Here is a 62,956-nt window from a genome sequence, read left to right as displayed (position 1 = left end):
CCTCTAGTGATGCCCACGGGGCAGGGCTGAGTCCCACTCCTGTCTCCATCCCTCTGAATAGCGTGCTACCTCCCCTGCAGAAACCCCACTCCAGGGAGCAGGCGCGTGCACCCACCAAGTTAGCTCTGACTCTGTCCCTCCTCCTCCCACTGTGGACACATATTTGAAGGACCTCAGGATAATGAGGCCCCTGTCCCCACTGTCCACACTCAGCCTGAGCCCAGTTGCCCTTCCCTTCTCCCCGCCCTCAGCCATCCAAATCCTGAGTTTTCTCTCTGACTGGTTTTCTCTTTTCCTTTGATTAAATGTGAAAGCAAAGGCTTCTGGGCTGTTTGTCTTTGGTTGGGTTGACTGGATGGATTCTGGAGAGGGTGAGAGCAGGAAACACAGCACAGATGATTCTGGAATGGATTCTGAGTGACATATCTTCTGTTCTGTGATGTCTTCTGAAATTTCCATCCCCAGGAGATGCTCTTTCTAAATGATTGTATCCAGTATCTGGGAGCATTCGTGGGGACAGGAGACTCAGGGACTCCATGGCTAATCTACTCAGCTTCACCTGGAACTTGCTGTGTGGTTCTCAGCAGGCGCCTCTACTTCTCTGGACCTTGGCAAGCTATTTTTTTTTTTTTTTTTTTGTATAAATTGGAAAACCCATGTGGTCCTGTCAAGATGGGTAGACTTAGGGGCCCCATGCTCAGGTCGCTGACATGGCTCCCGGCCACCAGTGTGGGGTACCTGTCACCTCAGTGTTGTAAGTAAAGAGCACTTCCCTCTTACTTGAGAGGTGCCCCAAAGCACGCCACATCCCCTTGTCCTCTTTGGGTCTTTCCAACTTCTCTGCTTCTGCTTCCTCTTTCCCTCTGAGCCACCACATTCTAGGGAGATTCTGGGGTTACATCAAGGTAAAGTTACAAACTCTATATAAAAGGTTAATCTAGCCCTGGCTGGCTGGTTCAGTTGGTTGGAGCATCATCCTGTATAACAAAAAGTTGCAGGTTCAATCCCTGGTGGGGACGTGTATAGGAGACAACTGATATCCCTTCTCTCCCTTCCTCTCTAAAATCAATAAATATGTCTTTGGGTGAGGATTAAAAAGTAAAAAATTAATCTATGCTAGACTACCTGCTAGGCTACCTATACAGGTTAGGTTAGGTTATAGTTTCTCCTGCCACAGCCACAGGGGTGGGTGCAGAGACTGGGGAGGACTTGAGGAAATGGTGATTGCCAGGCCTTGGTTGGGAATGACATTAATTCTGACATTTCAGAAAGCTGTGTTAAACAACAAAGAAAACTTAACTTCCATGGCTGAACATCTTTTTTAAAAAGAAAGGATTTATTGGGCCATATTTCTAGCCAGAAAAGGACCGGGTGCTGAAGCATGAAGTCTGAACCTCAACAGCATGGGTTTGGTAAAGATAACATGTCCGCCATCCTGGAGTTGGCAGCATTTTCATATACTACGTTTTAGGAAGAAATGTAATTTGTTTGGAAAGAACTTACATTGGCTACAGATAAGGGGGCTGAGATAATGTGAAAAGCAGGCGCAGTTCTGTGACAGGAGCACATTCTGGGGAAGGAAGAAATGTTTGTCACTTCTGATTGGTCACAGGCGACAGCCTTGCAAGTTCATGCACATGCAACATGTGTCCGGTGCGCTGGCAGAGGCCTCGAGCTTGAGTCAAAGCTCTGGTAAACATTCAGGAATGTCAGCAGTCTTGTCAGTTGGCCCACAGCTATTAACTGGTTGATTAACTAGTATAATAATTAATTGGTTAATTATTCCTATCATTTTTGCTCCATCCCGCTATAATTTAATTTGGAACATCTCAACATTGTTCTTTTGTCAGCTGTTTAGCAATGGGTATCAGCCACTTCAAAAATATTCACACCCTATGACCTGGCACTTTTACATACACAACTTCTTCTTAAAGAAATCTCCAAATACAAATAAAGCCTTGTACAAAGATTCGCCACAGCTGTTATTTATAAAGCAATAGGAAATAATTATCTTGTCTAAGAGAGCAATTAAATTGAAGCACACTGATATAATAAAAAAGGTTTGAAAAAACATGCAGAAATGCTTATATGCCATAATAATTAAGTGGGAAAAGCAGGACGTGAAGCTGTATATACAAAATAATTTGTAAATGTCGTGAAGAATAATGACTGAAATGACATACAGCAAAATGCACTAATGATAGTCTCTGGGTGGTGGTGAGATGATGGGTAACTTGTTTTCTTCTTCTTTTTCCCTCCATCTTTCTAAGTTTTATATACTGGACACCCTCCTCCCCCATTTCACCTTTGAAAATATAAGAAAAAACTAGTAGCTCAGGGGATCAGACTCAGGGTCACCTTGAGATTCCCCTGAGGTCCCTACCCTAACCCTTCCTCCCACCTGCACCCCTGGTTTTCTACCCCTCACCTCCCGTCACCAGACTCCACACTGGCAATTAACCCTTTCTTGACAAAGAAGGAGCTGCGCTTTTCTCCATCATTTCAAAGCCTGGAATGAATACCTCGCTGGGTGGGGAGATCGGAAAGGCAACTCCTCCCTGCCTTCCAGCGTGTACCTGCCCTGGGCCTGAACTCATCAGGCAGGCCCAGGAAAGCCTCCAGCTGGGTCATGGTTTCGTGGGCTGAACAGCCCCTGTAGGGGCAGATGGAAGACCCCACACTTCAAATGTAGGCTCTAAGCTGGAGGGACCTGACTGTTCATCAGGCCCAGGGGTTCTCCACCTCAAATCACTAGGCACATGTTAGGAATGGAGGGTTCTGGGCCCAGGCCCGGGGATGGTTCTGGAAGGTTTTGGTGGAGCCCAGGAATCACATTTTTAACTAGCTTCCTGAAGGACTGGTATGCAGGGTGCTCACAGCTGCACTTGGGGAAATCAGAACCAGTCTAAGCCCAGCATGCTCCCTCCTCTTCCATCCCCCACTCAAAGCGAGGAGACAGTGCAGCCTGGAGGAGCGGAAGGGAGCCTGCTGCTGGGCACCCAGGCCCAAGGGATGGACTGCAGCTGATACAAACTCAGACCAGGTCTGCCGGTGAGGACCCAGCGGCTGCGCACCCTGCCCAGGGATGTGACCGGTTAGGTGAGGTCCCAGTCTCCGCTGGAGCTATGAGGCCGCCAGGGCAGGCTGACAAAGGCTTCTGGGTCGGGCTGGGCACGCAGACGGAGAGCCTGGGGAGGAGGGTGGGGAGAGCCCTGGAGTCTGGCAGATGAACTCTGGAGCCAGGGCAGAAAGCTTATTTGAATTAGCTGAAATCCAGCCACGCAGATTCACGGCATGCCTGGCCTGGAGGGCACTCTGTGGCTAGACCGAGATGAACACAGAGCGTCTGAACTCCTCAGACATGTGAACGGGAGGCCCTGGGCTCACCTCACCCTCCGGGTCCTGGAGAGTGGCTTCCTCTTTCTCTGAAGTCTGTAAAGACAACAGTGGGGTTGAAATCAGAGCCCAGCTGGGGGGGTCTCCAAGTAGCTGCTGGGTCTACCCCCAGCCTTTCCCACAGTTCCAGGCCTCTGTCCCTCTGAGGGGACACAGGAACTAATAATTTCTTCCCACAATCCCCAGGCTTTGACTCACCCCCACCCCCATCCATCCATCCCCTGAGGGAACCTCAGGTCAGGTTCTGACTTTAGATATTGGAACCCTGCCAGCCCAGAGCCCTCTAAGTTGTGATTCCCAACAAGCTAGTCAAAGATTTTCCGGATGTGGAAAAAGAGGATGTAAGGTCAAGAACTCTGGCTTCCGAGTGAAACTGGCCACAACCTGTGGTTATGATGGGGAGGGTGGGCGCATGGGGGGAACAGAGTATGGGGAGCGGATGCTGACGAAAGAGCCTTCCCCCTCTCCCCCCACTTCCCCCACTTCCCTCACTTCCCCCACTTCCCCCACTTCCCCACACTGTCAGAGAGGAGCCAGACTAGGTGGCTCCAGACCCCAGGGCCCTCTGTCCATACCTGGCTGAGGCACCGGATCTCCACGCAGGGGCTGGAGGAGGGCTCAGGGCTGGTGGCAGGCCCAGGGGGTGCTGGGACATGGATCACGTCACACTCTGGGACTAGGCCGTTCCCCAGAGGCTGAAACAGAGACTCCAGTCAGAACAGCCCGTTCCTGGAAACAGGGGCAGAGAAGGGAAATGCAGGGAGGTAGGGGCAAGGGGAAGAAAATGGGTTGTGGAGACAGAGTCCTTAGGGCCAATTTCCTAAGTCTCAACATGACCTTGGGCAAGCCACCTAACCTCCCTGAGGCTCAGTTTCCTGAGCTGTAAAATGGGGATAAGAATTTTTCCTAAAACATCCTATTCATGATGTTTTATTACTCAACAACTGGAAACTCCTGGAATGATTCATTTGTTTTCATTATAGTTATTTCTAGCTTTGGGTGCAGGTTCTTTGTAAGAGGCCCAGAGAGAGCAAAGTTGGGCACCACAAAGATTCACTGAATAACAAACAGCACAGGAAGACTTCTTCAGAGATCATCAGTTTGAGTAACCAACCCCTCCTTGAGCGAATGAGGAGGCAGAGGCCCAGGGAGGAGAGGTGGGCGGGCCAGAGTGAGAGGGGGAGCCCATCTCCTCACCCAGGCCCTTCTGCCCCCATGGGTGCTCAGGTTGGGACGTCAGCTCTCTCCACCTCCTGCTCCCTGTCCTAGCAGCGGGGCAGAGCACAAGCTGGAGTTGACCGAGGCCGCTGGACACAGCTGCTCTGAGGTGCCCCGGCCACGAGCCTCATGGCCTCGTGGGCTCTGAAGCCAAAGAAAGGAGCTACCATTTTCTGGACACCTATGGGTTTTCTCATCTCACACTTACCTGTCAGATGGGAAAACTGAGGCTCAGAGAGGTTGTGTAACTTGCCAGTGTCACACAGCTGGTGAGTGGCTAAGCTGGGACTTGTACTCATTGGCTATGGTTAGACCTCAGACCCAAGCCCTTTTCCTACACCGTCCTGGCAGGGCACGGAATGTGCTTCTCTTTGTCTCAGCGCCCTTGTCTGCAAATCGGGCCTCCTGCTTCCATCAGCACCCCAGCTTCAGGGCGTGGGGCCGAGGTGGGTAAGTTTAAGGGGACACAGAATGGGCGAAGGGAGAAGGGGGAAGAGATTTCACAAATGTTGTCACTCATGGTCCTTGTCCCTCCAGCTCTGCCTATGGTGAGGACATGGCTGACCAGAGGACTCCTGAGTAGACTAAGATCCATTTCCTTCAATTCCATGTTTACAGCTTTGGGACTGGTTTAAACCCAGACACTGCTGACCACTGACCACTAACAGCCACAGACGTGTCACCTACTCAAGGGCAACCAAATTTCAGGAGAGAACCTCATGGGATAGAGACCAAACTACACATGTGGACAACTGGCTTATTCTAGCCAGCACGGGGCGTTTTCTGGGTTGTTGGATACACAAGATACGTATGAGAGCCCCTGCTTCTAGACACTAGAAAAGTAGGAGCAATGACGCAGGGAAGCCTTGAGGCGTGACAGTTGAGTCCTGATCTGATCCCAGCACTCCCAGCTGGTATATTACAGGAGTCAGGAGCCATGGCCATCCTGCGTTCATGGACCAAGGATGGTTCTTTCTCCTCAGTCTGGGGGAGGAGTCTTGGGCTGAGGAGTTGGCTCCATTCCTCAACCCCTTGTACTTCAAGGTGGGACGTGGAGATGCACAGGGCCCACAGACCACAGTCTGTTTCCCCAGTTCTGCGTCTCTGAGGTTGGGTCACTGTGGGTAGGTTACTTACCCTCTCTGAGCCTCTATTTCTCATTCTGTAAGAAAGAGGGAAATAATACCTAGCTGTGCATAAGTTGCGAAGCTTCAGTGACATATGTAAAGGCCCTGGCACATAGTAGGTGTTCCAGAAAAAGAGTGAAGGGAGGGCATCTGGCCGCAGCTCTTGGGAAGGAGCATGCTGGTCTGACCACTACCACTTCCCTCTGAGCCTTTCCGTACCCTGGGCTCTCTGGCAGAGTGAGGGATGTCCTCTTCCCTCTGACCCGAATGTGGGCCAAGAATGCCTGCAACCCTTTCGATTCCGCCTTCAGGCTCTGCTAAAAACTACAAGAAGCCAAGGAAAAGCAAAAGTTCTCAACTGGTCAGGCTCACAGGGTCTCACCTCTGACCCTCTCGGGAGACCCCGTTCCATCCTCCTCCTAACAAGGGGCTGCCCCCACCCCCACCCTCTGCCCCTCCCACGGGTGCAGGGGCAGGACAAGTGACCCAGGCAGCCCTTCCAGTGTGTGCTGGGCAGCAGTGGAGCGGGGACACAGCTGGTGCAGGCACTCTTGGCCTCCTGTGGCCCCCACTGCAGCATGGGGTTCTCCCTCCTACCTCAGCTCCTCTCTGGCACTGGGTGGGAGTGAGTCCTGGGATGAATAGCCATGAGGCTGAGCTCTGAAAAGGCCAGTGGTAGCCCCCTGTCTATCTCCTTGACCTTTCCCTCATTCCTGTCAGCCACGGTTGGCCTTGTAGAGCTTCCTGAGACAACAACAGCTGCTTCCGAAGCCCAACCCAGTACCCTATTCCCACCCCTGCCTCTCCCAAGAGGGGTCAGGCCTGAGTCTTTTGTCCTCGCTGGTGCTGGCGCCAGGAAAGAAGGCAACAGTAGCCCCCTTTCCTGCCCCCATGTGTAAGAGAACTGGAGTGGAGGCATCTCAGTAAACAGAGGGAGGGGGAGTTGGGTGAGGCACGTGGGGCTTTGGTTTCCTGAACCCATGATTCTGCAGCTCTCTCCTCACGTGGAAAGGGAAGGGATGGTCAGGGAAGGGCCCTACAGTAGGTGGCCTCAGGGAAGAGTCCCCTCTCCAGGAAGATGGGCAAGGGACCCCCGTTCCTTCTGTCCCCTGGTTCCCAGAACACCACCTTCAGCTCATGTGTCTCAGAGGCAAGAAAAAGTCAGAGAAAACGCTAGAGTGTTCTGGAAAGGGAAGAGATGGGAGTTGAGAAATCTGGGTCCTATTCTCTATTTGTGCCACCACTTGCTGTGTGACATTGGGCAAGATTTTTACCCTCTCTGGACCTCAGTTTCCTCTTCTGCAAAAGCAGACTAGAGCCTGTAACTGTCATACTCTGGTGTGCCATCAGAATCCCCAGGGGGCAATTTTAAACTTCAGGTCCCTGGGCCCCACCCCCTAGAGGTTTTGGTGGGGAGAGTATATTTCTAACACCCCCTGCCCCCCAGCCCCAGGTGTCCTGAAAGGGGCTGCGCACCGAACTTGGAGGAAGGCCACCCTGGACGGTCTCAGCGCCCACTCTGGATCCAGTTCTGATCTCCTCTGATTATAAAAGGGGGTTGGGAGGAAGGCACTGGGCCAGAGGAAGAACCCTGCCTGATGGGAAGTCAAGGGGAGGAGGCAGGCTGTCAGCTCACAGCCTGAAGGGCTGGTCGCAGGGCTCACAGACCCCCTGGAGCTGGGCAGCAATCCCTGCCTTGAGATCAGCCATGGAGGAGCAGTAGGGAGATGCAGAGGCGCAGCCAGGAGTCCTGACTTCCAGACCTTCGGGGTCTGAGGGTCCAAACTTGGGCTTTGGCCCGCCTCCTGTCTTACCAAGTGTGAGGGGTGGGCCTTCTTACTCCTCTGTGTCTCGTTGGTCAGCTGAGCTGAAAGAGACCAGAAAGAGCATTTTGAGGCTAGGAGTAGCCAAGGGTAGCCTGCAGCTGCTCCCATAGAGAAGGACTGGACCCCCTGCAGCTACAAGCAGGGGCTTCCCAGAGGGAATCAGCAGCCAGATTGGGCAGCAAAGCCCTTACTAGCTAAGCCCCTTGGCAAAGACCCGGCCTTTGGAGATCAGTACATGGAAGTCCTCTCATGTGGGCCAGAAACAGACTGGGCAAGTAAAACCTTGTGTGCTCAAGCCCCTGTGCATACAGGGCCCAGGAAATGTTATTAAATTGCAGGTTCAAAGTCATTAGGCTGGGCTTGAGACTGTGAGTCTGCATTACTAACAGGCTAACAAAGGATGTCACTGCTGCTAGCTGGGGACCACAATTTAAGAGACAAATGCTAAGAGGCTCTGATGCTGTGACCAGGAATGCTCCCACACTGTATGCTCCTTCTGACTCCTCTGTGGGGATCTGGGGACACGGGCAAAGCTGACGTTTCTTCCTGGAGCCACACAGGGAGGAACTGGGAGGCAGGCCCATGATGTTCCCATGGCCATCTGCATAGGGACGACATCGCCAATGCACAAAGTGCTTTCCAGCACATTGTCCTGGCTCCACTACTTCCTACCCAGAGCCAGCCACTTAACCACTTTGTGCCTCACTTTCTTCTCTTCTGTAATAATAGGAATACTTGTAATAAGTAGTTCCTGACTCCACGGTATTGAGGAGATTAGAGGAGATAAAAGCAATATATGGTGAAGGTAGGAGAGGGTATAAGGGGAATAAATAACCATGGAAAAATATGAGAAAAAATAAGCCATAAAAAAAATAAATCATGTATACTTACCTTGAAAAAAAGGGCAATTCAAGCCACACAACAGTGCCTGGCACATGGTAGCTCCTATCACTGCTGTCTCACTTCCTATCTGTGCTGCCCGGCATAGGAGCCATGAGCCACCCACGGCCACTGAGCACTGGAAATGTGACTACTCCCAATTATACTGGGTTTTAGAGACTCAACATGAAAAAATGAATGTAGAATATGTGTTGTTAGTACTTTTATATTGTTTCCATATTGAAATGATCATGTTTTGGTTATATCATGTTAAAGTATATGATTAAAATTAACTTCACTAGTTTCTTTTTAATTTTCTTCATGTGACTATTAGAAGATTATAAATTACATATGTGGCTTGTATTCTATTTCTATTGGACAGATATCTGTGGTCTGAAGAAGCCGAGACTCAAGGAAGTTAGATGATTTCCCTGAGGTTACACAGCTGAAAAAGTGGTAGACCTGGGATTTGAAGCAAAGCCTCAGAAGAAGCTGAGCACCTCTGGAGACCACGATGAGGACATGCCCAAGTTCAAGTTCAAGTCCTCAGCCCCTGCCTCCCCCCTTATAGTCAGTCCTCATACAAGGAGCTGGACCTGCAGAGAGTGAACATGGATTCTCTGGAATCCATAGGGAGAGAAGTGACTGATGAGCTCAGATGGATATGAGCAAGCTGAGAGCCCCCATTCTCCCTTTGGTTGCCACAGAAGGGAGGAGCGGGACTCTTGATGCCCACATCTTAGACAGATACACGGAGCCACAAGGTTTCTCTGGGGTGGTGGTGGAGGACCGCAGGTCTCAGCGAAGTCCCCGGGTGAGAGCCTCCTGCCCACGCCTGTCTACCTTTGCTCACCTTTCTTCTTCCACCGGAGCATGTTCCTGCCAAGGGCAGCCAGCCCTGCAGCCAGCAGAAGGGTCAGCAGCACCAGGACTGGTGCCAAGACGCGGACCGCTGGGGGGGCCACCCTGCGGAAGGCACCCAATGACTGTCACCAGATATCACCGGTATGCTGTACACCATAACATTCTTATTCTGAGTCCCAGTCATGCTCCTTGTCTTTCCAAGGAGATCAGAGGGCACCAGAGACCAAACATCTAGTCAGTCCCAAAGGAAGGGACCCCAGCCCCCAATGCCAACCCGCAGAGATAACTTCCAGTTGGGTCTGCCCTTGCCAGCAGTTACCTGATGACGGTAACTGCATGCAGTTATATATAACCCCCCAAGAACCAATCCTTCAGGCTAGGACTCCAATTGGGTAGGAAAAGTTTTCTTTTGTTCCATATTTTCATGTTTGGCACAGGGCCCAATGCAAAGTGTACAGGCAAAAGCTGCTGAACTGGGGTGGCTGTCCCTGAAGCTGGGGCAGGGAGAGAGGTGGACCCTTCTCCTTGGGTGGGCCTGCGTTTCCAGGGCAACTGGGCTGCTGGCCCAAGGGCCCTGCTGAGAGGAGGAATGGGGCCTGAATCTGCCCTCAGGGCCTTAAGCTGTGGCCAAGATAGCCAGAAGAGGCTGTGTTCGCCTGGAGGAAGAAGTGTTAGGTTCTTATTCGCTCAAAGGCCCATTATGGTTTGGTGATGACATGAAAGGTGGCCTTGGCCACCTGAAGCTCACCTGGACTTGGAGCTGCTGTTCCTGGGGACCAGACTGGTGCCTGTTGCTGAGGTGGAGTCCAGGTGTGTCAATGGGTGGGAGGTCCCTGTATGAGGAGAGGTTGCTTTGTGAGGAGAGATCTCTTCATATGGAGCGATCCCTGCATGTGGAGACGTTCCTGTGTATAGAGAGGTTCCTGTGTGCTCGTACGGGGATGTCCCTGTGAATGGAGAGGCCTCGGCCTCTGTCTTCCCCTGCTTGGCTGTGGTGGTTTTCAGGTAGACACCAGGAGAAGCTACAAGTCCAAAAGCAAAGCCTCAGCACCTTCTCTGACCCTTGAATGCCAGCTTCCCCAGACCTCTGAGCCTTGATGCCTGAACCCTCCCCTCCCTGGGACCAGCTTTGCAGAACATCCCCAGATAAAGAACACCCCAGGAAGCAAGCCAAGGCCTAGAGAAAGCCCTTCGGAGCAAGAAGGCTGTATCTCAGGCATACCCCACACCTGTGCACAGGTTTTAGCCCCTTTTTGTGCCCACAGCCTGTGCTCTGTGCGGAGCTGCACACCCCTGCCCCCACCTCCATGACTCATTCCATGGCCTCTGCCCTCCCCTCACAGTCCTGGCCAATTGTCCCCTCTGCCCTCACCTGGAAGTCCTCATGTCACCATCACATGCCCGCCCTTACCACCTGTGCCTCAGTAAGCTTTGACTTCCTTCAATAGTCACAGGGTTGACAGGGCAAGGTGGTAGGGACTGGTCCAGAGGTCAGGGCAAAAGGCCCAGCCTCTCCTGCTCGCCCCTCAGACCCCAGGTCGAATATACAGAAGCTTTGCCGTCAGGCTGGGTCTGCTTCCTGGCTCTGCTGTTTCCTGTGTGACCTTGAGTGAGTGACCTAGCCCTGCTGAGCCTCGCAGTCCTCAGCTGGCAACTCAGTGCCCGGGGGGTGGGGGCCCCGAAGCATAGTGTCTGACACCAGGCAGGCGCTCACTGGTTGTTTCTCTCTGAAGGGGCAGAAGAGGGGCAGAAAAACCATTCACTCACTCAATTCTGGGGGCTGAGTTTGCCAGGCTTTGCCCTTGGGCTGGAGGCTTGTAGCAAGAGGCTGGAAGAAGGGGGTGGGGAAGGGAGAACAGCAGGGACCTAGACGAAAGGAAAGATGGTCTCAGGGGGGCAAGTCACTCCTCTGAGCCAGATTTCCTGCCTTGGGAGCAGCCAGCAGCATTCCCACACCCATTTCTGCTCAGAGCTGAATCACCATCTTCTCCCCTCAGCCACTCAGGAGCCACGGATTCCAGCAGATTGCTGCCTTTCCCTCCTGCAGGCCCCTTGGCCTCCCGCTTAGCTCAGACCTTCGGCTTCCCTTGTCCCCCACTGCCCACTGGCCTCATTCTATGCTACCCTTCATACCAAAGCCATTTTTGTCTCTAAAATATATATTGGATCCCATCACTTTCTGCTGTAGAACAGTCAATAGCTTCTTACTGCCCATAAGTTGATGTTCGAGCTTTTTCTTGTGCCTTTCAAGGTCTTCTAAACTCAGACACAACTCACTTCACTGACTTTACCACTTCCGCATCCCATGCTATAGCCACACGGAGTTGCCCTCTGGTCCCATTTAAGTGAGCCTCCTGCCTGCCTCCGTGCCTTTGACGTGTTGGTCATCTGCGTGCCCTGCCTTTCCTTTCCATCTCTACCTAACACACTTCTTTCTGTCCTTCAAGCGCTGAGTCAGAAGCCAACTTCTCCATGACACCTTCCCTGGAAGGAGCAAACCCATTGTTCTTTGTGGTCCCACAGTATCTTGTGCACGTCACCAGCGAAGCTATACTCCATTTGTGGCAGTAACTAGTTTACAGGGTGTCCCCACTAGGCTAAGACTTCTCGAAGACAAAATGCGTAGCCCCTGTGCCCGGCACAGCGGGCAGAAACCTGGTGTGGCAAACCCCCAGGAGCCACTGGGCTCCCTGACTCACCACGTTCATTAGCCACCTCCTTTCTGACTCACACGCCATCCTGGCCTTTCTTCCTTTCCCACCATTTAAAAAATTCTAATCTAAGTCTCCCATTTTTCTCAGTAAATGATCAGATCGTCTGCAGATGAAGAGTATTTTTCTTTTCCTTTCCAATATTTGCACTCCTTAACCTTATTCTATTTCATTGCCTCGGGCCTCCAGGTAACGAATAAAAGCAATGACTAGACGCTCTTGTCTCACTCCGACCTCCCTAGAAATTCTTCTGACACCTCACTGTACTTTGTGGTGAGCCGAGACACGCACACTGGCTTGTGGAGCTCATTTTAGCTTTTCGGAAATTTTGCGAGCCAGTTGTTAAACTGTCAGTGACCAGAAATTGGTGATGACAGGGACATTCATACCGCACAAATGAACAAACGCTACAAGTTGGAGCTTTCCCAGCCTGTTGTTTAACATTGGCCAGCGCAGCACTGGCCTTAACCCTCGTTATTTTCAATATCTCAGCTGTCATCAGAGAGAGGCTGACAGGGTTGGATACAGGAGGATGCTATAATGATGCCTATGTTATACACAAATACATTTAAATGAGGGTAAGAAGAAAACCATGAGAGCCTCAAATACAGGCAAAAGTTGATCAGCACTGGGTAAAAATGAGATCTGAATACTAAGAATTGGAAGACATTAGAGAATCTTATAAATGACGAAGAAAAGCCTCAGTGTGGGTTGGATGTTACTGTTATTATTTGGTGAGTTTATCTTTGTTTCATTGAATTAAATTAAAGACCCAGGGGTGATGGGGATCTGGCTATGGGGATGGGCTTGAGATGGGATGGGTCCCAGCTCTGGGGTCAGGAGAGGGAAAGAGCAGATGCTAAAGCCAGAAATGACCTGCTTTTTTAAAAAAAGATTTTACTTGTTTATTTTCAGAGAGAGGAAAAGGGAGGGAGAAAGAGAGGGAGATAAACATCAATGTTTTCAAGAGAAACATCAGTTGGTTGCCTCTCACATGCCTCTAACCGGGGACCCGGCCATAACCCAGGCATGTGCCCTGACAGGGAATCGAACCAGTGATCCTTCAGATCACAGGTTGGCATTCAATCCACTGAGCCACACCAGCCAGGACAGAAATGACCTGCTTTTGAAAGCTGGCTCCGCTACTTCTTGCCATGAGACCCTGGACAAGTCATTTTTTCTCTCTGAGCCTCAGCACCCCCATCTGTGCAATGGGATACAAAGACGTACCTCACCCTTACTGACCCTCAGACTGGGGCTGCCCACTGCCCTGAGACCTTTCTGGCCTCTTTCTCCACAGCTCAGTAGGTCCAGGTGGGATTCTGGGCACCCAGAGAGGTGCTCCATCCCCAGCCAGAATTCCGCGGCTCCAGCCCCAGCCCCCTAATGTCCCCGAGCTAAACAAGCCCTGCTGAGGCTGGCTCCCAGGTACTCCTCATAGCTGTCCATGGGACTTCAAGATCTGGGGAAGAGGAGGTAACAAGGAAGAGCTGAGGCTTTGTAGCTGACATCAGTGTGGCTGTGGCTTAGGTGACACTGTGGGGTGGGTCTGGGAAGCAGGGATTATGGGCCTAGTTGGAGGGGTCCTCCGGGATCTCTCTGACTCCAGGGAAGGAGGAAATCTTTTCTATTTGTGGGATGTCCAATTGGTCCCCAGCTCAGGGCAAGCTCTCCCCCACATCTGGGCAGAGAGGAAAGGCACGGAGCCTGGAGTTGGACAGATCTGGGTTTAATGCTGCTGTCACCTACTAATGGTGTGACCTTGGGCAGCAAGAGTGAAAGGACAGCTGAGGCTTGTGTGGCAGCATCTGTGCCCCAGATGCTGCTGCACATTTGACCTGTGTGATCTCACTGAGTCCTAGAGACAGCCCTCCTCCATGAGGCATTCGGCCCTTTGTGTTGGGGTCACCACTGACCACCTCCCCATCCCTCCTTCTTCCCCTCTCTCTCTATTGTCCTCTGGTCAGGGAAGGAGGGACTTTCGTTACCTGGTAGGACTATCAGAGAGACCACAAAAGTCTCATCAATGCCCACTATGCTGACGCCACACCAGTAGTCTCCCGAGTCCTTCAGGGTGAGCTTCCTCAGGGTCACGTTGAACCTGAGCTTCTGGGGGCTGTCTTGGATGGACACCCTGCCCTCTGTCTTCTCCTGGCCATCTTTTCTTGCGTAGATAGTGTCAGAGCAGCGGGGGTAGACGATCCCGACCTTTCTGCACCAGTATTTCCAATGATTCCTCAGCTTCTCCCCATAGGTGCACTGGAGAGACACAGTATCACCTTCGAATCCTCTGATCTTCTTCGGGCCCATCAGGGCTCCGTAACCTGAAAGCACAGCAGAAGCAGAGGTCTCAGTTCCCTGGATTCAAGCACCAGGGTCAAGACCTGAAGGCTTTCCTCAATCACCCCTGACAGGGGCAGCCCTGTCAGAGCTGGTACTCCCTGCTCCCACTAGGAGACCTTGGGACAGGGCTGTGGAAGTAAATATAATACTATATAATCGTTTCCCTACACTTGGCATGTTAAAGGGTTGTGGGTGGGGAAGCTCTAGCTTCAGACAGCCTGGAGTTTGAATCCCAGCCCTGCCACTTAGTAGCTGGGTGACCTTGGGGAAGTTGCTTGACTTCTCCTGGCCTCTGGGTTTTCTCATTTATGGGTGATGACCATGTCCTATTTCATTTTTTTTTCTGTTGAAAAGAATTATTTTTATTGATAGACATAATAACTTAAAGGTGCACATTTGTTTATCCACAAAATCCCCTTTCTTTCCTGACTGGTGTGGTTCAGTTGCTTGGGCATTGTACCCCAAAGCGAAGGGTCACCAATTTGATTCTCTGTCAGGGCACAGGCCTGGGTTGTGGGTTTGGTCCCCAGTAGGGGCATGTGCAAGAGGCAACTGATCGGTGTTTCTCACATCTATGTTTCTCTCCCTCTCTTTCTCCCTACCTTTCCCTCTCTAAAAGTAAATAAATAAAATCTTAAAAAACAAAACCCTTCTGTTTGTAGAGTCTGTGGAAATCCTCAGCCTCATGGCCTGTTACAATGAGCTGCTCCAGTTGGAATTTGGAAAGGTGTTATTGCAGCTGAAACTCAGGGAATCTGCCACCTCTGGAAAGTCTCCCACACCCCACAGGGCAGTGGGAAGTGACGACTTGGTCATGGGTGGCTCTGCTTTGGGGGTAACTGACCTCCTGCTAAAACAGGATGGGGTGGTGGAGTGGCTTCTCTCCTCATACGGACTTTTGGAGTCTGCCTGGTGTCTCACAAGTGGTCATGTTAGTAACTGGAGATTCAGATTTAAATATGGGCCTCCAAAACAATAATAAATGAAAAGGCAGGATACAAAAGTATATACACTGAATTATCTGTTTTGTTTTTAAGAAAAAAAAACAACAATTTTTATTTATACACACAGCCAGCCTATTAACATTGGTTATCTCTGTTGGTAACATGTTTTCTTCTCTACAATAAGCACTTTGTCATTTGCTCTTTTTAAAACATTATTTTATTTTTAATTTTCCAATTACAGTTTACATTCAATATTATTTTGTACATGTATTCATGTGTACAGCATGGTGGTTAGACAATCATATACTTTACAAAGAGTTCTCCCTGCTATTTCCAGTTCTCACCTGACACCATACATAGTTATCACAGTATTATTGACTATATTCCCTGTGCTGTACTTTACACCTCTGTGACTATTTTGTAACTATAAATTTGTAGTTCTTAGTTCCTTCACCTTTTTCACCCAGTCCCCCCCACATCAGTCTGTTCTCTGTATCTGTGAGTCTGTGTCAATTTCATTTGTTTGTTTTGGTCTTTAGATTCCACATAAAAGTGAAATCATATGGTGTTTGTCTTTCTCTGACTGATTTCACTTAGCCTAATACCCTCTAGGCCCATCCACGCTGTTGCAAAAAAAAAAAAAAAAAGCAAGCTTGTGAATTGATAAAACAGAGTAATTCTTTACCTCTCAGGGTATAGCAGAAGTTCAAAAAAGTATTTGCTGAATTTCAGGTAGCAACCGTATAGGGGATGTCTTGTCTACCTCCAGGCTTGCCACAGAGTAGGAAAATAATGAGAGAGGTAAAATTTCTCCCAAAGCCACACTGCCATGAACAAGCTGGAAACCCTAGGTCTGGGACAACACCCAGCTCTGGGTTCCAAATCCCCCAAGTGCCGGCCCCTCTGAGGGCTGAGAAGCCTGAGGACGATTGAGCTTGGCTGAAGCCTGGAAGGATCAGGCAGGGCTACGTCATAGCCACATGCACGCGGGAAAGGAAATGTAGGTTCAGGAGGCCCTCCTTCTGCAGACCCAAAGAGCGGGCTTGGCCCTGAGCCCCACATCCCTCCACTAGTCCCTCTGCCCCCAACTCACCTGGGAGCACGAGGCAGCCCCACAGCAGGACGAGGGCCCTCATGGTGGGCGCAGGAGCACGCATACACCGGGAACTGGGAGCGCCTGCCTCTGGGGGCTTTAACTTCCTCCAGATGAATGCTATCAAATTGAGGAAGGCAGGGGAGGGGCCCTGTGGGTCACCTCTTGGCCGCCCAGCCCAGGGTGACGCCTCTGACATTCCCTTTAATTATCTCCTCTTCGCCCAAAAACCCCACGGGACCGCTTCTCCCAAACCCGTGCTCCTTCCAGGAGGTCTTTACCGTGGCCACAGGCATACACCCAGGTGAGTGTGTGTGTCTGTGTGTAAAACCCAGGGAGTCCGTGAATCTGAATGGGAAAAAATTACGTACTGATTTGCACTAACCTTTAAGTAATATCTTTTCCTTCTATTACGTTAGCAGGACCTGTGACTTTCTCACTAATAAAAATCACAGACGTTAGTACATCAAGTTGTCACCGATAGCTCAAAATACCTCATACGCTCCTCACTGCTTGGAAAATCGTTATTAGACCTGCCACTAAAGCTGGTTATTTAAAGCGCTAATTAAGAAAGCACATTTATTCCTATATAACACATTGATATTTTGATAACCACTTCAGTAGTATTAGTTTCCTTCTAAGCATATGTATTTTATTTCATATATTTAAAAGACCATTATTCTGAGAGGGGGAAGCTTCAAGACATTGCCAAGAAGTCAATGCTACCGGGCTTACAGCCCCCGCCACAGTGCCTACCACCACTCCTTGATCGCCTCCCGGAGGGCGCAGTACTGTCCTTGGCCACGGGGCGGCGGTGCAGGCCAGGGGTGCGGGAAGCTGCAGGGCGGGGCTGAGCGGGAGCCATCTGCAGGCCGCGCTGCAAGGCTGGTCTCCCCTGGAGCGCTGAGCTGCCTGGGCATTGAAAAAAGTGAGTTAGCGGTTTTCTAACGTAGAACTGAATCCTCTTTGAAAGAAACAAAACAAACACGGACACTAGAGGGAGCCCTGAGACCTCGTTTTCCAAAATAGCTCTGCAGTGGGGCAGAAGGGCTCCTGAGCCTGTGGGCCTGCAGCAGCTTCATCACATCCCCATGACATCCCTGCGCCGGGAGAGTGGCATGGCCATGCCTGGAGGCACCATGGCTGGGATGCGGGGATGGGCAGCAGACCTGGGGAGCAAGACACAGCCACAGGAAGTCGGAGAGCCCAGCGGTTGCTGGCGCAGGCAGACAAGGACACAGGCTGCCCCCTACTTCTCTGGGCCCTAATGATCAGGGAGGAGTGGGGAGAACCCTAAAGAGACTGAGTTTACTTTGACTCAGCTGAGAAAACCAGGGTTAAAACTGAAGTGCCAGCTGACAGGCAGGGTTTGGAGAGTGCTGTTAGCAGGGCAGACAAAATCTGGCCCCTGAAGACTCATCTTGGCAGGTGCACTCAGTCATCCCAGTACAGTTTCCCTCTGGTTTAGACTCACTTGGACTGAGTCAATTCTGCTGATCTAAGATGCTCATGTGTTCCCCTTGGATCGGGTCTTTTTCAAAAGCAGCACTATTTGAGGCCAGATAATTCCTTGTTGTGTGGGCTGTCCTGTGCATTATAGGATGTCTAGCGACATCTCTGGCCTCCACCACAGGATATGAGTGGTTTCCTCCCTGCCCCCTGAGTTGTGACCATCAAAAATGTCTCTAAATATTGTCAAATGTCTCCCTGGGAAGCAAAATTGCTCTGGGTTGAGAAGCACTGTCTTAGGTGTTGAATGAATCTATGAAAAAAGAAGTGTAAGTTGTGTTAATAGGGGTGCAGTGACAAGGTTTCGGTATAGGGGTGTGGGTTTCCTGAACCCCACTGAACCCCAGAATTAAGCAGACTTTATGCAGTCATCGGCAGTGCTATGAAACTTCAGGCTCCACCCTACCCACGTCCCCCTCCCCCTGCCCCACACACCCACGGTGGGGCTGGGGCCATCCCTGTCACACTCAGGTGCGGTGTAGCAGCACAAACACACTCTGCTGGCAAGCCAGCTCCCAAAAGAAAGGGAAGAAAAGGTCTGGGAGACACATGCCTTGTTTCTCCTTCCAATTCATCAGTCAAATTCATGACCTGAAGACAGAGCAAGGGTGTCACTCAGGTGGAGCTCTCTCCTCATGGAAGGAAACATCAGGGGTGGGGAAGATGTGTCCCCAATGAAGATGGGTGAGCCACAAGCTGAAAAGAACCTGGATTCCTGAGCTACCACTTGGAAGAAAGCTGCTCTGGCAGCTACCATGCCTGCAGCAGACCCGGTGTGAGCAAGAGACAGATTCTTCTGTACGGAGCCACTGAGATTTTGCAGTTTGTTTTTTGTTCCCTGATAACATTCCATCTTCTATCCCACCTACGGCCCCTGCCTTCCTCACCAGTGGCAAACCCAATTGTTCAGCTTCCTCTCCTGATACAAATCTGAAAACTCCTTTCATGATTTTTATGTTGACTTTTTAAGGAATTTTTTTTTCTTTTTCTTTTTTTTTACTTTTAAGAATGACAGTGAAATAATGGGGGAAGGCAGGGAGGGCAGACCAGGTAATGAAGACCACCCTCCTGCAGAAGCTGGGTGAAATAGATATATGCTTTACAATATTCTCAAAAACATGGAAGGCTAAAGGCAATGTGGTATCTTGAATTGGATCCCAGAACAGAAAAAAGGTATTAGAGGAAGAACTAGTGAAATACTAATAAAGCCTGGAGTTTAGTTACTAGGAACATACCAAAGTGAATTTCTTAGTTGTGACAAATGTACCATGGTTATCAAGTTGTTAATGTTAGGGGGAACAGAAAGAAGGAAGGATATCCAGGGAGTTTCTGTAAATCTAAAATTATTCTACAACGTAAAGTTTATTTGAGAAGAAAAACAGTGAAGAACTAACAAAAACCCAATGCATTACCCAGCCGAGGTCTGCAAGTAGTTACCCAGAGGGATGGTCTGAGCATTCAGGAGAAGCATGAAGGGGATGAATTAGGAGTTTAGGAAAATACATATATACTTAACCACCTTAGGCCAGAACTCCAAAGGGCTGCGCTTTGGGAGAAGGGTGAACTGTAAGTAAACCACGTCACCATGAGCTTTTACTCAGCTTCCTGTCATGAGGTGTCCCAGGAAAATTCAAACTTTGAACTTGAATTTTAAAAAATGGTACTGGGTTGGGCGTCATCCCACAAAGCAAATGGTCACTGGTTCAATCCCCCACTGGGTTTCGACTTTGGTCCCAGTTGGGGAACTTATGAGAGGCACCTGATCCATGTTTCTCTCTCACATCGGTGTTTCTCTCTCTCTCTCTTTCTCCCTCTCTTCCCCCTCCCTCTAAAAAGAAAATAAAATATTAAAAAACAAAAAGGCTCTGGTCTTGTAATACCTTCTCTCCCCCTACCCCCAGGTACCTTAAAGATACCAATAAAAATCCTTTATGAAAGAAAATGGCATCGGCCTAAGCCTCCAATTACTTTAAAAAAATTTTTTTCCAAATACAACCCAATATACAATGAAAGAAACCCAGACACAGTATGAGGAGACAAGACTCACATGCAAGAGAAATGGACCTGTGGAGACTCCAGAGATTGAAATCAGGAGGAGCAGCCTTAACAGAACGATTCTTACTTTGTTCAAGGAGGTAAAACTCAAGCTTGAAATTTTTGACAGAGGATTAGAAAGCATAAAAAATGACCCAGCAGTTTTGAAAAAGAACAACATAAAATTCTAGGACTAAAAAAACCCCAAAACAGCCCTGGCTGGTATAGCTCAGTGGATTGAGTGCTGGCATGCAAACCAAAGGGTAACCGGTTCAATTCCCAGTCAGGGCACATGCCTGAGCTGTGGGCCAGGTTCCCAGTTGGGGGTATAAGAGAGGTAATCACACATTGATATTTCTCTCACTCTCTTTCTCTCTCCCTTCCCCTCTCTCTAAAAATAAAATAGATAAAATATTTTTAAAAAAACCAAAAAACCAAAACAATAATTAGACCTCAGAATTCAACAAACAAGTTTCAGGAAGACACAATTGAAATGATAACAGTGAACGAAAAAAATCATCCAGATGAAGCAGAGAGAAACAAAACAAGGAAGAATAGAGATGAGAGGGTAAGAGAAATGGGGGCTAAAGTAAGAATGCCCAACATTCATTTCATTGGAGACACGGAATGAAAGAAGACAGAAGATATGACATAAGCGGTAATCAAATAAATAATTGTGAGGAGGATGTTCTAAATGTGAAGAAACACACCATGGGCCCTGGCCGTGTAGCTCAGTTGGTTAGTGTTGTCCCAATATGCCAAGGTTGAGGGTTCAATCCCCGGTCAGGGCATATATAAAAAGCAACCAATGAATGCATAAATAAGTGGAACAACAAATTGATATTTTTTCTCTCTGTCTTTCAAATCAATTTAAAAATTTTAAAAAAACCAAAACCACACCATGTGTTCTTTATATACATGTGTGATTATAATATGTGGGGTGCTAAAGCCTGTGGCCCAGGGCATGGGCCTTTCTTGCCTTGGTACAGTGTGGACACTTGATCTGTGACAAAGGAGTAACAGTAGAGTAGTGGGGTCGGGACACATGGAAAAAATGTGAGATGTGATCCCTGCCTCCCATAACCCACAAAAATCAGTTGTAGGTAGCTTACAGAACTAAATGCAAAATGCAAAATGATAAAGCCTTTTGAAGATAATGTAGCATATGTTCATGGTCTCAGGGGTGGGGAAAGAGTTCTTAAACAAGACACAAAAAGCACAGACCACAGAGGAAAATACTGATAAATTAGACTTTGTTAAAATTAAAAACTATTCACCAAAAGACGCCATGAAGAGTGAAAAGACATACCCAAAGGGTGGGAGAAAATGTCAGCCACACACATCACAGACGACATGAATACATTGTTAAAAAAAAAAAAAAAAAGACAAAAGACATCTTGCACAATTCCATTTAGATGATGTTTGAAAGCAGGCCAAACGGCACGGTGTTAAATTGGGACATGTATCCTCGATGGTAAGGCCAGAAAGCAGAAGTGACTACCAGCATGTTGAGGGGATGTCATCTGTGAGGGGCTTCTGGGGCTGGTGAAGTTTATTTCTTCATCGGCATTGTGGCTACATAGGTGTTCATTAATCTGTGAAGTCGTCCTGTTTATACACTTTCCTGTGTATCTAGTATTCTAGTTCACAAATCTAAACATTTTTTTTTGAGATGGGGCAACAAAATCAACAAATAGGAAAAGTTATCAGAAATCTTCCCCCCAAAAGTAGTTACTGCTTCACTGGTTCACACTGAGATGTAAAATGGGCTGAGCCACACTTTCTCAGACCCTCTGACTCACCCTCTTGAACTATGTCTGGGAGTGAGTCCATTATGCCTCTTGGAACTTTTCCCTGTTCTCTTCAGCGTCTGGGCTGAACGCCAAACACTGCAGACCTGTAGCCTGAAGTAGATTCCTTCTGTCACCTCTTGGAAGATCATTCACATTCTGCCTTTCCCAGAGCGTACCTCCTATGCACTCCTCTCCCTGTAAAGATGGACCACAAGTCATTTATTCCTCTGGCCTTGAGTTCACTTTCCTGCCAGGGTGGTTGCCCTGGCCTGAGCATCTTAACCAAGGCCTGGCTGGGTGAGGCGACCCCTGCCTGGCTCCTCGCTATCTTGGCCAATTCTGTCTTGAGTCACTTTCCATGTCCTGGGGTGCCGCTTTCTCCCCAGCGCTTCAGCTCTAAACTCTCAATCACTCAAAATCTCTCTCTCTCTTTCTGTGCTTACTCTTCACACTAACCTCCCTGCCCAAATATCCTTAGGGCTAAAGGACATGTACATATAAACATTTTAGTAAATAATGCTAAATCATCTGCCAGCAAGTTTACACCAATTAACACTCCTTCCAGCTGTGTAAACACTCGTATTTCCTTACATCCTTGATGGCAATGGGTGTCAATAAACTTAAACATTTTTGTCTTAATAAGTGAAAAGGGCCATCAATTTATTTTGGTTTAGAATTTATTGATTATGAGTAGAGCCCTGAATTTTGTTTTGTGTTTATTGTGTATATGTATGCCCTTTGTTGTCCTGGCTGGTTTGGCTCAGTGGATTGAGCGTCGGCCTGCGAGCTAAGTGTCGCTGGTTCGATCTTCCAGTCAGGGCACATCAGAGAAGGAAAACTCTGACTCCAAAAAACCTCCGCTGCCTTGCGGCATACCTCTTCAGGGGAAAGGCTAAGGGAGTAAACCCCGACAGAAAATCCGGAGCCGGAGTCCCTAAGGTGGTTTGACGTTGTAGTCAACACCGGCAACTCCTGCGGCGCACCTGAAGCCAAGCTGTATTGACTCCGTCTTTCCCTTGGACCCTTCAGCTGCAAAGAGAGGGGGGGTCTGCTGCATGGGCAACAGCAGACCCTCCATATCACCCTGCCCAGGCTCTGTAGCTTCAGCTTCACTGGAGAGGACACTCCAGCGTCATCGCAAGATGTCGATTCAACACGGGAGGAGACAGATACTGTGTCACTCCCGAGTTGGACTGCACAGCCATTCTCGGCGGTGCAGATAGACTCTTAAGAAGCTACACCATCGTCTTTCAAGACTGACGGCTGCCGACGATGAATGCCCTTTGTAGCAAACCACTTATTGCCTTTGACCATTTATCTTTTTTTTTCATCTTTTGTTTGAGGTGTGTGAATTATTAAATTAAGGGCTTGAACTGTTTATTATATTGCATATGATATCATCTTATGTTACAAATATTTTTGTCTATAAAAGTGTTTACATTTTATTTAGTCACACATATCTATCTTTTTCTTCATAGATCTGGGTTTAGATTTGCTTAGAAAGGCCTTCTTAAATCCACTGGGAAAGCATTTTCGTGTGAGGAGTGAGGTAGGGATCCAGCTTTTTTTTTCTTTTTGCATAAAGAATAACTAATTGTCCCCACATTATTTATTTTTAGTAATACTCTCCCCACATTTATATGTAGGTATGTGTATACGATCTGTCCAGAAAGTACCCAGCCATGTACTATGAAAAATACAATGTGTGTATTTATAAAGTCATCTTTATAAAAAGTTAAATTACCGTATACAGGAGGATTATTTCTGTACTTTCTATTTTGTTCTGTCTAGTTGGTGGTTTATTCAGTACTCAACTTTAAATAATTGTTTTAATATCAGAAATGTTTTATATCTGATAGAGTTCACCCCACCCCACCTGGTCTTTTTCAGAGTTTTTCTGCTATTCATCAATGCTTATTTTTTCTGATAAATTTTAGTAGCATTTAATAAATTCCCTCTGAAAATCCTTTTTATAGTTTAATTGGGATTGAATTGCATTTGAAGATTATTTTAGAATGAATTGACCTATTTCTGGTATTGAACGGTCCTTTTTTCTGAGTTAGTTTGTTGTGGATATGCATCCTTTATTAGCATTTTAAAGGCCCCCCCCCTTCATATAGCAATAGAGTCTTCACTTTTCCTATAAGTTTATAACTTGGTATTTAATCCTTTGGTTGCTATTTTAGTTTGGATTATTATTTTTTTAAATTATACTTTAGAATTATTTTTGTTCATAAGAAAGTTGTTGAATTTTTAATATCAATGTGTGTACTCTGCTACCTTATTTAATTTTTCTCATAATTTCTATTTCTATTTTTAGTCAATACTCTTGAGTTTCTAGGTATAGCATGTATCACCTGAGCTGCCTCCTTCTAATATCTCTGCCTGTTACTTCTTTTTCTCATCTGTTCACATTGGCAAACACACCCAGAGCGCTGTTAAGTAATTCTGGTGATGGTAGGCACTTTGAAGTTTAATTATCACATTCATGCACATTTAAGCTTGAAATGTCTTCTTGATCAACTGATCCCTTTTCATTATGAAATATCTCCCCTTATCCCTGGTAATATTTCTTGTTTTGAAGTGTATTTTGCCTTATATTAATGTAGTCACTTCGGCTTTATTAATTAGCATTTCCATGGTAAATTTTTAAAATCTTTTTTCTTTTAATATACTTATATCTTCTTGCTTAAAGTGAGTTTCTGCTAGCTAGCACACAGTTAAGTTTTGCTTTTTAAAAAAATTCAATCTGACAATTTCTGTCTTTTATTTGGAGGATTTTGACCATTTATTTTTTATGAAAACAGCTTTATTGAGATATAATTTACACACCATAAAATTCATCCATTTAAAGTGTACAATTCAACGGTTTTTAGTATATTCATAGAGTTTTAAAACTATCACCATAATCTAATTTTAGAACATTTTCATCACCTTGGAAAGAAAACTGGTAACCCCTAGCAGTCAGTCCTAGGCAACCACTAATCCTTCTGTTTCTAAAGATTTGCTTAGTCTGGATTTTTCATGTTAATGGAATCATACAATATGTGGTCTTTTATGACTGATTTTTTCCAAATAGCATAATATTTTGAGGTTCTTCTATGTTGAGTCATGTATTAGTACTTCATTTCTTTTTATTGCTAAATAATATGTTATTGAATGGGTATACCCTATTTTATTTATCCATTTATCAATTGATGGATATTTGAGTTTTTTTCTACCTTTTGGTTATTACAAATGACACCGCTTGAATATTCTTGTACAAATTTTGTGTTTTTATTTTTATTTCTCTTGTGTATATATTTATTTAGCAGTGGAGTTGTTGGATCCTATGGTAACTTCATGTTTAATCTTTTGTTCATATTTGTTTTTGAAAGATATTTTAAAAAATCATGTATGGATGCCTTTTCAAGCATCTATGGAGATAATATTAATTTTTCACTTTCATCTTATTAATAGATTACCTTATATGGAGTTATAGTAATAGATTTCCAAATATTAAACCACTTAATTTCCAAATATTAAGTCATTTTTAGAATACATGCTACTTGGCCATCGTATATTATTCTTTTGGTGTTCTGGTGAAATTGTCAGCTAAAATAGTTTTTAGGATTTCTTTTTCATAAGTGAGATTGATTTGTAGGATTGGTTTTATGTTTGTTTTGTTTTCTTTGATAGGTTTTAGTATGAATGCTATGTTTACTTTATAAAAAGTATTTTGAAGATTTCTTTCTATTTGTATATTTCTAGAAGAACAGTTTTCAACCTTTTTCATCTCGTGGCACACATAAACTCATTACTAAAATTCTGCACACACTAAGAAATATACTTTTTACCCATCTGACAAAAACAAAAGACAAAAAAGAGGTAAGTTTTTGATTTATTTACACCAGACAGCTCCTGTTGTGCTGGCTGCTGTCATTTTTTTATTTGACAGTCTCAGGGAAAAGAGGTCAGTGTTCCTGACTAGTCAGGTATCGCATGTTTTAAAAATTTTGTTGTGGCACATCAGTTGAAAATCACTGTTCTAGGAGAGTTAAAGATAATTGTTCTTTAAATGTTTGGTAGAGTTCTCCTGCAGAACTATCTGGTGTTTCTTGAGGGAGCAATTCTTTGACAATTCTACTCTAGTGTATTGTATTGAAATCAGCCTGTTAATATTTCTATCTCTTCTGGAGTACTTTAGATGATTTGTATAAGAATAATAAATTGAGTGTCTGGACCAGCCAAGTCAAGGTCTGTGAATGCAGTGACAGCATCAAGATCATAACACACCAGGAATCATAGAGTATGTATACTTCATGTCTGCCATCTTTCATTCAGCGTAATACGTTTGACATTCATCCATGTTGTTGAATTTGAGGAATAATCTTTCATAGCAGTTTGTTCTTTTTACGGATGAGTGAATATACCAGTGTACAGATATACTACAATTTATTTAGCTATTCACTTGTTGATGAACATCTGGATTATTTTCTGTTTTGGCTATTATGAATAAAGATGCATTGAATATTCTTGTACAGGTGTTGCGGACAGATGGTTTTATTACTCTTGGATAAAATACCTAGGAGTGGAATTGCTGGATCATAGGGTAAATGTATGGTGATACCTGCTGTGGCTTTAATGTGCATTTCCCTGATGACAAATGATATTGGGTAAGCATTTTCTCATACGCTTATCTTCTTTCATGAGATATGTGTTCAGATCTTTTGCCCGTTATTTTGGTTATTATTATTGTTGAGTTGCAGGAGTTTTTTATTGCAGATACAAGTCTTTTGTCAGATATATCTTTTAGAAATATTTCCTCTCAGTCCTTGGGTTGCTTATTTATTTTCTTGATAGTGATTTTGGTAAACAATTTTTATGAAGTTAATTTATCAATTTTTAAAAAGATCTATGCTTTTTATGTCTTTCTAAGATCTCTTTGCCTACTGAAAGTTTGAGAAGATAATCTCATGTTTTTTTTTCTTCTGGAAGCTTTACCAACTTAGTTTATGTTTAGGCCTATGGTCCCCCTTAAATGGACTTTGTATGTGGTGTAAAGTAGGGATTCAGTCCCCTCTCACTCTCCCCGCATATATAAGCATGAAAATCTAGTTGTCCCAGTATCCTGTGTTGGTGCCCTTGTCAAAAATCATTTGATCCTACATCACATGGCTCTTGATATCTAAGCACCCCAGGTAGAACTGTATCTCCTGTGGTCTTTCTTTATTCAAAGTGAGGTCCTAAGTCAAGGAACATTCATCCCCTGGGAGCTTTTCCGAAATGCAGAATCCGGCAGGGCTTCAGCCCTACGCAAACCCTAGATGATTCATAGGCACTTTATATTTGGAGAAGCACTGGTGTGGATGTTTGAGGAAGGGGGGAAAATGTAATCATGACCCGACAACCCCCCCCCCCCCATGCACTGCAGGCTACTGGCCCTTTCTTTGCTGCTGGGGGAGAGGAGAAGGGACTCACCCATTGCTCACCCTCCAGTACTCACAACCACCTGCTCACTGTCCCGCCAGCTCCTGCCCTCTCCCCCATACGCAGCCTTCCACTCCAGAGCCTCAGTTTCCTTAGTTACAGAGCAGAGATAATGGTCTCTACCTCAGGGGTTTGTTTATGTGCTGCGAAGGGATTTGAGGAGTGCCTGGGACCGCGCAATAAAAGTCAGCGATCCTCATGGGCATTTCCGAGTCCCCGCGCACAAGCCGCCCCTCTTCCCCCTTGGTCCCTTCCCTCCCGCACTCGAGCAGAATTGAGCCTTTGGGTCTCCCCAGCCCAACCTCTCCCTCCCTTACTTCTCCTCGCCCCCAGGGCAGCGGGCACCGATAAATCTTTTCCAGCACGTTGTATTGTGACAGCGAGCTGGCCTCGCGTCTGACCCATCTCCCGCCTGGCCTGGGAGCCCCTCAAATCCAGGATCTCTGTCTCTGTCGTCTTAGAACACCCAGCCCCTGGCACAGTGCCTGGCACTTGGAGGGCGCTCCACAAATGTTTGCAAAATGTAATTTTAGGTCAAGCAAGCGTCCACCCCGCCTCACGCTGGGAGTGGGTATGTGTGGGCGGTGGGGGCAGCACGGAAGGCTGGCTCTGTGCCCGGGTTGTGGGGGGACATAGGCAGGGGGCTCCTCGGGGCTCGGTGGGAGGACAGTAGGAGGGTAAGCGACGCGCAAGAGCGAAGCCTGGGCCAGCTGAGGGCTGGCGGTGCCAGACGCCTTGAGATGCCTCTGCTCCTCCCCCTCCTCCTCCTCCTCCGGCACCCCCATCTCCCTCCTCCTCCTCGAGCCTCGCTTCCTCCGGCTCCGCCGCCCCCGCCCGGCACGGCCGCTGCAGGGAGGGGCCGGGAAGGCGGAGCCAGCGGCGGCCGAGGCTCCCGGCCCCCGCGCGGCTCCCCAGCTGGAGCGGAGATCCCGGCGCGCCCAGGTAGGAACCCGCGCAGGGAACAGACAAGGGACTGGGGACTCGGCGGGAGGGGCCCGGCGGGGGCGCGGATCATGGGCCGAGACCCGCCTCTCGTGCTCACGGCAGCCTCGCGGCCCACCGAGTCCTTAGCTGGGGGTAAGGGGGAGCTGAGTTCCCTCCCCATGGCCCCCGGCCTTCCCTCCCGCACTCTCCACCCCCTGCGCCCCTCTCCTTTCTAGCCATTCGGCATCCTCCGAGACCGCCCCGCCAGCGTCCCCCAGGCTTCGCCTCTCCTTAGCCCAGCCTCGCTCCTTGTTCATCCCACAGGTTCCTTCCGAAAGCCAGCTGGAGTCTGTGCTTGGCCGCCTGGGAGGAGCAGGCGTGGGGGGCTCAGCTAGGAAGAGCCAGTGGGCTAGCCCGGCTTGGGGGCGGCCGGGGCGGGGGGCGCAGGGCTGTTGCGGTGGCGGGAGGTCCGGGTACCATTCTTCTGCGTCTTAGTGTCACCAGCGTTCGGGCGCAGTGGGGGTGGCCCAGGTTTTCAGAATGAATGAATCATTACTCTCCCGGTCCCCTTCTGAAAGAGGACTTTTTGAGGTCCACGTGCTACAGAGCACGTTGGGGGGCTTTCTGAGTCAGGGCTCCTCCACCTGCGCTCTCATTTCTCCACCTCCTCTGTATGCTCTGTTCGAGGAGGAAGCTCCCTTCAGGTTGGGGCTGGAGGAATGCAGAGAAAGGAGGGAGCTTGTAGGCCCAGCCAGGTACTTGTTGAAGGTGTGAGAGGCAAGGGACTTGATCAAGGCCTATTAGAAGGTCACAGGAGAAGGGGGACGCTACGGAGGAATGCGCCCACTGTCAGACAGGGGCCACTTGGATTCTGGCCTGCAAGTTACTGAATTCATCCAAGCTTCTGTTTCTTTATCAGTAAAGTGATACTAAGTATTCATTCCTCAGAGCTTTGTGCAGGTTAAGAAAAACGTCATATGAAATCACCCAATACAATGCTTGGTACGTTGAGGGCACTCAGCAAATCTGTTTTCTTTCCTTTCTGAAAAAAAAGTGAGCAGAGTTATTTGTTCCCAAGCCTTCTGTCCCCATATTGGCCAGGGACAGACACAGTAGATGTGTAATCACTGTTGAATGAAGATGCTTGATGGAACTTCACCCCTCCCCGCTTTTCTCCCAGAATCCACAGGCAGAGCTGGGGATCTGACCAGCACAGACATGCCGGTGCTGTCCGAGGACTCTGGTGAGTGCCTCCCTGGGGCTGGGCCTCCAGGGCCCTGAAGACAAGAACCTGCCTGGCAGCCAGGCTGGGAAGAAAGCAGGCTGCTGTCAGCACTGGCTCTCAGGAGCTGCAATGCCTCCAAGCCCTGGGAATGAGAGCCTGGGAAGAGCATGGTCACAGGACAGGGCTGAAGTGTTGTTTGGGGGTCCGCTGCGGGTTCCCGCTGGGGGTCCCAATGGAAGTACCATTGCATTTGCTCTACTTTGTTTTCCTTACGCTCTCTGCAGGCTTACATGAAACCCTGGCGCTGCTGACCTCTCAGCTCAGACCTGACTCCAACCACAAGGAAGAGATGGGCTTCCTGAGGGATGTTTTCAGTGAGAAAAGCCTAAGTTACTTAATGAAGGTAAAGCCCCATTTCATCCCTTCTGGTGAGGGTTTCTAGAGGTCTTCCTAGCTAGCTGTGCTTCCTGGAGGTCATCCTCGCCGCTGCCCTGGCCCAGGAAAGTCTTTACTAGCCCACTGTGCAGGGGTTTCTCTTATGTTGCCCCATGGATGACCCAGTTTGCAGCCCTACAGCTGTGGGCGGGCCATGTGGTGTCCAGGGTAAATCTAGGCAGCTGGCTTGGGAGGCCCCAGCCAGAAATCGGCTGTCTTTGCAGATTCACGAGAAGCTTCGCTATTACGAGAGGCAAAGTCCAACCCCTGTTCTGCACAGCGCTGTGGCCCTCGCCGAGGATGTAAGCCCCAGGCTTTTCCTTCCGGGGTCAGCCCTTCCCCCTCACTCCACAGTGCTCCATCATCTTGCCTCATCACCATTGCTTAGCCAGGGAACACTGGGACTTGGGAGCCCCAATGTGAAGAGTGTCTCATTTCCTCCTCCCCCCCTGGGCCTCCTAACAGTCTGGGAAGAACTCGTGAGCCTTCAACTGGGCTGGGGGACATGGTGACATGATGACACCCACTTACTGTGTGTTCCCGAGAAAGTCTGTTTCTCTAGCTGCGAAATGAGAGCATTTGGATCAGATCCACTGTCCCCGAACTGTTGAGGACTGGCAATATGAATAGGTCAGACAAGATGGCATGCTGCGGAGGCCCATTGTGGAGTCCTGGGGGCGAGGAACTTGCAATGTGTCTTGTTTACTGGCTCAGGCTTCTTGTTTTGTAAAGAAATCCTTCCTAATTTCTTGTGGATCAGTCCCCCATGTTACAGGGAGGGAAAGCAGTCCCTGTTGATTACTAAGTCTGGCTCCTTAATAAACTCGCCTAACCCCAGGAGATGGCCTGCTAAGGGAAGGGTGCAGCACCCTTCTCCTCCATGGAATGTGATGAGGATTATGTCAGGTTGCCAGGCTCCCAGGCACAGCACTGCCTCTACTACCAGCTCTGTGACCTTAAACAAGTCACTCAACCTCTCTAAGCCCCAATTTCCTCATCTATAAAATAGTACAGTGGTGAGGGCTCAGATAATGGAGCCAGAGAAGCCCAGGTTCAAGTCCCGGCTGTGCCACTTACCAGCTTTGTGACGTTGGGCAAGCTATTTAATCTCTTACTTAATTCTCATCTGTAACATGGCAAAATAAGAGTGCCCGCTGCATCTAGTTCATTGTGAGAGTTAAATGAGAAGGTCCACATAAAGCAAATGACGCCCAGTCAAGGGCTTCATACGTTAGCACCCATTAGGATTGTCCTGTGGAGCTGCTCAAGCTCTTCTGATCCCTGGTGTGATTTCCCTGGGAGCTGCAGTCTTGGGTGGCCAAGGGTCCGATGTGCCCTGGGTGCTGTAGCAGTCACCGGGAGGGCCCTTGGGTCTGAGGCCCAGGGAATGGGGTTTTCCCTGGTGACTCCCAGCAGGTGTGAAGCACCCACAGCCTCCTGTCTTGTTGCCCTACAGGTGATGGAGGAGCTTCAGGCTGCCTCAGTGCACAGCGATGAGAGGGAGCTGCTCCAGCTGCTGTCCACCCCCCACCTCAGGGTAGTCACGCTGCAGTCCCTGCCACCCACACAGCCTGTGTCTCCCGAGATGGGGGCAGGAGGGAGCATGCAGTCGTGAGACTGAGGAAAGGAGACTTCTGAGTGTGGGATCCTCAATGTCAGTGTCTGGGGTGGTTGTCTCTCTGGCATGAATGCTGAGACCCCCCAGACCACTTCCCAGCCAAGCCCCCCTGGCTCCTGGGAGCTCTGGGCCAGCCTTTCATTCCTCTTGCTTTCTTGACAGGCCATGCTCATGGTTCATGACACAGTTGCCCAGAAGAATTTTGACCCTGTTCTCCCCACTCTGCCTGATAATATTGATGAGGATTTTGAAGAAGAATCAGTGAAGATTGTCCGCCTGGTGAAGAACAAGGAACCCCTGGTATGTGGCACCCCCCCCCTTCCCTACCCTTTCCTGTTCCACCCAGAAAACTGGGAAGGGATCCTTCTGAAGCCTTTGGAGTGAGAGATAGCAGCTTTTTCAGGGTTGTCCCTAGTCCCTGCAATACTTTTGTGGGCAGGGTGCTCCTTTCTCTGGGTAGATACAGCTTTCTCACCTGTGGCCAAGCTCCCTTGTGCAATAAATAACCTGCACAACTGATCATCATGCTCTGAAATGGCCAACTATGGTCCAAGGGCCAAACCCAGCCCACTGCCATATTTTGTAAATAAAGTTTTATTGGCACACAGCCATTCTGTTCATTTCCATATTGTCTGCAGCTGCCTTTACATTGCAATGGCAGAGATGAGTAGTTGCAAAGAAGATCATGTGGTTCCCAATGCCTAAAATATTTACATTTGGCCCTTTACAGAAGAAGTTTGCCAGTCCCTTCTCTGAATACCCAGGAAGCACAGGGCAGCAGCCATTCTTCTCCCCAGCTGACAGATGGTTATCATCTCGGTCCTGGTTCAGCATTGATTTACCGAGCAGAGGGACACAGTTGTTTATTAGATGGAGGGAAGTAGGGGAAGTCCAGAGGACTGAGTGCTTGCCCTGAGAATACCACAGCTGGCCCTCTCCATTGTCAGCTTGCACCAAACGACCTCAGATGAGCCGCTTCTGCAAACAGAGTGGGATCCCTCCTCTGCCTCTATTTCCTTCCCTTCACAATGGGACTGTCAGCCCTCTGCGGTAAACACATGGGTACTCTTCTGTGTACCAGGCACCCTGTTGGGTGCAGGCAGTTCAGAGATGATTAAGTCCTTGCCCTTTGGAAGATCACAGGAGGTCATGATTGGGTGTTTCCTGGAAGGGGTGATGCCCATGCCAAATTCCAAAAAAAAGAAGCAGGAATTTTCCTGAAGGAAAAGGGAGAGGAAGGGCATTCCACACAGCAGGTTGCATGAGCAAATCATGGGAAGGCAGACAGCATGTATATCCAAGGCAGCTCTGAACTGCCTGCTGCAGACACAGAAGGTCACATCTGAGGTAAGGAACCACCGGTGAGGCCGGAGCAGTGGCAGATCAGGAAGAACCTGATTGTTCGCCCATGCAAAGTTACTTAGCTTGATCCTGAAGGCAGTGCAAAGCCATGGAAAGGCTTTAAGTAAGAAAGAGCATGGCCAGATTTGCAATGAAATAAGATCACACTGGTTACCAGGTAGAAAGTGATCTGCAGAGTGAGGCCAGAAGCAGAAAATCAGTTTGCAGGTGGCAGCCAGATACATGAGGTTTAGAAATGGTCTTGACGTAGGCCTGTGGGAATAGGGAAGAGAAAACCAAGAAATAGTTCAGAAATAAAATTAATGCTGCTTTGTGATTGCCACAGTTTGGGTAGGAGGCTGGGAAGACACTGAGGATAAGGTGTCTGCTGGGACAGCCGGGTGGGTGCTGGAGCCATCATTCTGGGGCAGGAATAAGGAGGGGCTTAGGGCTCACTGAATTCAAGAGGCCTGTGTGACTCGCAAGTGGAGATGCCCAGCAGGTAGAAGGATTATGTGCCCAGAGATATAAATTTGGCAGCCCTCAAATTCGAGGAGGGGTTAAAATTGCACCTGGGAAGTCAAGACCTCCTGGATTAAGAGTGCACAGAGTGAGACCAGAAGAGGTCCAGGGCTAAATCCTGGCCCTCTAATCAACATTTAAAAGACAGAGAGAGGAGGACTCAGCAAGGAGATGATTTGTCATTGAGAAGAACTGGAAGAGAGGTGTCACCAGGGTCCAGGCTGAGAGAGAATTCCAGAGGGAGGGTGATCAGAGGAGAGAAGACTAGGCGAGGCAACTGGCCGAGGCAACTGGCCCGTCTCAGGTGCTTTTGCTGGTGCATTTGAGGTTGCAGGGGTGAGTGAAGCAGGAAGCAGAGAGGACAGATGCACACGGTGTCTTTAAGAAGATTGCTCCAGGGGAAGGGGGTGGGGCAGTGGAGAGCAACAGGGGAAAATTAGGACAACTGTAATAGGACAACAATAAAAAAATAAATAAAAAAATAAAAAAGAAGCTTGCTCCAAAAGAATAGAGATTGGCTTCTGCTGGATGGGGGTGCAGGCTTTTTAATGCTGAGAGAGAGTTGATAACCATTTTTACGGCCAGGAGAAGGAGCCAGCAGAGAAGGGGCATTGAGGACGCAGAATGGGGAGGGAGGGGAAGAGGGACCAGTCAAGGCAGGAGGAGCGCCTCCACTGAGATGGGGGAGAGAGGAAAGGATGGACACAGATGCTGGAAGGCGTGAAGTTCTAGGGGACAAGAGGCCACAGGGTTCTCAGTTAATGACCTCTCTTTCTAGCAATATTTATCTTATGTAGTTCAAATAGATGGCATGAACAAAGTTCATAATAAGTGTTACTAATGTGTTTACAGTTACAACCAATAATAGCATTTATTGAGCACTTACTGTATACTAAGTACTTTGTGTGTATCACCTAATATAATCCTTGTGCATACCCCTGAGTTACGTGTTATCCCACACCCCAGAGGAAACAGACAAGGAGAGGATAAAGGGCTTCCCTGCTAAGGACTCATGCTTTTAGTAAATGGCAGAGTGGATTCAAACCCAGGACTGTCCAGCTCCGGACCTTAGCTCTTGACTTGACTGCCACCCTGCCCTGCCACTGCCCAGCCTGCATGGTGCACAAAACTGAGGGCTCCTTAGCCTTCCTCGTCCTAGGTAACCTCTCTTCTGTGCTTAATGGACCAACTCCTGGTCCCAAAGCTCTGTCTGGGGCATAATTGGTTCCTCTCAGCAGCAGAAGGCCCGGTAACCCTGTGATTGGTTAGAGGCAGGATGAGAATTTGCTGGCACATACTCTCCTCATTATTAAATGTCTTTGCAGAAGGCAGGGGCTGTGATATGATAGAGGGAGCTCTGAATTCAGCATCATAAACAGCTCGACTGCTTCTCAGCTGGGTGACCTTGAGGATGCCTACCTTCTCCAAGCCCTGCCCCTCATCTCTGAAATGAGACCATCTCTGCGTTATTGTGCTTTGTTTAAACTGTAAAGTGCTGTGCTACACTAATGAGAGATGTCAGTTTAATTGTATTCTCAGTATTGGAAAGGTCCCCACTGATCTGCCCCGTGGGTGACAGAGGGGGGGCTCTTTTGGGTTCAGAGTATTGGAATCTGAGGTTTGGGGTTGCTTCTGAGGAGCCTGCCGGCTCTGTCTCTGACGCAGGGTGCCACCATCCGACGGGATGAGCACTCAGGGGCTGTCGTGGTGGCCAGGATCATGCGAGGGGGCGCCGCAGACCGGAGTGGTGAGTGGCATCAGTGACCTCCTGGCTGAGGTGATGGCCTTCATCCCCCAGCCTCCCTCCTTTGACCACAGGTCTCATTTCCCCCTCCTATCCTGTCACCTGTTTGGGTTGTACTGGGAGTGGGGGAGTGTGGGAGTGGGGGAGTGGGGCTAGAATCCTCTTCTTTTTCACAAGCCAGGTAGAAATTTTAAATGTTTGAAAGTCTCTCAGGCATGGAGTACTTTGGGGGGACCAAAAGGGCTCATGCACTAGCCAAGCCTGAGGACTTGAGGACTGTAGTATTTAAGCATATAGCATGGGCTTGGTAATTCCTGACTGGGGGGCAGGGACACCCTTTCCACCACCTATTTGCCACTATTGATAAGGGGAGGGTTCATGTCCCTGATTTGTCTGGGTGGAAAACAAGCTGCAAATCACTGTGTGGGGAAGAACTCCTGAGTTGGGGGCGAAGCTCCTGGTGTGGAGGGGGTGTTTCCCCAAAAGTCTGGGGGATCATTGATGTGAAGAATCATAGGCCAGAGCTTCTCAAACATGAGCAAGCACAGGAACCCTGCCCCCCCACCCTAGCAGCTTGTTAAAAGGCGATTCTGATTCAGCAGGTCTTAGGTGGGCCCCAGATCCCACACCCATAACCACCTCCTAAGGCAGCTGGGTCCACTTTCAGTAGCAAATAGGGCCCAATATGCAGAGACACTTGTCATTAAAGTGGAGGCGTTGAACACGCTTGATGACATCTTCCCTGGTGCTCCTAAATTTTCCTGTTAAGATTCAAAGGCATTCTTGGAGTGTGTCTGTAAAACCAGGAAAAGCTAATGACATTTTTAAAGAAGAGGTTACAGCAGAAAGAACATAGTCTTTCTACATTATTTCTTACAGCTTGGCCTTGAGCAAGTTGCATAATTTTTCTGGATCTCAGCTGCCAACTTGTACACTGGAGATTTCTCTGGGTGATTGTGAGGCTGTGATGCCTAGTGAGTCATCCAGCACACAGTAGGGACTCAGTTATTCCCAGTCCCAGTGATGCTCAGCTTTGAGCTCTGGGGGCTGAGGCCCCACTGCTGTGCTGATGGTCACTCCTGTGTCTCCTAGGCCTGGTCCACGTTGGGGATGAGCTCCGGGAAGTGAATGGGATCACAGTCCTGCACAAGCGGCCCGACGAGATCAGCCAGATTCTGGTCCGTGATGCATGCGTGCTGGGGGTTCGGTGCTGCTTCCTGGGGCCGGGGTGGATTTGGATCAGTCTCCCCTTTTTTAATTTTTATTTTAAAGATTTTATTTATTCTTTAGAGAGAGGGAAAGGGAGGGAGAGAAACATTGATGTGCAAGAGATACATCGATCGGTTGCCTCTTGTACCCCTCCAACCGGGAACCAAATCTGAAACCTGGGCATGTGCCTTGACTGGTAATTGAACTGGCGGCTCTTCGTTTTACAGGATAATGCTTAACCAACTGAACCACGCGAGTCAGGGCTCAGTCTCCCTGTTTTTATGGGAGGGCGGCAGGGTATGGCAGGGGTGGGGGGACAGGAGGAGTTAAGCTTCTAGTCCATCTGCCTCTCGCAGACCCTCTCTTCAGCACAGCTACCCCCCAACCCCTAGCTCCCTTTCCTGAGGATCCTTCTGGGAGACCCCGCCCTTCAAAAGGGTCCCTGCTTCCAAAGGGTCTTGGGATGTAAGAGGTTGCAGCACAGGAGGACCCAAGCAAGGGCTTTGGGTTCAGCTGGTCCTGGGTTTGAATCTTGCCTCTGCCGCTTTCTAGCTATGCAAACTTGGGCAAGTCATCAAATCATTCTGAGTTTCAATTTCCTTCCCTGGAAGGTAAGGACAGATGGTTTCTCATTCTACGTGTGGCGATTATTAGGATGTAAACATCTGGCAAAGGATACAGCACTTCACATCTGTGCTGGCATGTGAAGCCTTCAGAACCCATTCTGGGAGTTCAAGTCGAAACTGAAATTATAAAGAACCCCAATCATAGTTCTGTCCTCTGTATCCTCAGCAATCTCCCTGACCATGACACTCGTTGCTAACTTCTGATGGTTTGGGGACAGAAACAGGATGAGACCCGAAGAGAGGAAGCTGGCTCTTTAAGGCCCCATGGTAGGGGCCCTGGTTGCAGGCAGCTTCTTCAGTCTTCCTGTCTCACTGGCCTTGCCCTGGTTCTGGGCACTGACCTCCTTGCATTCTAGGGCGGTGCAGGGCCAGGGAGACCAGTGGGTGAGATGTGCTGTCCTGGGCTGACAGCATTCTTCCTCATGGGCCCCTCACATGGGGGTGCAGGGTTTCTGTCAGGCAGAGGCAAGGGGAACCCCTGGGGAGGTGGGAGCGGCCTGTGATTGGAGAGCCCACTGGGGAAGATGGGAGCAAAGAGGGAAGTACTGGTTGGGAACCAGCCCGAAATCAGGTAGGAAAGGGAAAAAGGACGCTGGATGAGGTACTCCAAGTCATCCGAGAGACCAAGAGGAAGGGAAGAAGGGCAGCCCTTTGGGGCACCGGAGGACGGGAGGGGTGCAGAGCTCGGATCTGGTGTGTGCATTGTCCTCGGGCTCTCATTGAAAATCTTGCGGCCCTTTGTCTGAAAATGCAGGGACTTGGTTTTGAATTTTGCTTTGTTAATTTAACTGGTGCCACGAGAGAAGGTGGGTCACAGGGGAGACAGTGAGTCGGACTTGCCTCTGAACGTGAGTTTTCCGACCTGGGAAGTAAGATGTGAACTCATGGAGGGTTAGGCCTAGGAGACAATAAGCCTGTGCTCTCTCTCCTTTCAGGCTCAATCCCAGGGATCCATCACCCTGAAAATCATCCCAGCCACCCAGGAGGAGGACCATTTAAAGGAGAGCAAGGTATGGGGGAGCTGGAGGTAGGGGAGGGGCTCCAGCCCAGCCTTTGAACCGGTCATTCAGAAAGAGATCATACATCTATTTGGTCTTTGGAATGTGGGCTTGATAGATTGTAATTCCATCACAAAGTGACTCATTTATTTGTACCCTGCCTCTTTTTAAACAGAACCTGACTTAGCTTATTAATACATTTTAATTGAAATAGAAAATCGGGACCATAAAGAGAAAGAGAAGGTACCCAATGTGCTGGCTTTGGGACCAATTAAGTAACTGCCATTTGTTTAATTCTTTGTGGAGCCTACCTTTTTTGGGCACTTCCTCTGTGCCTGGTGCTCTGCCAGATGCTGGTAACAGGGTCGATTAAGAGCTTTGAGGATTCCCAGTTTAGATGGGGAGGCTGGGGACAAGTCTTTCATTGCCATGTGGTAGGTGCTATGGAGAGATTCTGTACAGGCTCCATGGAAGGTGTCACACAGCACGCATGAGGAGTGAGGCTTGAGGAAGTGAAGATGAGTAGGTCCCTGGCGAGGAAGACGGGGGGGGGGGGGGGGGGAGTTCAGGCAGAGGGGTCCGCATATACAGAAGCTCAAAGTAATGGAGAGGAGTATGTTTGGGGGTCAGGGAGAAAGATCACTGGGGTGGAGTCCCGGGTTGAGAGGGGCTGGGTTAGGCATCTTCTAAATGACCTTGAAGATTGTTTTCTTTTCTTTTTTTTAAGGGGAGTGATGCAACCTCATCAACCACACTTGTGTTTTGGAAAGCGCCTGGGGTAGCCACATGGAGGAGGGTGGAGCGGGTGGGGACTGGAGGCAGGGAGACCTGGTTGGAGGCCCTTGTGAAAGCCCCATGGAGAGGTGGCTAAGACCTGGGCTGAGGTGGTGGTAGAGAGGCCAGAAGAGGGCATTATTGGATTTCAAGTAAATTTCGATCTGAACTTCCCTGGCAGCCAAGGCAGACAGGAGAATGTAATGGATTACATACTTTCCATTGGTGGATGGAAGGAAGCAGCCAAGTTTTCAAGAGAACTGATTCCCAGCCCCAGCCTCCCAGTACTGAGCACATGAAAGGCGGGACATTCCAGCACCTGGCATAGAATAAATATTTTGATGAATAGGGATTAGGAATGGACAATGTCTCTGATGTTAGTTAGTTTGATTTTTGTTTTATCAGCAAAGGAAGAGATAATGTTTTTGTGGCTTGTTTCTTATTTGCACTCTTCCACTGAATCCCAGGGTATACATAATACGGTTGGTTCTTCCTGGGACAAGTTAGTGTCATCCCCATATGCATCTACTGAAGGTTTTAATTTGATACAGGGAGAGAACTTGGTTTTCCTGCCCTTTAGCCCATCCTTCCTAAGTATTTCTTCTTAAGCCAGAAGCTTGATCTGAGCTGGCCATTTAAGATTATACTCTCTTCCGAATGCCTGGGACCCTGCTAACATTCGTGGCTTGATGACAGTGTCTATCCTCATAAAGTTCTTACTGTGTCTTACAAAGTTCTTACTGAATCTTTTCTGGTGGACATGTAAAGGAATATGAGTTGGATCTGTCTAAGGCAGCGATTTTCAACTGGTGTGCCACAAGAATTTTTAAAACATGCAATACCTGACTATTTAGTCAGGAGCACTAACCTCTTTTCCCTTAGATTGTCAGATGAAAAAATGACAACAGCCAACACAATAGCCATCCGCTGTGGATGAATAAAAATTATAGCTATTTTTTGTCAGACTGGCAAAAACTATATTTTTTGGCATACCACAGAATTTTAATAATTAGTTTATGTGTGCCAGGAGATGAAAAATGTGGAAAAATTATTGGTCTGAGGATACCTCTGGCCTATTCTTCTTCTTCTTCTCCTTCTTCTTCTTCTTCTTCTTCTTCTTCTTCTTCTTCTTCTTTTGGTCTATTTGCTGTTAAAGTAATTGATTCTAAATAGAAATAAATCCCTGCCACCACCAAATTATAGAAAAGAAGAAGGAAATATGACAAAATGCTGTGTCTTCCCACCATCTTCTCTAGATGTGCTGACTTCAGAGTAAAGGGGAGAGCTGGGGGTTGGCTAAGTATGTGACAGATGAGCCAGGATTGAACTGTACAAAATATGGGTATCAAGCACCCATTGAAAAATGATGGCAAGGAATCAGTAATGGTAGTTTTATTGATATTTGTGTTTTTACCAAAACATCTAGTTTACTTATTTAACAGATGACTGCTGACTTCATTAGGGAGAGTTAGCATATCAAAAATCACATTTGAGTTACAGATTGTGCTTGCCTTTACTTTTTGTTCCCAGGACTAATTGTTGCATTGTGTATGCTAAGGACAGCAGATCAGGTAACTAAGGTGATGTTTAGGTTGGAAAAAGAAGTTCAGACATGGGGCCCTATCTATTAATTTTCTGGTTCTTGTGGGATTTCCCAACTATAATATCCCAAATGGTTGAAGAACAATAAGAAAATATGTGTGGTGTATTTCTGATTAGCTTTCTATTCTTGGGGCTGCTTATTCTTCCTAATCGTGAATGGTAGCTATCATTTGGCCTTCAGTGTGGCGTAGACACATCTATGCCTCCACGTTGAAGGTTGCCTCACTTGAACCTGTCCTCTGTAGGTGTTCATGCGGGCCCTCTTCCACTACAACCCACGGGAGGACCGGGCGATTCCCTGCCAGGAGGCAGGCCTGCCCTTCCAGCGCAGACAAGTCCTGGAGGTGGTGAGCCAGGATGACCCCACTTGGTGGCAGGCCAAGCGAGTGGGGGACACCAACCTTCGAGCTGGACTTATTCCCTCCAAGCAGTTCCAGGAAAGGTGGGTCTGGGGTGTGTTGTAAGGGGTGGTTCTGGAGAGGCAGAAGTATAGGTACATGACAAACCCCCAAATCTCTGCCCCCGCAGCCAGAGGGGCACATTGTATGTTTTTCCTTGAGGTGAGTAGCAATTGTACTTGTGTTTGTTCTTCCTGACCCAAAGCCAGTGGCGATGACTGAGATTTAAATAAATATATAAAAATATATGTTATTAAGTTAATATATATTGTATAATACATACTTAGAGAAAGTTGACAGATAAAATATAAAAATAAGGAAGAGGAGGACAAGGGAAAGAAAATTACCCGAAGTCTTGCCACAATCTAAACAGCATGATTTATTTCCTTTCTGTGCTTTTTACATGAATGTTGCATATAGAATTTGAGGTCTTGCTTTTTTTTTTTAACTATATATTTTGTCACCAGCATTTTCCACATATTACCTATTAGTTATTGTGTGATTTTAGTGGCTAGATAATATTTCATCAGGAGCTACAATATTCATTCATAGGCAGCAAGAATGTATTTATTATGAATGTATTTATTATGCTAACCATCCAGTGGGCTGCTTACAGTTAAGCTGAAGAGTCACATTATGTGGTTCAAATGAATACTTTATATAAATGTGATGAGGGTGAAGGAGGAGAACACAGTGCTCCTCAAGGTCATAGTAAAAGGTTTGGCCCTCATCTGGATATGCAGGGAAGGCTTCTTGGAGGAAGGGTCATACCTAAGTGACTTCACTCCTTCCCTACTTTTCAGTCTTCTCCAGTGTTTCACTGCTATAAGGCTGTGGTTATTATCTTGCGTGTAGACTGTTCCTCATATTTCAAACTATTTCCTTAGGACAGATTTCCAGAAGTGTCAGTTCTGGGTCAGAGGAGCTGGCAGTTAAGACTGCATCACTTCCCCTTTCCCATCTTTCAGGGTATGAAATGCGGTAATAACAGACCTCGTTCATCCATTCCAGGGGCCCTCGTGATGTGGTCCCCAGGTCAGGGACGGCAGCATCCCCTGAGAACCTGTGACCAATGCAGATTCCTGAGCCCTGCCCCGACCTGCCAAATCAGAAACTCCAGCAGCGGGCTCTGAGCTCTGTGTCCTCACAGATGCTCCAGCTGATTCTGTGGTGCTGCAGCTTGAGAACCGCAGCTCTCCTTCCTCAGGGGAGCCTCAGACCCGTCTGCATCTTTGGTTTCACGGGTCTTGGTGGGGAGGGTCTTTAGCTGCCTTGAGATGCCAAAATCTAAACACCTCCAAGAGCCCTGGGCATTTTCTCAGGTCAGGGATGAGACCTTGGCAGCCACCTCTCCAGTAACAACCATATTGGATAATATGGGGTCTCTGTTGGGAGAAGGCAGTTAAATTAGGGTCACTTTTAACCCCCAGCCTCTCCTGGGAATCCTGCTATTTCCAGCTTCCTCAGGGATGTGAAGGCCAGCTGAGAGGTGAAGGGACCTCCCTTTCCTCAGTTATAGGAAAGTAACTACCAACTGCTGACCATGGACACTGGGCTGGATCCCTGTGTGTGACCCTCTTGGGCCGAACGAGCTTCTTCCAGAGCAAGAGACTCAGTTTTTTATCACTTGTGAGCTCACTGAGCACCCGTGAAAACGTCCCTCTTCACTGGAACTCAGTGTGAAGCAGGAGGCTGTGCCTTCCTTCTGGAATTAGCACTCAGTTTCTCCAAGTTTTCTCTAAGACTCCCCATGACTGGCTCATGGGCCTGTCCATCTCCTTGTCCATAGGCGACTGAGCTACCGGAGAGCCACGGGCACCCTGCCAGGCCCCCAGAGCCTCAAGAAGCCCCCCTGTGAGTAGAGTGGCAAGGATGATACTTAAGGGAGGGGTCGGGGTCAGGACTTGGGGGCTTTGTGCCAGGAAGAAGCAGGCACTGGGCTGGAGGGAGTACTGAGGGTCCTTGAGCTCCAAGAAAGGAGGGGGTGGGAGAGGGATGAGGAGAGGAAATGGTAGGTTGGGGGGAGCTATTCTCTGGAGAGGAGCTTCTATATTTGGGGCCCATAGATGACTCTAGGGGGCATATTAACACCTCTCCCAAAATTGTGTGTAGACTTCTGTGTGAGCATGTGTGTGTGTGTGTGTGCGCGCGCAGGCATGCATATGCCTGGCTGGCTGTGTCTGGGAGAAGGTCCATAGCTTTCACTCGATTTCCAAGGGGCTCTCTGATCCCATCACTTTAGGAACTTCTGATTTGGGGAGGGAATGGAGACAGCTACGAGTGACCCTGTGCCTCTGTGTGAGGGGTCAAATTTGGCAAATAAAAATAAAGGATGCTCAGTTTAATTTGAATTTCATATAAACAGCAAATAATTTCTTAGTATGTCCCAAATATTGCATGGGGTATACACAGACTACACACCAATTCCTTGTTTTCCTGAAATTCAAATTCAATCCAGTGTTTGGTATTTTATCTGCCAACTCTACTTCGTGTAACATTTTACCTTTTAGAAAACGCGTCCACCTACCTTCTTGCCTTGTATTTGCCAGGGCATCTCCTTTCCGAGATGGGAAAACAGTAGCTTGTGAGGTCAAAGGAGTGGGACTGGGGTTGCATTTCCAGAGGGCCTGTGATCAGAATCCCCGGTTAGGGTACGGAGAGGAAGCTTCCCCACGCCAGCCATCCCGGAGGAAGCTGCTCCCCTGGCTTGGTGGCACTGCCCACGGCCATCCTTCTCGACTTGCTCTCAATTGGAAGGGCTGCTGAATAAATTGGCCTTGAGACTGCTTATGCCAGTGATGAGCTGGCTTTCTTAGGGCTGCTAATGAGACACACACAGGAAGACTAATTAGAGCCAGCCATGGTTTCATAATGCACCAAGCTCCGATCACAGGTTTGCTGGAGGAGAGGAGGGAACAGATGGAGGGCTCCTCAGGCACACGAGGCCCAGGGCCTCCTGGTTCCCCTCCACTAACGCTGTTCCATCTGTCTTTTGTGCAAACCGCAGATGATCAGCCTTGTGACAAAGGTAGGCCTGGTATTTGTCCTCTGCGCATGGACAAGGCCCCTTTTCTGTGAAATGTCTGGTGATGGAGGGGCTTGTCCTTCCCTGACCCCGTGCCCCACTCTGGGGTGGCTGTACCCTCCTGCTCTTTGCACACCCCTCCCCTTCCTGCCAGCTGGATCGGTGGTCTGCTCCATGAGGCTGCAGAGCTGGTGGGGCAGAGCCCCTCCCTGCTCGCTTGGCTCGCAGGGCTCAGCCTCTCAGCCTTCCCAGGACTCCGACTGGGCTGACTGTGACTGGGCTGGGTAGGAGACAAGAGACAGAAGTGGGGCAGGGCTAGTGAGTCCTCCCTCCTTATTCACACTGGTCCTAACTCATGGGGACTGGGGTGGGGCCTGCTGGCCCGGAACCCCTGCCAGGGCCTGGAAAGGCTATTTGGAGCTGGAGAACTGAGCTGAACAGAATAAGTTGTTTTTCTGGGGTGGCCAGGACATGGGATTTCTCCCGAGCCCCCCTGAGACACTATTCCGGAGGGCTCTTCCTGACCATCCCGGGACCAGGTATCTCTGGGCTGGGGTCTGTGCCCAGCATAGCTCACTGGCCTTCCTCTCTGTTTGATTCCCAGAGATCTGTGACTGTGAGGGGTACCTCAAAGGGTATTATGTGGGTAAGTAGCAGGGGCTCTCCCCTCAGTATCCTCTCCCCTGCCCATGCACAGCCCACCACGTGCTCCTGGGTCAGAGAGAGACAAAAGCAGTGTGATCTGAGCCTTGGGAACCTTTCAAGAGCAGCTCAGCCTGTGGGACCCACATCTCTCCTCCATCTCTGTCAGCAGAGGAGGGGCTGACCTGCCTGGGCCGTGGGGCCCCCCACCTCAATGTTCACCCAACCACTCAGAGCAGAGAGTCCTGGCAAGAAAGGGACATGGACCCCTACACTGATACTGAGTTCATTATTGTGACCTCAGCTGTGGTTAATCCAGTGGTTTCGTCCCCACCGTACAGTAATGGGCCTGTTACCAGTCTCCCAAGTACCTTCACTTCTTTCGTTTCGGTCAGTCTTTCCAAAGACCTTAGAGACAGGCAAAGACTTTTTCTAACTTTTGATTTTGAAGTAATGTCAGACTTACTGAGAAGCTGTAAGAATTGTATAAAGAACTCCCATGTACTCTGCACCCGACTCACCAGTTGTTATTTCCCATATTTGCTTTATCATTTCCTTTTTCTATATATATAGTTTTTTCCGGAGTCATGTGAGACTTAGTTGTAGACTTCATGTCCCTCTACCCTTAAATACCTCAGCATGTAGTCCCTAAGGACAAGGACTTTCTCTTATATAACCTAGGACTATTAGCAAATTCTGGGAATTTAATATACATACAATTCTATTATCTAATATGGGTTTATATTAACATTTTGCCAGTTGTCTCAACAATATCCTTTAGATCATTTCCCCTTGACCTAGGATCCAATCCACACATTGCATTTGTAGATTTATATTTCCATTTCAAAGATAAGGAAATTGAGGCTCAGAGAGGTGATGACCTGTTCAAGGTCAGTCACATGCTAATTAAAAGTGACCTTGAACCTTATATTTGGATGCAGGCAGTCACTCTTTCATCAGATTACTGTGCCTTGGTCAATGCCTTCCTGTAGCAGGAAGAGGTTAGGAGAGGCCAGTGGGACTCAGTCCCACCTCCAGGTCTGGCCAGGTGGAGAAATGTCATGATACCCTGTGCCCTTCCCCCAAAGCTGGTCTTCGGAGGAGCTTCCGGCTGGGCCGCAGGGAGAGACTGGGAAGCCCGCAGGAAGGAAAGGCGTCCACAGCAGCTGAGTCTCCGGAGCTGCTGACCTATGAGGAGGTGACCAGGTACCAGCACCAACCCAGTAAGCGGCCCCGCCTGGTGGTTCTGATCGGTAGGTGATGTCCTGCGTCTCCAGGGAGTGGGCTGGTTTCCTCCTTGAAGGAGAGGGGTGGGCGCTCAGCGGTGTCCCTGGCCAGCATTCCCTTCATTCCGCAGGGTCTCTGGGAGCCCGGCTGCACGAGCTGAAGCAGAAGGTGGTGGCAGAGAACCCACAGCACTTCGGTGTTGCAGTTCCACGTAAGAGAGCCTGTGTGTGTGTTAGGGGCGTGGGGTGGGGACTGCAGGCCTACACATGAATTGTTTCATGGGGACTTGACTCCCCATATCAATCTTCATCTCTACTTTGGGCCTGAGGAACTGCCAAGCACTACCTGCACTAGGCAGATCATGGGACCTGGGCATGAGGGGTGAGACCCATTATCAGTGATCCACTAGGACCCTCTGAGGCAGAAGCCAAAGAATCACTTTGCCCATTTCCTGCCTGGGACAGGAGGTGAGTCTAGAGCACATTGCAGGCAAAGTGACAACCTCAACCCAACACCAAGGGGTGCCCAGCAATGGGGGCCATTCCAGCCTCCTATTTCAAATGGCTGACTCCTATGGCCCCTGTTTTCTGCTTGGGTGAGGGAGCAGGCAGAGAAGCCAGAGAGCCCCGTGAGCAGTATTGCTCGGGCACTGCCTTATAGCTGGATCTGGCCCATCAGGGTGGCTCCTGAGTCCAGAGGCAGACAGGGATGCTGAAATCCAACAGGCGGGAGGTTCTTGTTCTGAATGTGATGAGGAAGAGAACGAAGAGTGCCAGGAACTGTATCGGGGCTCTCGCGTGAGTCACTTCGTCAGCCTTCCCCATGCCCTGAAAGATTATCATCACCCTATTCACAGAGGAAGACACTGAGGCATAGGGAGGTTAATTACTTGCCCAGTGTCACACAATTGTTAAGAGGTACAGTCAAGATTCAAACCCAGGCAGCCTGCCTGTCACATTCTTATTTATTTATTTATTTATTTATTTATTTATTTATAGAGAGAGGGGAAGGGAGGGAGAAAGAGAGAGAGAGAGAGAAAAGTATCAATGTGTGCTCACCTCTCACAGGCCCCTAGCTGAGGACCTGGCCCAAAACCCAGGCATGTGCCAAATTGGGAATCGAACCAGCGACCCTTTGGTTCACAGGCCAGCGCTCAATCTACTGAGCCACACCAGCCAGAGTCCCAGTCTCATTCTTAACCAGGATTCATGACAACCTGCCTTTTCCTGCCCTTGGCTGTCCCTTTCCTTTCTGTGGGACACTCTGTCCATCCCTCTGGTCTCAGTGGGAAACAGTATGGGCAGCTGGTGACCACCAAGAGGGTATGCTGTGGTGGCAGTAATGGGACTTTTCCAGAGTGTTCTGAGGAAGGGCAGCTACAAAGCCACTCCCCTGGACTTCAGGGCCCATAGCCGAGTCTATGGGTTGCCAGAATTGTCTTCCAGAGCCCAACTTGGAATGGCAGGAATGGAGACAGGTGTGGGGTTGGGGAGACCATTTTGGCAACACACCTGTAATGGGTCTGGTAGGTTTCAGGGGGCCACGGTGTTCCAGGCTGAGAGGATGGACTGAAACAGGACATGTGGAATTTGCTCACACACAGATACTTTGAAACCCTCAGATCTATCTCTGGAGGGAAGGGTACCTGGGTGGTCAGACCTGCCTGCTTCCAGGTACCACACAGATAAGTGACTTTCTCCCTTGCATTTAAGAGCTGGGGGAATCAGTGAAGGCTTCTTAGAGGCAGTGACCTTTATGCTGGGTTTTGAGGAGTAAATAGGAGTTTTCCAGATAGAGAAGAAAGGAAGAATTCTTTTTACAGGGGGAACAATATATGCAAAGGGATGAAGGTGTGACCTGGCGTAGCAGTGTTAGGAGCTGGGGAAGTTGGTGTGGATGATGTGGGGGAGATGAAGCTGAGTTGGAGGCTGGGCAGACCACAAGGGTCTCATATACTCATCTAAGGTCTTCAGAATGTAATCAGTAGGTGAATAAAAGTTTTAAAGCAAGGGAATGACATGGTCAGAAGAGTGGCCCTAGCAGCTCTGCCAGAGGTGAGCCAAAGGTACCACATGAAGAATACAGAGCATCTCCCTGGGTGGCTTCCTGGGGACAGAAAACACTGTCTTCCAAGACCCCATCTTTTCTTTTGGAATGCTCCATAAAAAGCTCTGTGCTGTTTCGTGTACACTTGTTCTGTGGGGGGCCTGCTTTTCCCCAGGAGTGTGCATCTCAATTCTATTAGGAAAATCCATCAGAAATACTATGTGCTATAAAACTGTGTGAGAGCCAGCTCTGCTGAAGCACATCTCATCCATAAAGGGACTGTCTGTCTTCATGTCTCCTTTTCTCTCAAAATGAAAAAGTTAATAAAGAATTAAAAGCATACAGCACATACATCTGTGTTTGTACCTCCTCTGCTCTCAGAAAGCAATTAGGACTAGGAAATAATAAAAGTTTAGGGCAAGGAATCTCCTCAGTGATTCTTGAAAAGCCACAGCATCAATGAGGCAGCCTGGCAAGGTGGTAAGGGCATACACTTGGCATGAGACAGAGTGCAGACCTTGACCCTGCCCCCTGCCGGTTCTGGGGTACTGGCACGGCGCTTCACCTCTCTACACCTCTCAGTTTCCTCTCCTGCAAAGTGGGAAGCCTCCTTTGCCTATATCAGAGAGCTGTGTGAATCAGGGATGTGCCTGGGAAGGGCACTATGCCTGACACGGACCCTGGATGAACAGAAGACGTTGGTTTATATACGCATCAGCAATGAACTCTGAATAAGGGCACAGGCTTGCTGCTGTTCTCACTCACTCTAATGTGACATCTCTTTGCCCAGCTTTCCTTCTTCTTTCTTTAAAAGATACCACCAGGCCCCGAAGGAGCCATGAGAAGGAGGGGGTGGAATATCACTTTGTCTCTAAGCAAGCATTTGAGGCCGACATACATCACAACAGGTATGTTTGCTTGATGGGCCAGGTGGCCCTCTGTGGAGTTGTGTCTTCGCACCTGACCAGTGTGTCACCTGAACTCCTGGGAGGGCTTATGGAGGAGGTGGGAGAGAAGTCATGGTGTGAGGTCCACTCATGTTTCTGTGCTAATTCAGGCAACCTCAGGGACTAACAGCCTCTTCTCCTTTGGTGGTGTGCTAGGTTCCTGGAGCATGGTGAATATAAGGAGAATCTCTATGGAACCAGCCTGGATGCCATTCAGGCGGTGATGGCCAAAAACAAAGTTTGTTTGGTGGATGTGGAGCCAGATGTGAGTTCCTAGGCCAGTTGGGTGTGTTTTGTTCACGGAATGTATAAACTAGGGCGTTGTGCATTTTACAGAATATTTGACCTCAGCCTAAGAAATGTTTAGTCTAGAGCACTGGATATTAAGATTTCCTGGGGTCCCCCTTTGAGAATCTAATGAAAGCTTTGCATCCCAAAATATACACCTCCATACACACACACACACAAATGCATAAACATTACTGGGAGTCCATGGACGCCCCCACCCACCCCCCGCCGGCAGCCCAGAGACCCAGGATAGGAACCCAGCATGGACTAAGTCATGCAGTTGATGGTGGCACTGACTGGCTGGTTGGGATGTGACATGGAATTAGATGTCAATGGCCAGGTGGGGGCTGCGGCTCAGCTCTTGGCATCAGGGCACTTCCTCCTTGACCAGGACAAGTGAAATCAGTGGCTTGGGGAACCAGGGAGGGAGGCGGCCAGGAGAGCAGTTGGAAAGGAGAGCACGAAGGAGACATGACGCTGTCGTGAAGTGCTTCAAAAACATTTTCAGTTCTGCATACTCTCCCTGCTGTGTACTTGACAGGGGCCTACCCTTCTTTTTAACCTTGTCTTTGAGAAGTGCTTCCAAGCTTTGACTTCAATCTGGGGTTTTTTTTTTGTTTGTTTGTTTTTAATTCCTCTATAGAAATAGAGCTCTGATTTTATGATATAAGCTGTAGGCTTTATTTTATAGAAGTTTGCTTCAGATTCCAAAAAGCACATTACATATAAAGAAAACCCTCACTAATTTAGACCTATTGGGAGTTGGTAGTCAATATTAAAAGTCTCAATTTCAAGATTTTATTTGGAGAGTGATTTTATTGTTTTGGCTGCAGATTGTACATATAACAGTTTAATACCAGTGTTTCCAAATAGAGGCCCTTAAAAAATGCAATAATAGAATGATTTGCTTATTGAAAACCTTCTAAAGTCTTTGCAGTTTGTTTCAAGTTCTTAGTCTCTTCATTTGCTTAGCAAACCTTTTCTTCTTTGAATAGCATAAGGAGACTTCTGCAATGGCACGTATTCTGCATTAGTGTAGCCCAAATTGATGGCGTTTGACTAAATGAATACACATTGAATCCTTTTGGCTCATCCATCAGGACTGGGCAGGTAGAGAAGGGCATAGAAGGTTAATTAGAACTTGCAGAGTCAGAGCCAAGAAAAGTGGCAAGTCTTGGAGCTGAGCCTTTGGAATGTATGTTCTCAGCGAGTAGGCCTTCAGGGCCCAGCTGAGTTCAGAGTCAACATGGAGAGAGAGAAAATGAGCAATTGATCTGCCCAGTTGAAGTTCATTGTCATATGACTATGTAATTGGAAACTTTGCCATTGAGGTCATGTGATAAAGCATGCCATTACCGAGCATTTGAAAAGTATGTTTCATAATAAAGTATTTTCAAAGTATATAATATTTTTGAACTTTCTTCCTCAGGCACTGAGACAACTGAGGACCTCAGAGTTCAAACCCTATATTATATTTGTAAAGCCTGCAATTCAGGAAAAAAAGAAGACATCGCCTATGTCCCCAGCTTGTGAGGACACGGCAACCCCACTTGTGAGTTTAAAGTTCATCATTTCTTTTCTAAAGGCTTAACAGGGCCTGTTGCCATTGCATAAGGACGCTTGACCTACTGCACAAGACCATCTTTCCATTTTGCCTCTTGGTCAGACTTTCTTGGTCAAGTGACCAGAAGGCTCAAGGTGGAGCAACTGGAAGTGCCTTATAATTCAGACAGGGGTGGCTTTGCCTGGGTTCCCCACCTACCCTCAACTCCCTCCCATAAGCACCCACCCTGAAAATAGGGACCGATATGTATCGGGGACCTGACTGAGTGTGAAAAACCACACAAATCTGTTGAACTCCTAAGCCAAACCCAAGTAGTTTTTAATTGAAACCAAGTTCCAATGCAGTAAGCTAATCCAACGTGGAGGCAGCAGGCAGCACGAGGGGACTCTTTCCCATGTGCCTGCTGTTCAGGTCTGGGGCTCTTGCTGAAGTGCAGCTAGTTGAACATTCCACCTTTACAGGTCAGGAAAAGGACTCAGGGGATTGGTGGCTGCAAAACAAATGTCACACATTTTACTCCATTTAGCGATTTGAGTTCTTTCAAGATGCAAATATTTATTAGGAAGACTGAGGTAGTTAGTGGCAAAAATGTTCCTTCTGTGATTTCTCAACTAGCTAAATGCTTCCAGAATGGATGACGAGGGTCCTGGAGGAGGGGGAGCTCCAGCAGCAGCACACGGGTCTATAGGATGTGTGCATAAGGGGTGGAGAAGGTGGGGTTGAAGACCCAGGGGCAGCACCAGGATGCCATAGAGTGCTTTTGAGTACCAAAGGAGCCCCACAAGATCCAGTAGAGAACTAGGAAGCTTCTCTCAATTTCATCTAGTTTTGCCTTTCCTGGGGAGAGAAGGAAGGCAAAGGACCTCAGCCTTCTCTTAGGTCTCAGCCGTCTTTGTGACAGCAGGTAAAACCTGTTCCCTAGCCCCTCAGAGCCTGTCTTATGAAACTGCAGGGGCTCTTGCTGAAGTAGGACTCAGGTTTTGATTGGTGACAGAAAGAAGAGGAGGAGGTGCTATTTTGGAAGGTGGGTCTCTTTGTGGGAGGACACTTCACACACCTCCATGGCAGTATTGAAACACAGAGCCCCTAGAAGCAGAGAAGAGAAGGCCACACGGGACTGGAAAGAGATAAAAAGGCAGTGGCTGAATGCAAGTGGCAAATTTTGTTTCAAAATTTTACCTTGAGAGGACCTGCCACTTTCTTTTCTTCCCTGAACCAAACTAATTGCTAGTCAACGATCTGCTTTAAATTCTTCTTATTAGAGGTGTTTTTTGTTTTGTTTTGTTTTGTTTTTTTGAATGAAGCAGCCAACATTGTGTGGGTTTGGCAAAGAAGGGATCATTGGCTCTCTAGACTTTAGTGTTAAGTGTTAGGAAAGCAATCTGATCACAGAAGGCAGGTACCATAAGAAAATGGGAATTTGATCAGGGTTTGCCCAGCACTTTAAGTAACTCTACTTTGTCTCCTGTGCGGATGTTTGGCCCTGGTCTGAGGAAATAAAAAGAAAAATTGAGTTCTATAGTCTGAATTTAGGAGTCTTCAGAGGACATTAGAGTTCCTTACTTGCCTTCCCTCTCCTCCACTTGATTGCAGAAACGCTTTTTTTTTCTTTTTATGTTGTTATTTATAGATCTTTCCTGTAATTATTTAACCAAATTGCCATCTAACACAATAGTACCACTTCTCTGGAAATACCTTTGGACAGGAAGTGTGATATTGACACAGATATAGAATCAGCATCCCCGCCACCCCCCCCCCCCCAAGGCAAAGCATTTCATATCATGGCTTGCAGTTAATAGGACCTGAGTAGGTATTTTGTGAACAAATGACTGAACAATGATTTTGTCTACTGCCCATTAACTTTCTTGGAAGTTTGATAGGATATTGTCGCTCCACTCTGTTCTTTGTATACACAGTTGGTTATTCATGGATCATAGTCATCACTCATCGCTTTAAGATTAGTGGTTGGAATATTGCCCGAGACACAGGCTGTAGGTTTCTTCTTTGGGGGGAGAACCACTCTGTTGCTCCATAAGTGTCCCTCTCCTTGCAGGATGAAGAGCAGCAAGAAATGTCTGCTTCTGCAGCCTTCATAGACCAGCATTACGGGCACCTGGTGGACGCTGTGCTGGTGAAGGAGGATCTCCAGAGTGCATACAGCCAGCTCAGAGTGCTCTTAGAGAAGCTGAGCAAGGACACTCACTGGGTTCCTATCAGTTGGGTCTGGTAACTGTATCCCAGAACACCCAGGTTGGAGAGGACATGGAAGACCACCTCGTCCAGCCATGTTACCATCAAGGAATTGCAAGTGTACAGAGGAGCAGACTTTTCCATGAACTCCATCATTAAGAAGAGTATATGTGGAAAATCCTGTTTTTGTTTTGTTTTGTTTTGGTCATTTTCCACTAAAACCCTCTGGAGCAGAAAATATGAGTTAAAAGGGGGCATGTCACAAAATAACACATTTCATTCATTAAAGTATCAGAGGCAAGTTGACCCTGATCCTCCATAGCAAAGTTAAGTAGCCACTGTGTTTTCAGGGTGTGGGGGGGATGAATTTACACAGCACCGATTTGCAGGGGTGTAAGCTTTAGAAAGAGGGTGATACTTCATGTATCCAGCTTTGTTGGAAATTGATTGTTTTACCCAAGAGGATTTTTTTAAGACTTTAAAAATATATATTTTATTTATTTATTTCAGAGAGAGTGGGAGGGAGGGAGAGAGGAGAGAGAAACACCCATGCGTGAGAGAAACATCAGTCACCTCCCACACGCCCCCAACCAGGGACCTGGCCCTCAACCCAGGTGTGTGCCCTGACCGGGAATTGAACTGACAGCCCTCCAGTTCACAGGCTGGCACTCAATCCACTGAGCCACACCAGCCAGGGCCCAAGGGGATTCTTCCATGCAGGTGAAGATCGCCTGGCTTCAAGCACCAAAATGTTGATAGCGAGTACTTGCCTGGCACTGGGGAACTGGTTCTCTGCCTCCTTAAATAGTGAGCATACGTGAACTTCTATGGAAGACTGAGGTACACTTCACTGTCAATAGGAATTACGGTACTGTTCTATGATACAAGGGTGTTTCTGGGGACTCTTGAGGAAGGTAAGGCTGCTTGTCCCCTTTTAAATACCCTCAGACTCCTAAGTTGAGTCCTTGCTTTGTTTGATATGTTCTATTCCACCACTTGTCCTTCTCATTACTGACAGCTCTCCTGGTCCTTGCCTGTTCCTACCTGCAGATGATAGGGGCTTCTGTCATGCTGGATCACAGGAAACCAGCTGATACCTCTTGTTGAAACTATGTCTAAGCCACGATACATCAATTCTGACTGTGAAAATCAAATGATATAGGCTCCGAGTGTGGGCCTAATGGGTTTTCTCTGAACACAACTGTCATACAGGATTTGTGAGATATCTTAGCTCAGAGAACTTTATTTCTTATTAATAGCCAGTGTATGTAAGTCTTTTTTCTGTGCCAGGAGCTATGCTAAGGCCTTTAGGAACATTACGTTGACACATACTCCAAACCTATAACATAGGATCCTTATCATACCCATTATACAATAAGAAAAACAAGGCTTAGGAAGTTTAAAAAAATTAAAATTATAAAAAATAAAACAAAATAAAGAGTAAATAACACGTTCAAGCTCACACAGCTTTAAATAAATGACAGAGCTACGGTAGTTGAGCCCACGTCTCCCCAGAGATAGTCATTAATCACTATCTTGTAATACTTCATTCTCTTTGTGGTCTCATAACTGAGGCTACCTGCTAAATAATTGATTACAAGTGAGGAATGTGTTCATGGCCAGAATTTACAGTAATATGCAGTGTAGCTGTAACGTCTAATACCGAAAAGTATTAGAAGTTTACATGTGCAAAAGTATGAAACTTACATGTGCAAATTTTCAAGCTCTTTTCCTCATGAGAAGAAAAGGAGGCCAGGTTAATGGTAAAGCACCAGGGAAAAGATTTGCTGCCCGTTTGGAAATTTCCATTTTGCCTTGTTACAAGGACATATCTGCCCTTCCTCGCTCCGTAACCTGGTAGGCTCACCTAACAAGATCACATTCTTTAGACCTTTGTAGCAAAAAGATGAGGACTTCTTTAAACTTACAGAGTACTGGATTCTTATCAAGTGAAATTAGTCTTGAGCTGTTGGGCACAGAACCAGGGCAGGAGGGGCAGCTGCCCCTTGAAGCGAAAACGGCACCTGCAAAGCTGTGTGTATTGCACAGGAGAGCCATGATCTGAAGTCAGCTCTCAAGCAGAAAGCACGTAAGTCAAAATTATTCTTGAAAGATCCTCTAGGGAGGCACCTTGTTGGAGACCCTAACCATCTCTTAGCTTCAAGTCCCATCTGGTGGTTTTTCCTCCACCGTAGGTACACAGTGGTTCAGGACCAAATGACATTTTTGTTTTTGTTTTTTTGTGTTTCATACAACTCAACAGATGTTTTTTGCTTCTTAATATTTTTCCATAATTGTCCATTGAAATGGTAATAATTCTCTTTATATACATTATGAAGCAAAGCATTGAAACGTGATGACTTCTCTGTTTCCTGTCAGAGTAGCTTGTTTTCCCACCCCTAAGACAAGCTGTGTCTACAGCTGTTTGCTACTAAGGGTGAGAGAAGAATGAATAGGGCCCTGGAGACAGAGAAAGTGTTTCTGCTGTTGGTAAAAAGCAGAAAAGTGTTGTTGAAAAAATGCATCTGTTTGCAAATATATACTGGTGGGTGTGCGTAAATGCAATTCTAACTCTCATTTCAGCTACCAATTTATACATCCTGAGCTCCTGGGCAAAAATTCCACAAAAGTTCATCAGTCTGGGCCTCCCCACTAAGAAATCTCCTTATTACATACTCTGGAGATGTTCCTTTTTTCCCCCTTGAGCTTTCAAACTCAGGTAAGTTCTCTGCATGTGTCTACAACCACAGAGCTTGAAAGCTCTCGAAGACTATTCCAGGTCAGGGATGTTAAGTGGGTGAGGCATATGGACTGCGATCACCCGCTCCTGCACTCATTGATCACGGCACTCTCCTGCTGAATCGAGGCTCTGCTTTTGGATCTTCCAGGACACAATATCCAGTATCAATGGAGCAGAATTAGCCAGTGAGTCAATCCTGTTTGCCATCCTCGGTCCAGAAACTTATAGCCTCCTCTGCCACCCACTCCACTCCCCATGGGAGATGGGTTTAAGAAAGTTACCACCATCCGTCCATCACAGGCAGTGCTCGGCTATGTTAAATATTAGCCAATCATGCCTGTACCATTATATTTTCAAACACACACATTTTAAAACATGTGGCCCATCAAAATTTTGCCCCCACTTATCAGTGTTACATCATTTATGCCACCAAACACAGGATCATGCATCCAAGAAAATGATAGCACTTGTCAATTTAATTACTGCAGACCAGCATATAAATGCACAAAGCCCATTCTTGAATCATACAACTCAGACTCAATTGGCATTTTCTATCTGATGGAGTTAATATGGATTAATTTCTTACTCTCCTTTGTCCTGCCCTTTGAATACAGTTTCAAACCATTGCTTCCTTTAAAAGTCAGGTTTCAGAACAAATGGTGTAGAATCACTTTCCCTCCTCCTCACCTCTAAATGTAACTAGATACCTTAGAAATTTATTCAAAAGGCAGTGATAAAAGGACTCTGAAAGCTGCAAAGGTGATGATGGGCTGACTAGGGAGCTGAGGACTTGAGGAACAAGGTGGTGAGTTTCCTGGGTTTTTTTTTTTGTTTGGTTTTGTTTTGTTTTTTTCATTTCCCATTTACCCCAGACTGGGCTCTGCAGAGGCCTGCAACCAAAGACCACCAACAGCCATAGGCAGGAGAGAAAGAAAAGCTTTCTTTCTTTGCTAAAGTATAGAGAAGGGGAAGCCCAATAGAGACCTAGTGGGGTACCCCCAACCCTAACTCCACATCAGGGCATCAGGTGGCCCAGGTCATCTGCAGCAGCAGTGAATCCCCGCTATCCACACAGCGGAACAAGGAAATGCAGGTGCCTGTCCTTCTGCAGAAGATGGCCTGCAGCCTGGGGAAACACCTTTAGACCACAGAAGACATCAGCATAAATTGAGTGGGAGCAACACCACCAAAACAAAGCAGACCAGAATAGTGTTGCAAATGCCCAGAGAAACTGAACTGTCATTGGTATGCACTGCACCTAAACAAGATTCTTACCTGCTAAAGTAGTGGATGTAAATAAGATTAAGACATCCCTAATATAATAACCCAAATGTCCAGGATACAACAGAAAATCACTCTCAATATACCCCAAACCAGGAAAACCCCAATCTAAATAAGACAATCAACTGACACCAATATTGATATAATTCAGATGTTAGAATTTATCTGACAAGGATTTTAAAGCAGTTGTAATAAAAATACTTCAATAATCAACTACAAATTATCTTAAAATGAAAATAGAAAAATCTCAGCAAAAACAGATATTATGAAAAAGAACCAAATGAGAATTATAGAAATGAAAAATTATTATAAAATAAAATGTTTGGATGAACTCAATAGTAGAGTGGAAATACTAGAAGATTAAATCGGGGTCCTTGAGAACAGATTAATAAATTTATTCAATCTGAAAAACAGTCTCAGGGACCAGTGGGACAATAACAAAAGAGCTAATATGTGTATCAGCAGAGTCCCAGAAGGGGACGAGAAAGTATGGGACTTGAAAGTATTCAAAGAAATAATGGCTGAAAACCTTGCAAATTTGGTGAAAGATGCAAACCTACAGATTCAAGAAGCTAATAAACTCCAAATAGGATAAGCCCAAAGAAATCCATACCAAGACACACCATAACCAATCTTATGAAAACTAAAGACTAAGAAAAAAATCTTAAAAACAGGGAGAAACAACCAAGAAGGAATACCAATTCAAGTTCTATTTTAGTGTGGTCTATAAAGGACACTGTGAAGGCCAGAAAAAGTGACACAGCATTGATCAAGTGTCGAAAGCAAAAAACAAACAAACAAAAATCTTGAATCCTAGATGTGATGAAACCATCATTCAAAAATGAAGGGAAATAAAGACATTCTCAGATGGAAGGAAACTAACAATTTGTTGACACCTATCCTTAAAGAGTAGCTAATGCTCTCCAAACTAAAAGAAAGTAGCAGAAGGCTGGGACTTTCAGAGAGGAAAAACAACAAAATAGGTAAAAACAGAAGTAAACAAAGTAGATTATTATTCACTTCTTGAGTTCCTTTACCTATATTTTCTGATTGAAGCAAAAGGTATTGTGATTCTCAATGTATATAGAGGAAATACATAAGATAACTATTTTTAAAGTGAGGAGGATAAAGGGACCAATGGAAAGACATATGGCCAGTGGATAAGACAGCACAACCCATGTGCCATCTGCGTGTATACATAGAGGGGTGGAAAGTAAGGACAGAAACATATATATTATGCAAACAATTTTTGAAAAACAGTAGTGGCTACATTATCATCAGATGAAGTAGACTTTAGAGAAAGAAAATTACTGGAGACAAAGAGGGACATTATATAATGGTAAAAGGATCAGTTCACCAAAAAGATAAAGCAACCCTAAATGTGTGTGCACCAAACAACAGAGCTTTAACATGCATGAAGCAAAAACTGATAGAGCTAAAAGGATAAATAGATAAATCCACAATTAAAGTTGGGAATTTCAACATTCTACTCTCAGTGATTGGTAGACTTAGAACAGAAGGTCAAGGAGGATATAGAAGAAATGGACATCATCAACCATCAGGACCTAACTGACATTTATAGAATAGCTCCCCACACCAACAACAGCATAATAAACATTCTTTTCAAATGCCCATGGAATATTCACCTAGATAGACTATATTAACACATTTTTAAAAATTGAAATGATAGAATATGCTCTCTGGCTATAATGGAATCAAACTAGAAATCAATAACACAACAGAAAAATCTCCAAACACTTGAAAGTATATCTAATATAACCTGAACAGTTCATGGAAACTTCCTAGAGAATGGACTATCTTGTATAAACAATGAATAGGTGTTGTCCAGGTGAAGAGGTAGAACTATGGATTTTCTTTTTTTTCCACCTAGAGAGGGTAACAAAAAAATAAATGGGATAAGAAGAAAATATGTCTTATGTTAGTTGAAAAAGGCAAGGAGTAATGAAATGTAAGGTTGCAAATGTTTGTCATTTTCTTGGAATTCTAGTACCTGAGCCTCATACTAATTTGGGGAAATCTCCTATCTTATTAATTGTGGTGAGAAGCAGGGCCTGGGTCTAGATGTGGAAAATTTCAGTTACTCATTTTCCCAGCCTCCCTTGCAGCTAAGGAATGGACATATCTAAGTTACACCAATCAGATATACCTTTACTGACTTGGAATTGGGAGCTAGTGACACAAAACAGCAGAGACTATGGAAATTTTTCAAACACAGCAGTAGCAGATCAGCAAGATCTAGTTCTGGGTGAAACAGGGCCACAGCACCCACGGACCAGTTCTACAACAAGATTTTGGGTGTTGCTCCTTGATGTGCAGCTTGAATCTTGGTTCTGCAGTTTTCTAGCAAACATTGTTAATTCATATTCTTTTAGTAAATTATTTCACTACTTAAATCAGATAAAAGTCAGTTTCTGTTGCTTGCAATGAAGCCTTTATTCTGACGCAGCCTACAAAGACAGGATTATGGGGGCCATATTAACATATTTTGCATGTCATATTAAAAGCATGGCTCATTCTGGAAGGAATGGCAAGTGACAGAAGGTGTTAAATAAGAAAGTTATAGGGGTATATTTTTGCATTAAAATATGAATTATGAATCACAAGTTCCTGAAATATGGGCAGTAAGACACACACAGAGATTGAGAAATAGGACTGGTAGCTTTAAAATATGTAGGGAGGGGGAAGGGATGAAAGAGAGGGAGTGAAGTAAAAGATGGTCACCAGATTTCTCACCTGGATGTCTAGAAGAATGCTGGTTCCTCACCCTGAGATGAACTGGAACCAGCTCAATAATGAATTTATATTTGGACATATTGATTTTTCTTTAAACTTTTTATATTGAGATAACTGTAGATTTACATGTGTGTAAGAAGTAATAGAGATCCCATGCACCTCTTACCCAGTTTCCCACATGTAAAAACTAGCACAAAGCACAACCAGGGTATTGACATTGAGAGTCAAGATACAGAATACTTTCATCATTCATAAACTGGATGTCACCAAAATTAAAATACTTTGCTCTGTGAAAGACCCCGTTAAGATGACAAAAAGACAAATTACAAACTGAAAGAAGATATATTGCAAATAACATATTTAAAAAAGGACTTGTATCTACAATATATAAAGAACTTTCAACAGTATTTCTGAAAAAGAACAATTCAATTAGAAAATAGGCAAAAGATATACACAGACATTTCACCAAAGAAGATAGACAGATGGCAAATAAGCATATGAAAGATGTTCAATGTCATTAATTACAGAAAAGCAAGTTAAAACCACATGAGCTGTCACTACACATATATTAGAATGACTAAAATCAAAATGGTGACATATCAAATGCTGGTGAGGATGTAGAAAAACACTTATCCATTGCTGGTGGAATGTGAAATGGTATAGCTACTCTAGAAAATAGTATCGTGGTTCCTTTTTAAATAAACTTAACATGCAACCCAGCAATTGCACTCTTGGGCATTTATCCCAGAGAAATCAAACTTATTTTTATGTAGAAACTTGTGCACAAGTGTTCATAGCAGCTTTACTCATAACAAATCAAAAAACTAAAAACTACTTAATGTCCTTCAATGGGTGAATGGTTAAATAAATTGTGCTACATCCATACCAGGGAATATTAGTTAGCAATAAAAAGGAATGAACTATTGGTACACACAACCTGCATGAACCTCAAGGAAATGATATGGAATGAAAAAAGCCAGTCTCAGAAGAATGGATACATGCTGCATGATCCCATTGATGTAACACTCATGAACTAATACTGATAGAGACAGGAAACAGATTTGTGATTGCCAGGGGTTGGGGATGGGAGGAAGAAGGTGGCTGTGGCTAAAGGGGGTGCTACAAAAAGTTTTTTGACAATGGTGCAATGAACTATCTTGAATGTGGTTGTAGTCACACAAGATTTGTGTGGAGCTACAACCACAAAATGAGAGCATGTATAACTGGTGAAATGTGTATACACTCTATGGATTGCACCAATGCCGATTTCCTGGTTTGATATTGTACCATAGTTACACAAGGTGATGCCATTAGGGGAAGTTGAGTGAAGGATATAAGAAGAGCACCTTCCCCCCCAGCCCCATACATTTATCTGCAACTTCCTGTGAATCTAATAATTTTAAAATAAAAGTTTGTTTATGATGAGAACATTTAAGATTTACTGTCTTTCAAAATAAGTCAGGCTCAAAGTCAGCATGACCAGTCATAGAAGCCACGCAACGAAAACATTCTTTTCCATTTCTGCGCATTCAGAGAGTAACTAACGGTATTTGTTCTCTGTGTTTTCAGAACCTTCATTTCATTGTATGCCTTTGTTTTCTTCTTTGACAGAGCTGATCTCGTGGCTGGATCATCTCCCCCAACCTCTTCTTAACCCCAGAATGGTGGTGATGGTGTATGTTTTAAAAAATTCTCTCCCTCTCTTTTTCTCTCATTAAAACTTCATAGCCCCAAATAAAAATGCTGTGGCCTCTTGCCTTCTGCCTGCCCCATCCTGCCTCCATTTTGCGATGGGACGCACAGCCATTGGGTACCTTAAACGTAACTTACTCATTTCATGTCCCAAGCTTTATTGCAGCATCCCTAAGACTGAGCATTCAGTCGCTTAGGAGTGTCTTGAGATTCTAAGAAATCCTAGGGCCTTCTCTTGTATCTTTTCTGTGGTGAGTAACCTTGTATTCAGGGAGAAGAGAGGAAGAGAAACGGAGACCCATCAATTACACAGAACTGTCCTTTAGAAAGCCTGAGTGTTCATTTATCCTTCTCCCCAGGGAGGCGGGGAAGCCAAACTTAATCATTACCAATAATGTTCAATAATACAAAATGCCAACACAACAGTACTTTTGAATAGCGACAGAGACCTGTAATGTGACTTTGGCACAACATTAAAGCCACGAGACCTCCTGTTTATATCTTCTTAGAACAAATCACTTCCCCTTGGACTCATGGAAAGCCTCAAAGCTAATGACAAAAGACAGTCATTTCCTACTTAAACGGAGAGAAAACAAAGACAGACCTCTAAGTTCCCTGAATGGATAACCAATCGATTTTATAGAACAAATTCCCTTCTTAACTGGGCCCTTCACTCTCTATAGAGTACTCAGGGCTTGATATCAAGTGTGATCACCATGTTCTATAGTAAGGAGCGGCCAGGGTAACACATACCTTATTCATTTTTGGGAGAGAAGATACTTTGTTGTATTTCTGATATAGCGTCTTGAATTCTTGAAGGAAAAAACAATCAGAAAGGTTTATGTCAAAGCCAAGGTGCTGGTGCGAAAGTTGAACTTCTAAATTCTATGGATGGCTAGGAAAGTACAGTACTACCAACTAAAGCCATGGAGTGGAGGTTTTAAAAATACTGCAAGTGGCTTTTCTTTTTCTTATTGAAGGCTCATTCCTAAATGAAGCATATTAACCACATTCTGGATCCTATACCCTCCACCATCTTGCTTGGACATTCAGCCTTTCTGAATGAGCTGAAGGGTGAGAGAAGATGCTACCAGATCTTTTTCTGAACCTGATGCATAATGGCTTTGCTACCAAGGAGATGCCCTTAGCTCCTGGATGGTTTGCTTTGGGTGTTGTGGTTTTATTTTGTTTGTTTGTTTGTTTTTTACTGATTATTGTATGTCTCATGATCTAACCCTCAGCCACTTATGGGTCCCTCCTGAGATTGACCCTACTCTGAACACAGAAAAACTCTATCTGTGCACAGGAATGGTCCAGAGTCCCCACGTGCCTGCCAGTCCATCTCAGATGACCTGCGGTCATAGTGGGGTTTGCGATCACCAAGCCTCTTCAGAATGCCCTGGTTTTCCATGGTGATTCTCACTAGGTCCCGGTTCCTTGTTTCTCTGTTTAGGCTGAAAAAAAAAAAAAAGAAAGAAAAAAAAAATCCCACAAAACCCTGAGAAGAGAGGGAAGTAAAATCCTCCTCCTGGATGGGAATGCGGGCGATGAAGTCATGAAGTTATAAACCCAGGCTGTCGAAGCACAGGGCGCAAACTGCCCCGCTGAGCGGGGGCCGGCATGCCTCCCGAACCAGACTGCTCTCTGGGAAATGTGCACGGCAACGGCAGGTGTCGATCAGTGGTTCTCAGTCCCACTGTTCACTAGAAGCTTCTGCTTCATTGTTCTGGGGTGTAGCTCGTAAAAAGTGGCATTTTATAAAAGTCGTTCAGGTATTATGTGAAACAAGAATTGAGAATGTCTGATTTCTGTGATGAGGGAAGGTCTTGCCTATGGATAAATCTCAAATGGCTGGTAATGAGTTTTGCTTCACCTCACTTCCCTCAGCTTTCAAATCAATTTCAGATATATGAGGATACAGTAAAGGCATCTTGACAC

General features: G+C 46.8%; 3 protein-coding genes across 6 annotated transcripts in view; 1 reads left to right on the top strand and 2 right to left on the bottom strand.

Moving 5' to 3' along the window:
- Positions 1 to 2,220: 2,220 nt before the first annotated feature.
- On the bottom strand, positions 2,221 to 16,505 carry CD300LG (CD300 molecule like family member g). Of its 2 annotated transcripts, XM_090257399.1 has the most exons (8): positions 16,402 to 16,505; positions 14,010 to 14,345; positions 11,078 to 11,176; positions 10,059 to 10,332; positions 9,300 to 9,412; positions 7,556 to 7,608; positions 3,972 to 4,091; positions 2,221 to 3,432 (listed from the first exon to the last, which is right to left on the bottom strand). In XM_090257399.1, exons 1-8 carry the CDS (start codon positions 16,463 to 16,465, stop codon positions 3,322 to 3,324), a joined length of 1,170 nt encoding a protein of 389 aa, XP_090113525.1. In that variant the 5' UTR covers positions 16,466 to 16,505; the 3' UTR covers positions 2,221 to 3,321. The 2 variants fall into 2 exon arrangements, with proteins under 2 accessions (XP_090113525.1, XP_090113526.1); XM_090257400.1 differs by lacking the exon at positions 11,078 to 11,176 and having other exon boundaries at positions 10,059 to 10,143.
- An 11,537-nt stretch (positions 16,506 to 28,042) lies between these two features.
- On the top strand, positions 28,043 to 52,857 carry MPP3 (MAGUK p55 scaffold protein 3). Of its 3 annotated transcripts, none has more exons than XM_090291626.1 (19): positions 28,043 to 28,148; positions 29,311 to 29,373; positions 29,640 to 29,758; positions 30,015 to 30,092; positions 31,247 to 31,327; positions 31,571 to 31,708; positions 34,937 to 35,018; positions 36,108 to 36,193; positions 37,786 to 37,860; positions 40,470 to 40,666; positions 42,412 to 42,476; positions 43,630 to 43,650; positions 44,252 to 44,293; positions 45,378 to 45,542; positions 45,647 to 45,727; positions 48,377 to 48,470; positions 48,666 to 48,774; positions 50,227 to 50,349; positions 52,415 to 52,857. In XM_090291626.1, exons 2-19 carry the CDS (start codon positions 29,349 to 29,351, stop codon positions 52,589 to 52,591), a joined length of 1,758 nt encoding a protein of 585 aa, XP_090147752.1. In that variant the 5' UTR covers positions 28,043 to 28,148; positions 29,311 to 29,348; the 3' UTR covers positions 52,592 to 52,857. The 3 variants fall into 3 exon arrangements, with proteins under 3 accessions (XP_090147752.1, XP_090147750.1, XP_090147751.1); XM_090291624.1 differs by lacking the exon at positions 28,043 to 28,148 and adding an exon at positions 28,197 to 28,283; XM_090291625.1 differs by lacking the exons at positions 28,043 to 28,148; positions 43,630 to 43,650; positions 44,252 to 44,293 and adding an exon at positions 28,197 to 28,283.
- An 8,304-nt stretch (positions 52,858 to 61,161) lies between these two features.
- CFAP97D1 (CFAP97 domain containing 1) overlaps positions 61,162 to 62,956 on the bottom strand; it is a 3,420-nt gene continuing 1,625 nt past the window's right edge. Inside the window, 4 exon segments of the mRNA XM_090257381.1 lie at positions 61,162 to 61,191; positions 61,193 to 61,232; positions 61,234 to 61,281; positions 61,777 to 61,830. Of these exon segments, the coding sequence (XP_090113507.1) occupies positions 61,162 to 61,191; positions 61,193 to 61,232; positions 61,234 to 61,281; positions 61,777 to 61,830 (172 nt within the window).

The sequence above is a fragment of the Furipterus horrens genome, unplaced genomic scaffold (assembly GCF_987537825.1).
Source record: "Furipterus horrens unplaced genomic scaffold, mFurHor1.1.pri manual_scaffold_11, whole genome shotgun sequence".
Classification (NCBI taxonomy): domain Eukaryota; kingdom Metazoa; phylum Chordata; class Mammalia; order Chiroptera; family Furipteridae; genus Furipterus; species Furipterus horrens.
The sequence above is the reverse complement of the archived record's forward strand: the minus strand, read 5'-3'. Positions and strand labels throughout refer to the sequence as shown.

Coding starts and splice junctions, on each gene's coding strand:
- CD300LG (XM_090257399.1), bottom strand. CDS start 16,465: ATGCGTGCTCCTGCGCCCACCATGAGGGCCCTCGTCCTGCTGTGGGGC. Junction 14,346..16,401: donor GGGCTGCCTCGTGCTCCCAG/GTGAGTTGGGGG, acceptor CTGTGCTTTCAG/GTTACGGAGCCCTGATGGGC. Junction 3,433..3,971: donor AGATCCGGTGCCTCAGCCAG/GTATGGACAGAG, acceptor TTGTCTTTACAG/ACTTCAGAGAAAGAGGAAGC.
- MPP3 (XM_090291624.1), top strand. CDS start 28,220: ATGGGCCGAGACCCGCCTCTCGTGCTCACGGCAGCCTCGCGGCCCACC. Junction 35,019..36,107: donor GGGCGCCGCAGACCGGAGTG/GTGAGTGGCATC, acceptor TGTGTCTCCTAG/GCCTGGTCCACGTTGGGGAT. Junction 37,861..40,469: donor ACCATTTAAAGGAGAGCAAG/GTATGGGGGAGC, acceptor TGTCCTCTGTAG/GTGTTCATGCGGGCCCTCTT.